Below are 72,089 nucleotides of genomic sequence, written 5' to 3' on the forward strand. Positions count from 1 at the left end.
CTGGGTGAGCTGCAGAGGTCGGATGGCACATGCAGGTAGACCAGCCAGGAGGGAGTTGCAGTAGTCTAGGCGTGAGATGACGAGAGCCTGACCAGAACCTGCGTCGCTTTCTGTGTCAGCTGGGGACGTATCTTCCTGATGTTGTAAAGCGTGTATCTGCAGCAACGGGTTGTGGCAGCTATGTTTAATAATAATAATAATAATTCATTTATTTTATATAGGCGCCTTTCAAGGCTCTCAAGGTCGCCGTACAAACACATAAAAAAACAAGATACACAATACCTAACACCAGCATAAGAAACACAAACAAGACAATGCAACAAATCAAATAAATAAAACAGAGGATGTGTGATGGATAATGATCAGGGTGGATATGCGAGTGTGAAGAGATATGTTTTGAGGCGTGATTTAAAAATGGGGAGAGAGTCAGTGTTGCGGATGTCAGGTGGGAGGGAGTTCCAGAGGCGGGCTGCAGAGCGGCTGAAGGCTCTAGACCCCATGGTGGTTAAACGGAAGGGGGGTGCAGTGAGGCTGAGGGAAGCAGAAGACCTGAGAGTGCGGATGGGTGTGTTGATGTGCAGGAGGTCGGAGAGGTACAGAGGAGTGAGGTTATGGATGGCCTTAAAGGCGAGGAGCAGAATCTTAAAAACGATACGGGATTTGACGGGGAGCCAGTGAAGTTGCTGAAGAACAGGAGTGATGTGGTTAATGGAGGGGGTTCTGGTGATGATGCGGGCGGCAGAGTTCTGAACCAGTTGAAGTCTGTGGATGGATTTGAGAGGGAGACCAAAGAGAAGGGAGTTGCAGTAGTCGATGCGGGAAGTGACCAGGGTGTGAACAAGAATGGCGGTGGTCTTAGGGTTAAGGGACGGCCGGAGGCGGTTAATGTTGCGTAGATGGAAATAGGCAGACCGAGTGATATTACTGATGTGAGATTTGAATGAAAGTGTGCCGTCGAGGATGACACCCAGACTCTTAACCTGAGGGGAGGGGGAGACTGAAGAGTTGTCTATAGTAATTGAGAAACTGTCAGGTTTGGTTAGGGTGGATTTTGAGCCAATGAGGAGAACCTCGGTTTTACTGTCGTTAAGTTTGAGAAAGTTAGAGGAAAACCAGGATTTGATGTCCTGTAAGCAGTCAGACAGGGAGGATGGAGGGAGGATGGTGGTTGGTTTGGAGGGCAAGTAGAGCTGGGTGTCATCCGCGTAACAATGAAAGTGGATGTTGTGTTTACGGAAGATGTTGCCAAGAGGAAGTAAATAGATGATAAAAAGAAGAGGCCCCAGGACAGAGCCCTGGGGAACACCGGTTGTGACTGGAAGTGGCTGTGATTTGAAGGTTTTGAGTTGGATGAACTGAGTGCGGCCAGAGAGATATGATTTAAACCAGAGGATGGGTGTGTCAGTGATCCCGATGGAGGTCAGTCTGTCAATGAGGATGCTGTGGGAAATGGTGTCAAAAGCTGCACTAAGATCAAGGAGGATGAGGATAGTTAGTAGTCCGGAGTCAGCTGCCATGAGGAGGTCGTTAGTGATTTTCACCAGTGCTGTTTCTGTGCTGTGATGGGGGCGGAAACCAGTTTGCAGTGAAGGACAGGTTGTTATCTAGGGTCACACCCAGATTCCTTGCAGTCTGAGTCGGGGAAACAACTGAGGTGCCGATGTTGATTGTTAGGTCAAGAGTGGGACAATCTTTTCCCGGAAGGAAGAGCAGCTCAGTCTTGTCAAGGTTGAGCTTGAGGTGATGAGCAGACATCCACTGAGAGATGTCAGCTAGACAAGCAGAGATGCGTGCGACGACCTGGGTCTCTGAGCGGGGAAAGGACAGAATTAATTGGGTGTCGTCAGCGTAGCAGTGGTATGAAAAACCATGCGGGCTAATGACTGATCCGAGTGAGTTTGTGTACAGGGAGAAGAGGAGGGGACCAAGAACAGAGCCCTGAGGGACCCCTGTAGTTAATTGACAAGGGTGGGACTCAGACCCTCTCCAAGTCACCCTGTAGGTACGGTCTTTCAGATATGAGGTGAGGAGGGAAAGTGCAGAGCCTGAAACTCCAAGTTTTTGGAGAGTGCGAAGGAGGATCTGATGATTCACCATGTCGAATGCAGCAGACAGGTCCAACAGGATGATGACAGAGGAGAGGGATGCAGTTTTGGCAGTGTGCAGTTCCTCCGTGACAGCAATGAGAGCAGTTTCTGTGGAGTGACCTGCCTTGAAACCAGACTGGTGCGGATCCAGAAGGTTATTCTGATGGAGATAACAGGAGAGTTGTTTAAAGACAGCGCGTTCAAGGGTTTTAGACAGGAACGGGAGGAGAGAGACAGGCCTGTAGTTTATAACATCAGACGGGTTGAGAGTAGGTTTCTTTAGGAGAGGGTTTACTCTTGCCTCCTTGAGACTGTTTGGAAAGTGACCAGAAGTTAGAGAAGTGTTGATGAAATGGGTGAGAAACGGTAGAATATCAGGAGCGATAGTCTGAAGGAGGTTTGAAGGGATAGGGTCCAGAGGACAGGTGGTAGGGCGGGCAGAGGTAATGAGGGTAATAGCCTCACTTGGAGAGAGAGGGGAAAAGGAGGTTAGTGTGTTGGTGGAAGGAGGGTCTGGTGACCCAGCGGTGAGTAAAGGTGAGTCAGAAAAAGAAGAGCGAATATCATCAACCTTTTTTTCAAAGTGGGTAACAAAGTCGCTTGACAGAAGTGAGGAGGGGGGAGGGGCTTTTGGAGGGTCCAAGAGGGTGGAGAAGATGGAGAATAGTTTTTTAGGATTGGAATAGGAAGATTGGATCTTATCTTGAAAGAAAGTGCTTTTTGCCTGAGAGATCGAAGCAGAGAAAGAGGAGAGGAGAGCCTGATAGGTTATGAGGTCGTCACGGTGTTTGGATTTCCACCGTTTCCGCTCTGCTGCCCTAAGGACGGTTCTATTAGCACGCAGTGCATCATTTAGCCAGGGAGCAGGAGGGGACTGACGAGCCTGCCGAGATGTGAGAGGACAGAGAGAGTCCAGAGTGGATGAGAGAGTAGAGAGGAGAGTTTCTGCAGCAGAGTTTGAAGGCAGGAGTTGGAACGAGTCAGAGGAAGGGAGGGCTGAGAGCACCGACGAGGCAAAGGTAGAGGGGGAGAGGAAATGAAGGTTACGGCGGACAAGTGCAGGATGAGAAGAGATTAGTTTGTTATGTTTGGAAAGGGGTAGAGAGAATGAAATGAAGAAGTGATCGGATGTGTGGAGCGGGTTTACAGAGAGGTTAGAAGTAGCGCAGTTCCTTGAGAATATGAGATCAAGGACATTGCCAGCTTTATGAGTCGGTGGGGATGGAGACAGTGAGAAAGCAAAGGCGGTTAACAGGGATGTTAGTTCGTCTATCTTCCCTGTCTGGAGGTTGAAGTCTCCGAGAAGTACAGCGGGAGGGCCAGTTTCAGAGATGTGTGAGAGGAGATTATCTAATTCCTCCAAGAAGTACCCCAAGGCGCCTGGTGGACGGTAGAGAACAACAATGGTTAACTGTATAGGATGGGTTACTGTGACGGCATGGAATTCAAAGGTGGAAGGAGTGAAGTTAGGTAGCTTGAACAGGAAAAAGCTCCATTTGGGAGAAAGCAGGAGACCAGTGCCACCTCCTCTGCCAGTTGGTCTGGGTGTATGGGAGAAGGAATATGCAGTGGAGAGAGCTGCTGGGGTGGATGTGTTGGATGGAATAATCCAGGTCTCAGTGAGAGCAAGGAAATCCAGAGACTGCAGGGAGGCGTAGCCAGAGATTAAGTCAGCCTTACGGCCCGTCCACACAGCAGCTTTTGGCGATTTGTCCACCGCTTCCAGCGCGTCTCCGCCCATTGACTTTGAATGGGGATGACGTCACTTTCCCTCGCTTGTCGCCGAACTGCATTGTGGGGGGGCGAGGCGAAGATTTCCAGGATTTCCAGGATGTTCAGGATTCCAAAGTTGAACAATGTTCAACTTTGAGGCTGAGCTGGAAGCGACAGCCAATCAGATCCGTTTATGCAAATCTGACAGTAGAAGCTCTAGCCAATCAAACCGCGTGTAAGCAGGGAGAGCCAGACCGCAGTTCATTTCCTCATATTCCAAACGAGAAATTACGGTAGCAAATCACCCGGTTCTTTACGACCAGACTATTTACCGGGATACAAACCGGAGGAACCAGGCATGGAGGGAGGTGCCAGAGACAGTGGATGAAACTGGTAGGTTTTCGCCTGTTTGGGGAGTTTATATATATATATATATATTGCTCGCATAAAATCCCCGGTTTTTTTTGCTTTGTATGTCGGGGGCGGGAGATTCATGTGATTGGTTGTTGGTCGTGTTGCTCGCAAAAAATCCCCAAGCTGTCAGACACGCCCAGCTCCAAGATTTTCAAGATTTGTTCAAAGCTGCTGTGTGGACACACCGTTAGGAACAGCTGACTGGCAATTCCACAGGCCACCTGAAACTAGATGTTGGATCTCAGTGGAGCATGTGGGATAGATGAGAGCAGGCCGGTTATATCGATTAGGAGATACACGGGGCCAGTGATAATTGCGAGAAGACACATGAACAGGAATGGAGAAAATACACATGATTATAGCATGATGGGCTAGAAAACTAAAGAAAAGAGAAATAAGACACCAGCTCAATCAGAGTAGGATTTGCCTCCTCTTTGCCTCCCTCGTGACTCCCGTAGGACTCTAATGTCTTTGTCAGTCTTACTCCCGCAGGACTCTAATGTCTTTGTCAGTCTTACTCCCGCAGGACTCTAATGTCTTTGTCAGTCTTCGGCTGTCTGACGCTTAAGCTGACGCTCCAGGAAATAGCTACCTAAAATGGAAGCCTGATTGCTGAGTTCTCACAGCTGTAGGGCCACGCCCATCTAATTAGTTAACTATCTACAGCTGATGGGTGACAATAGACTGGCCCTGCCTCTATTGTAATGCAGGCTTGAGTGCTGAGACCTGTACAGTGGTTGCTGCGTCAATAGGTAAAATCTTCACCCGGTCCAGATGCACACTGAGTTCATCAGATTTTAAATGCGGTATTTAAATGCTTTTTTATGTGAAAGATGACACGCTGTTGTACTTCACGCAATCAATAGACTGGCCCTGCCTCTATTGTAATGCAGTAGGGATGTGCATCTCCATCACTGAGGCCGATGGATGCGCATCTCGATACGTTGCCACGATACGATACATTAACGATACATTTGAAACACCAGGCGATGCGATACGATACGATTCACCCCTGTTGCGATACAGTTAGATACGATTTGATTCAACATTATGTGATTTGGTGCGATACGATGCGATTCAACACGATGCAAAAATAATGATACTTCAATATGGTACGACAGAGGATTTTTGTTTTATTCCTTATATGCAGCAAATCATACATTAACAAAAAAGTGCTTTACATATTTGGTACTGCACATCCCATCATGCCGTTTATTTTTTTTTACCTTTAAAAGCTCTCCAGAGTACAATTCTATAACACCTCACAGTCCACATCCAACAATGTAAGGATGCATTGCTCATGATTAACAATGTGAAAATAACAGCTACCATAGTGCAATGCCCATACAGCTGCCAGCCTGATGTGCTTAACACTCATTCATAGGCTAACCCACCAGTGAGCAGAAAGCAGTGGTTTCTATATGAACAATAAAGAACACAAATAACCTTTCACAAACAGGTATTTCATAACTGCTTACAGTAAGGAAGACATTTAAACTATTATTGGCAGTCACAGGCTGCTGTAAACTAAACACCACTCTCTCTGACAGAACACCTCACTGAGTGATTTAACTCGTATGTCTAACTTTCAGGTTTATCTTTTCAGCCGCAGACCCCATGTCGCCTCTTTATGTGCGTCGCTAAGTTCCTCGTACTACTTGTGTACTTTAAAGCGGCTCGGCATCGTTAACAATTTGCGAGCGATTTTTCAAGTTGACCGTCTGTAGTATATAGTGCCGCACACATATACCATCAGGACGTTACTGATGGGGTGCGGCTGCGGAGTGATACTGTGTGTATGCAAGCCCGCATCTAGGACGGATCTATGTATCATGGCTGTAGACCTGTTAAGTAATAAAGATACCTCATACAAAGGTCTACGGATACCTTATTACTCTCCATGACCTGCGGTCAACTATATAGCATAAAGGACTATTACACCGTCTTTCTTGAACAATCCGAAGTGTTGCCAAACGTTTGATTTGTAGGTATTTTTCGGTGCGCTGTGTTTCTCTTTCTCCTCAACTTCCGTGTGTGTTGATAACTGAGACTCTCGGCCTCTGTAGTGGCAAAGCAAATATCAAAGATCGTCTCTGCTGAGCGTTGACAAGATGAGGGGATTTTATATGAATGAATCGGTTTTTTACCGATGCAAAGACGCTACGCAATCGATGCATCGCGAGTTCAACCCGGTTCAACCCAAACTGTAGCCGATGTGCACTCTTTCAACCGGTGCACTCGCATCTTTAACGTTTATGCCGGTGCACCGATGCGAATCGGTGAATCTTAACATCTCTATAATGCAGGCTTGAGTGCTAAGACCTGTGCAGCAGGTCTCAGCAGGCTTGAGTGCTGAGACCTGTGCAGCAGGTTTCGCCTGAGCAGATCTGCTAAGCCCTTGTATTGTAAGGGTTGTTCAGAGTCTATGGGGTAGGAAGGAGTATAACAATCCTCCGCCTCGTCGCTAATTCTGGATGCTATGTCATTCCAGCTTACTAAACCGTAATCAGCTTTTGTGAAAGGAATTGGGCTAAACATAGGAGAATGCATTGATTCTGGCATATTTTGGCACAACCAACAGTTGCTAACATTACGTTCATGTGCGTAGTCTAACATTAAACTTACTGCAGAATTAGTTTTAGTTCGTTTAAAAGGAGTAATTAAGGCCTTTTTTGAAGAATCTACCTCACCTTCTGATTGTTTAAGTGGAGTAACATCACCTCCTGATTGTTTAAGTGGAGTAGATGGAACATTTGTTTTGTTATTTGGTCCAGTAAATGTGCATGCAGTATCACCTGGATTGGGAACCTGGTAATCTGGCATCCTCATTGTACATTTTACCTTATCCCTTATCAGTGTCTTGAACTGTTCTACAGTGCTACACCACAGTTCTGGGGGCATTTCTTCGATGGTGTTGAGAGCCATCCTTACCCCCTCTGATGAGACCCCGAACCAATAGTACTGGTTCTTTGGATACATCTCCCATGTTGGGTAAACTAAGGACACAGGATACACAATAATACAGTTAGATGAGTCACATATTGAAATTGGGCAGTTAAAGGAAATAGTCTCTGACTTATGACCAGGGAGGGCGACAATCCTCCTTATTCTCCCTCCTTTTCTCTCTCTTTGTGTTTCTTGCACCATACTGAATGTCTGTGTGGTGTTTGGATATAACCTGTCCTTGTCGCTAGGCACTGCTTTGCCCGTTGGTGTTGTTTTGCCCTCAGGGTCTGGGCCCTGAGTGGTCAAGTCGTCTGCGCTCTTAGATAAGAGCACCTTATTTTCTCCCTCAGAGGGGCGAGGTCCCCCGCCACCTGTCGTTGGGATTTTCACAGCCTCATCTAGCAGGGCGTTCTTGGCCAGGTACAGTAAACCTAGAACGAATAAGATGATGACTGCCTTCACACGCCAGCATCCGGTAGAGGAGAGAGACGACATCTTGAAGCGTGATTCCACTCCGCTCTATCTTGTACTCTCAGGGCTGTTCTGGTCACTATTAACACCTGGAAAGGACCTTTATACCTGGGAGACAAAGAACCTTTTTCAAGCGATTTGATTAGTACATTATCACCAATCTGAAAAGGGTGGGTGGGCTCCTCACCAGGCTGAGGGAGCCTGTCAGCCACCTGCCTGTGAAACTTTCTCAACATGTCAGTTAGATATTTGACATAGTTAGTCATGTAATCCTCTGTCCACAAAAGAGTGAGTCTGTGGGGCATTACTGGGGGGCTAGATCCTGTGAACATTGCCCTTCCCATCAATATTTCGTGTGGGCTGAGCCCTGTCGTTGCATTTGGTGAGCTTCTGATTGAGCACAGAACTAGCGGCAGCTCGTCTACCCATTTTAGTCCTGTGGTCAACATTGTTTTAGTGAGTTTCTCCTTTATAGTCAAGTTCATTCTCTCAACCTGGCCTGAGCTCTGTGGATGATAGGGAACATGCAATTGCCATTTGAACCCTAACACTGTAGCTAGACTCTGGGTTATCTTAGAAATGAATGCTGGACCTCTGTCACTGTTAATCCCTGCTGGAACACCAAATCTTTGGATAACATCTTTGAGAAGACACTTTACAACTGTTCTGGCGTCTTCTTTTCTGGTAGGGTAGGCCTCTACCCATTTGGAGAACTGGCACACTATTACCAAAAGATATTTGAATCCTTGGCATGGTGGCATGTGCGAAAAGTCAATTTGCATATTTACAAAGGGCCCCGAGGGGGGCGGTAAATGTTCATGCTGAACTGGACCTTTTCTTCTTCTTGTCTGCTGGCATATCATGCATCTGTCTACAAGGGTCTGTGTAGCTAGTGTGATGCCTGGAGCAAACCATTGTGACTTTATAATCCCATTCATCCCTCCTTTTCCTACATGTGATTTGCCATGTGCAACATGTGCCAAAACATGGAGGAACGAACGGGGACAGACCATCCGGCCGTCTGGGTGGAGCCACAAGCTGGACTCAGCGTCAAGTGTACAACCTCGTCTTAGCCATAAATCTTTCTCCCTAACATCAGCGCGGGCTTGCATGTCCGCGACATCATTAAAGGAAGGCAAACAAATCATTACCCTCTCTTTTAATGCCCGCATTATTATCCCACACTGTCATGAAACGCTGGATAAATTCTGGGACATTTTCTGCTGGGTCTTGTACACAAGCCGTCACTTGGGAAAAATCTGTGTGAGTTTTAGCGCATGCTCTGATAGCCAATGCAGCGACGTTTTGTATCCACATGTCTCGCGTCTGTGTCAGAGGCCAATCTCCTGCGGCCGTACACTCAGGAAATTTAAACTCGTCTCTGCACCTGGGCCAATCTGCTTTGTATGTTAAGATTATCAGCTGTTTAACATCATGAACCAAACAGTTATAAACTGAGCAGACATTAGTCAACCATGACAGATACTCATCTGGACTTTTTCATTCAGTGTCAACAATGAGCGAGATTAAGCCCTCGTACCTTAAAGGTTGCTTAGAGTCTATGGGGTAAGAAGGGATGTAACAATCATCGGTCTCATCGCTAATTCGGGATGCTATATCATTCCAGCTAACTAAACTGTAGTCAGGTTTTGTGAAAGGAATTGGGCTGAACATGGGAGAGTGCATGGACTCTGGCATATTTTGACACAGCCAACAGTTGCTAACATTGCGTTCATGTGCATAATCTAACATTAAACTTATTGCAGAATTAGAATTGGTTTTAGTTTGTTTAGGTGGAGTGATTAGGGCACTCTTTAAAGAATCTACATAACTTCCTGGTGACTTAATTACAGCTGGACCTGGTTCTATATATGAGCATCTAGTGACCCCTGTACTGGGATCTTTGTAATTGGGTGTCCATGTGGTACACATAGGATCATTCTTTAACTGTCCTTTAGTGAAACACCACATTTCTGGGGGTACATTTGCAATGGTGTTGAGTGTTATTCTTACCATCCGCTGTGAGACCTGGAACCGCTGGTACCCCGTCTCTGGATAGACGTTCCACGCCCACAAGCCTTTGCTTAAAAACACAGGAAACACAACAACACAGTCATGTGAGTTACATTGTGTAGTCGGACATTCAAAGGAAAAATTCTGTGATCCTGTCTTGGGAATGAAAAGAGCAGGGAGAGGGAGTTGCCTTATCTCGGGGCCCACTTTCCTCCTTCTCTCTCTTTTTCTCTCTCTTTTTTTAAATGTTTGTGTGGTGGTTGGAATCAACCTGATTTTGTCGCTAGGCAATGATGTGCCCGTTGATGTGGTTTGGCCTCCACGGTCTGGGCCCTGAGTGGTCAACCTGCCTGCGCCCTTGGATAAGAGCACCTTATATTCCCCTTCTGAGGGGCGAGAGCCCTCGCCACCTGTCGTCGGGATTGGTTCAGCTTCATCTGGCAGGGCTTCCTTGGCCAGGTATAGTAGACCCAGAACAAGGAGTATGAGGACCGCCTTCACACGCCAGCACCCTGACCCTCCCCACTGACCGGTGGAGGAGACAGGCGGCATCGTGAAGCGTGGATCCACTCTGTCCTTCCTTGGACTTTTAAGGCTGTTCTGGTCACTACTAACACCTGGAAAGGACCTTTCCACCTGGGAGACAGAACATATTTTTCAAGAGACTTGATTAGCACATTATCACCAATCTGAAAAGGGTGGGTAGGCTCCTCTCCAGGCTGAAGGAGCCTGTCAGCCACCTGCCTGTGAAACTTTCTCAACATGTTGGTTAGATATTTCACATAGTTAGTCATGTAATCATCTGTCCACAAAAGAGTAAGTTTATAGGGTGTTACTGGGGGGCTGGACCCTGTGGACATTACCCTTCCCATCAATACTTCGTGGGGGCTAAGCCCTGTCGTAGCATTTGGTGTGCTTCTGATGGAGCACAGGACTAGTGGTAGTGCATCTACCCATTTCAATCCTGTGGTCAACATTGTCTTGGTGAGTTTCTCCTTTATGGTCAAGTTCATTCTCTCAACCTGACCTGAGCTCTGTGGGTGATAGGGAACGTGCAACTGCCATCTGAACCCTAACACTGTAGCAAGACTCTGGGTTATCTTAGAAACGAATGCTGGACCTCTGTCACTGTTAATTCCTGTGGGCACACCAAATCTAGGAATAACATCTTTGAGAAGACACTTTACAACTGTTCTAGCGTCTTATTTTCTGGTTGGGTAGGCCTCTACCCATTTGGAGAACTGGCACACTATTACCAAGAGATACTTGCAACCTTGGCATGGTGGCATGTGTGAGAAGTCGATTTGCATTTGTACAAAGGGCCCCAACGGGGCTACCAAGTGTTCGTGTTGGACTGGGCCTCTTTTCTTTCTCGTCTGCTGGCATGTCATGCATCTATCTACTAGGGCCTGTGTCACTAGTGTGATGCCTGGGGCAAACCATTGTGATTGTATAATCCCATTCATCCCTCCTTTTCCTACATGTGTGGAGCCATGAGCAATATGTGCCAAAACATGGAGGAACGAGCGGGGGCAGACCATTCGGCCATCTGGGTGGAGCCACAAGCGGGACTCTGCGTCAAGTGTACAACTTCTGCACAGCCATAAATCTTTCTCCCTAGCATCAGCGCGGGCTTGCATGTCCGCGACATCATTAAAGGAAGGCAAACAAATGGGTTCTGCAGGTTGTGTGGAGGGACATTGGAGTACCATGGAGGAGGAGGAAATGGCCGCTTGTTTAGCCGCGGTGTCGGCTAACGCATTTCCGTGTGAAATAGGATCATCAGAATTTGTGTGAGCAGCACATTTAACTACTGCTAGCTGTGCCGGGAGCAGGATAGCGTCTAACAGTTGAGCCACTAATGCATGATGTTGAATAGGTTTACCAGCTGATGTTAAGAAACCGCGCATTTTCCACAGGACTCCAAAATCATGGCACACACCGAAAGAATACCTGGAGTCTGTGAAAATGGTCGCAACTTTATCTTTAGCCAAAATGCACACTCTGAGTAGAGCATACAACTCTGCCGCCTGAGCCGACGTGCCATCGGGCAACGCTCGGCTTTCTAAGACTTCCCAGTCGTTCACAACAGCATAGCCAGATAAGCGTAATGTGTCAGACGGTCTGCAGGCAGACCCTTCTGTGTACAGAACCATATCTGAATTTGGGATTGGAGTTTGCAACATATCAGTTCTGGGGGAAGAAGACAGATCAATGGTTGTGATGCAGTCATGTGTTAGATCAAAGTCTAGTATTGGGACCAGTGTGGCTGGGTTCAGAGGAGGGGAGCGCCTGAGAGTGATGTGCGGGCTTGAAATAATTACCACCTCATAACCAGAGCGCCTTGCTGCTGTCATATGCTGAGTAGCAGAGGTGTTCAGAATGTGCAAAACTGCATGTGGGACATGAACTACACAGTCACTGGCCAGTACAATGGGAGAGGATTGCTTGATAACTATTGCAACTGCGGCCACTGCTCGCAGGCATGAAGGCATACCAAGTACCACAGGGGAAAGTCGAGACGAATAGTACACCACAGGCCGAAAATTAGAGCCATGCCTTTTCATGGACGTGTAGATGAAAAGGTTGATGGTAATCAGGGAGACCCAGGGCCGGAGCCGATGTGAGGGCCTGCTTTAAGTCCTGAAAAGCTGTGTGCATGTCCTCAGACCATTGAACAATGTTAGGGGCGGCCTGCAGAGTGGCATCACGCAGGACGGAGTCCATAGCAGCGTACTCGTATATCCAATGTCTGCAGTAGTTTGCCATGCCCAAGAAGGAAAGCATCTCCTTCTTTGTGTGAGGTGGTGGCACTTTGTTCAAAAGGCAGACTCTCGCAGGTGAGAGGAGGCGGTGTCCATCTCTCAGAATGTGACCCAAATACGTGACCTCAGTCTGGCAGTATTGCAATTTGGCCAGGGATGCTCTGTGTCCGCATTCAGAAAGTCTTTTCATGAGCAGAATGGAGTTGATGCGACAGGCGTCTTTGTTAGGGGATGCAATCAACAGGTCAGATTGCCCTGAAGATGGGAGGTGATATTCTATTAATGTTCACGTTCACACAGTCGGTGATTTTTGCCGGCCGTCTTTCCTGCAACGGCAGTTTTTCTGTATTTCCTTTCTCCTGTAATATGACTTGATCGCTTTAAACTCCGCACACTGAGCTCTGATTGGTCAGCAGGCGGTGCTTTCACTGAGTTGATCTCTTAGCCTGCAACCTAACCTGCTCCGGGGCAGGTTAGCCGCACAGCATAAGTTACCATGGAGATCTAGCCCGCTAAGTAGAGAACCAGCGTCGTAGGACCGGAAAGCCGGAGTTTTCCCTGAAGTTAGGAGCAAAGCAAAAATCCTGCTTCGTAGTACAGGCCTCAGGTGTTCCCAACCCCTATCATAATTGATCCTGGCATATGATACCTATCAGGGGTAGGAAAAGATAACATGACACTTTCCCCATTTCTGGTCCCCCTCCAACCTCTTTTATGTTGGTACAGTCCCTGACGGTAACTCAGGGAAACTGATTCTTTAAGTCATCTTAAAGGACTCCTCAATTGTGACTGACAGGTAGGTTGGCTTTTACCCCTTGGAGAGAGGTGGTGGTCACGTGGATTAGTCCACCTAACTGCCATGAGTGAGTTGTTACATGTTTTGACATGAATTAGTGTGTGATAGGTGTTGAACAGCCTATAACGGGACTGCCGGACAGCATTGTAAGTGTCTGACGCTACATCTATTCTTTTCATCTTTGTTTGTTGTTTTCTTCTTACACAGATAGATATTTTGATATTTGTGTATGGTAAAACAATGGTTTTAAAGGTTTTAAAATGTATTGCAATTGTGCTCACGTGAATAGATTTCCAAAAAAAAAAAATTATACAAGTTACATTTTTTTTTAAATACAATCATGTTAAATATGTGCAGACTCGTGTGCTGGTGACCCATGGACTGAGCTACCTGCCCCAGGCCGACCTGATCCTGGTCCTGGTGGAGGGGCAGATCACAGAGATGGGCTCCTACCAGCACCTCATGGCCACAGAAGGAGCCTTTGCTGAGTTTCTGCGAACATACGCTGCCGTCGAACACACTGACAGCAATGGTGAGAAATACTGCATACACACAGCCCTGAAGAGTAATGGATTACATGTGACGGGATTACGTAATCAGGATAAAGAAAATGGTAACTGTGTTTGCTTTCAGTTACATGAAAAAGGCATATTCAAATTGGGGATTACAATCTTACAATATATTTGAAAAAAAAAACATATATTGCAAAGCACACATCCCAACACTTCAAGTCTCACTAAACCCCGGTGAAAGGAGTCTTACTGGGTGGGGATGGAATAGCTGCTTTCATTCTTTTCTTAAATATCTTATTTATTTGTATTACAGTAGGAGGAAACCAGATAAACTAAACAAAAATACTGCTAATGATTAGGTATCTTTGTATTTGCTTCAGCTGGTATCTCTGTATTTGCTGTTTTTCTTCTTTTTGTCAGTGTAGTAGGTGGAGACCTGATTTGTTTAAAATACGCTGTTAATCCACATACTGCAGTAACTTAAAAAAGAGCATATGGTGTTTGTTTTTTTTAAGGTAAACTACTAATTGTAAACGATATGTTTTTAAAGTAAACCTCTCAAATATTCTGGTTTAGTTGCATTACATTGTTTTGTTTCCTGCCTTCATTAAGAACCTGTGGCAAATAGTGGAACCAAAGGAGCAGAGAATGGCACTGTTCTTCTTGGGTGAGTAAAACTTAACAACAATGGAGCTCTACACCATAGAGAAACCATACAGTATTTATCAGGCTTTGGATACACACCCACAATGCCTTTTTAGTGCAAGAAATACATTTTCTATTCAGAATATAGAATTGTAAAGAATGGGCTTCGTGTAAGAAATGTTTTGGTATTCTTATCCTTCTCTTATTTTTTGTAAGTGTTACAAATCTTACAAACTTGAAGTAAATGACTTGATTCGGCCTGACGATAACCTCCTGTTTAAGAGGAGCTGAAAGTTATTGAGATTTCATCATTAGCATTAATATTTTAATACCAGAAAAGTACGAAAAATATTTGTTATGTAGATCGAGCACAAGGCTCACTATCATTAGATTTACACTTAACGTTTATTTCAGCATTATATATACTAACTGTTCGCCTTATTTAAGGTCTATGTTTTAACATGTTGCTTCGTGTTTTGGTAGTAGTCAAAGTGTCGACAGTGTGTCCAAACTGTCTCAGACGGGAAACCAGGAACTAAGCAAGGAAGCCAAACACCCCGAGCTGGGCAAACTGACAGAGGCTGACAAGGCCAGCACCGGACAGGTAGGTGGAGGCTTTTGAAACCCCATCAGAGAAAAACATTCATCATGGTGATGGAAAATCTGAATGAGCTTAGCAATAAGAGACTGACGTGTTGTCTGGAAGTTTATTGGATCTTGTACAAGAAGTTGAGTGTATGAACAATACAAGTGAATACAGAGGTGCAGTCACATTGTTCCACCATCAATTCTGAAGCACAGCCATTCTCTCTTGATGTTTATCCTAAAAAAGGCACGCATTTAACTTCATCTAAAGATGAGTCAGCTCAATTGGTTCTCAAATCCTAGTCAAGACATTCCTAGCATTCCTGGCCTTGCATGGCAGCAAAACACTGGGGCAGTCTGAATGCGACAGCTCTTTGCGTCTTTGTCTTGTGACTCTATGTAGAGATAAGGATCCAACACCAGGAGAGATATGTGACCTACCTAAATGTTTTCTAGCATGAGAAGGACGTTTAAGATGGTAATCTGTAAAAGGCTTGAATATATTTAGGAATTAGGAATGCAATACAAAATGACTTTTAAAAAGTTTTTACCCCCTTGGCGCTTTTCTTTTTCTTTTATGTATCCCCACAGTAGTAGAACATAAACTTGTTTTAAAAACTGAAAAGCAGTGTGTGCCGATGCATTCACACCCTTTGCTATGTAGCCCCAACAATGACCTTCATAGTTCAATTATGAGTTGAATAAAGTACACCTATGTGCAGTCCAAGTGTCACATTATCTCTGATATCAGGTACATTATCTCAATCAATCAATCATAGTTTATTTCTATAGCCCAATATCACATTACAGTTGTCTCAGTGGACTTTACAGTTTGTACAGAATATGAATACAACCCCCCAAAGAAACCCCCCAGTTAATGGGGGATAATGGAAGAAACCTTGAGGAGAGCAACAGAGGAGGATCCCTCTCTCAGGAAAGACAGACGTGCAACGGTTCACAGTCCAAGCCCCTACTGACTGAGCCACTGCCGGACTGTCTTTAAGGTAAGATGGCGCCTGCCCATTAAGGGCTTTGTAGGCGAGAAGAAGAATTTTAAATGATATCCTGTGTTCTATAGGGAGCCAGTGTAAGGCAGCCAGAACAGGAGTAATGTGGTCCCTTTTCCTAACTCTGGTTAGTACACGAGCTGCAGCATTTTGAATCAGCTGAAGCGACTTGACTGACTTCTTGGTACACCCTGATAATAAGGAGTTACAATAATCCAGCCTTGAAGTAACAAATGCATGGACTAGTTTCTCTGCATCGTTTTGAGGCAAGATATGCCTGATTTTTGCAATGTTACGTAGATGGCAGTAGGTGGTCTATGAGATTTGTTTTATGTGGGCGTTAAAGGATAAATCCTAATATAACACTAAGATTCCTTACAGTCTCACTGGAGGCCAAATTAATGCCATCCAGAGTGAGTATATCTTTAGGTAGTTTGTTTCGTAAATGATTTGGGCCGAGTACAATAATTTGTAAGGTCATCCAAGTTTGTAAGTCCTTGAGGCAGTTTTGAATTGTATTTAGATGATTGGTTTCATTAGCCTTGATGGATAAATATATTTGAGTATCATCCGCATAACAATGAAAATGTACAGTGATTCCTTATAATATTGCCTAACGGAAGCATATATAATGTGAACCATATAGGTCCAAGCACTGAGCCCTGTGGCACTCCATGGCTAACTTTAGTTTGCATGATAGATTCATCATTGACACACACAAACTGAGAGCGTTCAGATAGATAGGACCTAAACCAGTCTAAAGCAGTTCATTTTATGCCAACTAAGTGTAAATGCAGCACCTAGCTCAAACAAGACAAGAATAGAGACAAATCCTTTGTCTGAAGCTATTAGAAGGTCATTTGTAACTTTCACAAGATCTGTTTCTCTGTGCTATGATGTGTTCTAAAGCCAGACTGAAAATCTTCAAATAAATCATTGTTTTTTAAGTAATCACACAGCTGTTTTGCGACCGCTTTCTCAAGGATTTTTGAGAGGAACGGAAGATTGGAAATAGGTCTATAATTGGCTAAAACCTCTGGATCGAGGTTGTGCTTTTTAAGAAGAGGTTTTATCACTGCTACTTTGAATGATTGTGGAACATAGCCTGATAATAAAGATATATTCATTATATTTAATAAAAAAGTGTTATAAACACTTAAATTATTATTTAGTGTTATATTGGATTTTACATTTCCGGGAGCTGTTGATAACACTTTACTGGTCGAAGGCAAGAGGTCATTAATTTTGTTTCTAAGAGTAACAATTTTATCATTAAAAAAGCACATAAAATCATTACTACTGAGTGCTATGGGAATAGAAGGCTCAATCGAGCTGTGGCTTTCTGTCAGCCTGGCTACAGTGCTGAAAAGAAATCTTGCATTATTCTTATTCTCATCTATTAATGAAGAGTAGTAGTCTGCTCTCGCTTTACGCAGTGCTTTCTTATATTCATTGAGAGTAATATGCCAAATTAAACGAGATTCTTCAAGTTTAGTGGAATGCCATATCCTTTCAAGTTGTCTCAGACACTGACCGCAGGAACTTTTGACTAATGCTTTGTAGTCTAATAACAAGACTTCGAAAGTTATACAAAAATTGTCGGATAATGCAGGATTATGCAGTTCGACTAATAGTTGCTACATTTCAATACCATAAGTCAGAACAAGGTCGAGAGTGTGATTAGAGCAGTGGGTTGGTTTATTTACACTCTGACAAAAACCAACAGAATCTAATATAGAGTTAAATGCAACAGTAAGGCTATTTTTATCATCGTCAACATGAATATTAAAGTCACCTACGATAATTACTTTATCTGTTTTAAGAACCAAAGTTGATAAAAACTCAGAGAATTCAGATAAGAATTCTGAATAAGGACCTGGTGCACGGTACACTGTAACAAATAAGATTGGCTGCAAAGTTTTCCAGGTCGGATGCGTAAGACTAAAAACGAGACTTTCAAAGGAGGTATAATTTAATTTTGGTTTAGTATTGATAAGTAAACTTGAGTCAAAGATTGCTGCAACTCCACCTCCTCGGCCTGTGCCTCGGTCAATATGAGTATTGATATGGCTGGGTGGAGTGGCCTCATTTATGCTGACATATTCTTCATGTCTCAACCAAGTTTCAGTGAGACAGCATATATCAATATTATAATCTGATATTAAATCATTTACCAATATTGCTTTAGATCAGGGGTGAGGAACCTTTTTCCTCTCAAGGGCCATTTCAATTTTTCCAACATCCTCCGAGGGCCGTACAAATGATTGACCTCTGCTTAAAAATACTAAAATCACAGCCCATTCATTTGGCCTTTCTTTCATTCTGTGCAAAGAAAAAGCCACCTCTTAATCCAGATATTTTACCATGACTCATGCATGCACGTGCACGGTTGTGGCATGACCACCAAAACAGAAATATATGGACACAAGATGAGTGCAAATGTATTTAGTTTCCTATCCATGTGAACATGTTTTAAGTGGGGACCTAACCTCCTCTAGGGGGGTCCGGGGGGCAAGCTCCCCCGGGAAGATTTGTTTTTAAATGTTGACGTTAAAAGCATCAATCTGGTGCACTTTGAGAGCAACATTAGGAGATCTATGGATACATCTCTCAACACCCAGATGAAACATAACTGTAAGCAGATTTTATTTTTATTTATGGATATTTTACAAATCACTCTCCTTTCAAACTGTATTCTTGTTTATTAATAACAACTTTTTTTACTGTCATATAGTATTTTATACCCGTTTACTTTATTCTCTTATTTTTTTATAACTATAATGATCATATAAAGATGTGCCTTTACCTCACTGGTTGTAGAAAAAGCTTCTTATATTCGTTAGCATAGCTAGCTAACCAGATGCTAATAACAACACAGTTATTGACTGTATGATCAGTATGACAGATGAACAGACCACTTGGCTTTCAACTAAAGACACAGCCACGCAAAAACTGCGGCATGTGTACGGCTCCTTCTGGGTACTGCAATTTGTGGAAGTGGCGGAGTGGCGTTCTGGTGCTCTCCGTCAGAACCATGGTCAGAACTGCACCCCTGTCAGACGAGACATATACCACGTGATGACACGTTAGGCTCGTGATGTGTTCAAGGACCCTCACCTTGGCCAGGAAAAACAGGCACTCGCTTGTTTAATTTTTTTGCGGTCTAGATTTCTTTCCTTTTTTGCGTATGTTTATAAATTACCTCGAGGGCCGTAGCTAAAGGTCTCGCGGGCCGTATACGGCCCGGGGGCCGGAGGTTCCCCTGCCCCAGCTTTAGATGCTAGAGATCTTATGTTTAAGAGTCCACATTTAATCTTCCTGCTTTGTTGCACTGTAGTTGTGGTCACATTTAATTGTATTAGATTATTGTGTATGACTTCTCTGTTAGGTTTTGCCTTAACCCTCTGACGGGTATTTTCTTGATTTGTAGATGTTTCCTTAAATCACCTTTTTAAATGTACTAGTTATAACATGGCACCCCATGTGTTAAATATCAAAAATGTTCAGGGCAATCTCTGGTCTTGCTAGAAATGCAAATGACTCACCTTGGAGCACTGTGTGATGAGATAAGTAGCTCTAAAGCAGGGGTCTCCAACCTTTCTTCATCTGAGAGCTACTTTGAAAAAATGAAAGTGGCCAAGAGCTACTTGCATCACATCGCTTAAATGTATTCACATAGCCCTCATCAGTTGAATTAAGCTATACTTTTGTACACGTGTGAAATTGCAAATACCTAAAGCTTATCACAAATCTTAACTTCATATCAAGGTCCAAGAAAACGAACATTTCTCACATATTATTATGGCCCACATAGTACGTACTTCACCATAACCACCACCTTACAAGCATCTTATGGCACATATGTAAAATAAGTGCATTCACTCTTTTTCAGTTAGTGAGATGACTGGCACTGCATGGAGTCCACCATAGTGTATGCTGGACCCAGTTAGGTTCACTCTAATAGTCATTTAAATGTTCATCAGTCAGTCTTGTTCTGTATTTAGATTTCATTCATGTCAGAAAAAGCTGCTTCACTTTATGTAGAGCCAAATAAAGCAGACATGTTCAGTGCTGCTTGGTGAATGTTCTTGTAGTTTTCTGGGTCTACAAGGCTCCAGAAATGTTGTGAGTTTAGCTGAGACTTAAGCTGAACATGATTGGAGATTTATAACCTCCATCTCCACAGGATTGACACTGAAAAGTTCAGCCATCTTTCTCTTTTTCTTCTTCGTCTTGACATTGAATTATAAACCATAATAAATTAATTGTATAGGTCTAGTCTCCATATATCTGTGTGAAATTGTTCCATCCTCAAAAACAAAAAACGAATACTTCTGCGGTCTAGCTTCAGCTTCTAGCAACGGTCTTCTGTTAAAGAAAGGACACTGAATGTCCTGAATGTGGCATCACTAACATGACTTGAGTCTGAACACATCAGACAACAGGAGTATTTACAACAGCATATACAAACAAAAATAGTGCATTTGGGTGCACACTTCCATTCTCTGTCTTACTGTTGCATAAATCCCATGAATGTATGAGATTAAGTTAGCTTCATCATCTCAATCAGTGATTAAGTGAATAATAAAGTTTCTATCAGGTTCTTATTATTTTCAGGAGGGGGCGGGGTTTGGAGGAACAGTGGAGACGGTGATCGCGGAATCTTTCCTCCTGCCTTCACAAACTTTACACACGTATTTATCAACTGAAAATAGCAAGAGGACATTCATATTCTGCAATCCAAGACTTGATTAAATCCACCAAAAACCTGACATGACGATAACGAGTGTTTTTAAAAAAACACAAATCCCTCCCTGTGTGTCTCTGCGCCGCAGCGACAGGGACTGATTCAGAGCGGGTCCTTCTGCTGTTGGTTCTGGACTGCTGTTGGTGGAGAAAGCAGACTGCTCCGTGTGTGGTATTGCTGTGCCGCTGTCACGTCTGTTCCTTCCTGTTCGCGATCGACGTGTTGGAGAGCCCTGCTCTAAAGCTTAACATATGACATCCAATTGTCAGAAATCTTCAAAGCTCTTGTGAAAACACAGATTTACTCATGTCATCACATTTTTTGGTGTTTTAGATTTGGTTACCAAAGTCTTAGGATCACAAAAGTAGTGAAATATTTGAATTACACTGTATATAAATGTGTTATTCATGTCTAAAATAAAAATGTGTACATTCGAATTCCGAGTAAAACAGCTGTCAATCACTCTACTTTCGATGTGTTTTTTTTTTCAACCAACTATTTATATAAATATAACTGCAAAATCTCACTATTTACAATATTGAACATCAGAACTTTTTTTTCACCCAACTATTCATAATAAATACAAATAAAAACAAAAAACAGCAAAAACACACTTGTTATAATATTGAAAATCAGAACTTTTTTTCAACCATTTATAAAAACACTTTCACTCAGATTAAGTCCTCATGCCCTGCCTCAAAGCAGTTGCGTTCCAGTAAGAGACACAGGGCACACTGCTTGCACTTCCAAGGTGTGTCCTTTCTCTTGCCTTGGATGTGGCAATGTTCGCATTTCCTGCGACCTGTGGTGGCCCTATCGCTTGCTGCCTGGACATCAGAAATGAGCACAGGAAGATGAGCTGCAGGTGCCCGGACAGGAGGTGTATGGACAGGCGGTGTATGGACAGGCTTGCCACAGAGCTCAGCACTCAGCTCCTCCATGAATGCTCTGTGTGTCATGGGCTTCTTCTGTTGTGACAGACAGACTTCCTTGTACATAATGTAGCTGTTTGTAGTGGCAATGTCCAGGAAATGATCAAATAGGCTCCTGTACCAGCGCATGGTCTTGTGCTTTGCAGAGTAGTACTGTATGAGCTGATCTGACAGATCAACTCCACCCATGTGTGTTTTTTTTTACTCAGCAACAGGTTTGGGACAGGGGGTCTCTACTCGGGTCCAGGAGCCATCTCTCTGCTTCTGCCTTCTCTGCACAGTGTTGCCAGAGTATGCTTCATGGATGGTGGAGCAGACAGATACTTCCCTGGTGTCCATTCACTTGGCAAATACCAAGGGGTCCTCCCTGATCCATCCATCCAGCCTTGAACAGCTTCGGGCTGGTGTCAAAATTATCCATGTAAATATGGTAACCTGTTCCGAGGTAACCTGCCTGCACCAGAGACATTACCACATCATACGACAGGCCATGTCCGGACAGGATGTCGCTTTTACCAGTGTAAACAGAAAAGTCTATTGTGTAGCCAGTCCTCGAATCAGCTATGACGAACAACTTGAATCCCAACTTGGTTGGTTTGGCCTTCATGTACTGGGTCATTCCAGTCTTAGCCTTGGAGGCAACCATCCTCTCATCCACAGCCAGGTATTCATGGGGATGGTAAAAGGCCTTACACGCAGTCTTGATGGTGTCCATGAGGGATCTCAATCGGACCAGTCAGTCATGGTCGGGTGTACCCTTTTTGCTGTCGTTCTGGACATCCTCATCAGGGTCGCTGAGATGTAGGTTCCAGGATATTGTCCTGTATCTGTCACGTGACATGACCTGTGCTGGCAGAGGCACTGACAAAAAATGATCCTGCCCCCAGTGATCCAATACAGTGTCCAGTTTCAGCAGGGCCATGTATAGAAGCAGCCCCATGTATTTATAAAAATCTTCTACAGTCAAGTCAGTCCATTTGTAGGTTTTCCCCTTTCCCATCTGCTTTGCAGCCCGCTTGTTGTGTTGTTTGTGTTACTGCTTGTACAGTGTCTGTTAGAGATGCTCCGTTCGCCAATTTTGGGGCCGATCGCCGGAATCAGTATCAGCCGATCTGATCGAGTGGGATCAATGCAACTTTAAATCTTCCATTTAAAGTGATGTTTAAAACTCAGTTAATGCTCATTCACTGGAGCTTCCAAAAACAACAATCAACTTAATTATTACATTCAAATGATGTACATTATTCAAGTTTACATTCACTTTGGAGAATAACATGGGAGAAATGAGCGGAAGCCTCTCTTTTCCTCTCTCTCCCCCCTCTCTCCCCCTCTCTCCCTCTCCTGACAGCCTGTCAGTATCTCATGCAGCTCACTGATCCAGTAATGAGTGACCCGACAGTGAAGAATAAATATATGTATAACTAGTTTAGCTTGTTCCAGAGGTAGATAAAATAGCTAAGTGTGTTAGGTCTAACTCTTGTGTGTGTTGCTCCGCTCACCAGTCCGGCACAGCGGGTGGAGCTGCAGGATTTCTGTTTCACACACGTTGCATACCGCTATTTTACTGTCTTTTTCGGACTCCTTAAAATAATGCCAGACCGGTGAAGCCATTTTGGCGAGCTTGTTTTGCCGCACACAGAGAAAAGTGTCATGTATTTTACGTCATGCGGTCGGCTCTCGCGATCGGCATGTTTAGAGAGCACCGATCGATCGGTAGAGAGTGAGTATCGGCCGATCTCGATCGGAGCATCCCTAGTGTCTGTACTGTTAGTGCACTGAAAAATAGTTTGAACAGGTCAATGGGTTTGTTTGATGATGCTGAGCTGTGGCCCAGGTGTGCAAATAGGATGCGGCCTGCTTTGCAAATAGGCTCTATCACCCTATTGTCTTTTCGTCTGCTCCTACGAAGACCAAGGGTGTGATGATAGTTTGTACGTGCAAGCTGAAATTTGATCTGATCGGCTCTTGGACAGACAAAGTGGGGTGGCTGGCCATTGCCAAGATTCGCCTGGACGGGCAGAATATAGCATTGATTTCTGCCTATGCTCCCAACACTTTTGATGCTGGCTTTTATGACCTATTAACCAAAACTCTACGGGATCTCACAGGCTTTCGTCTCGTTATGGGCGCAGATTTCAATGCAGTATGGGATAGCAACATGGATAGCATGGGTGGGGCAGAAAGTAGAGACCAACGTCTCGCTTCTGATGCGTTATGCCAGTGGGCAGCCCAAACAAATATGATAGACATCTGGCATGTGATGAATCCCTCCATAAAAGATTACTCTTTTTTTTTTTCTCAGGTAGACATAAATCCTTTTCTAGGATAGATTTTCTCTTTGCGTCCAAAGATCTATTTCATAATGTTCAGCAGGCTTTCTATCAGTTACATGGACTGATCACAAACCCATCTACTGTTCTGTCACGCTTAGGGCTGTCCCCACTATAGCTCCCAGATGGCGTTTTAACTCCTCACTGCTGCGTGACTGAGAGAAATTATAGCTGTATTTATATCCTTTTGGAAATGTCCTTCTTTGAGTGCTACATGAATCATTTCCAATAATATTGGTCCTAAATCAGGCCAAAACTGGGAATATAATTCTGGAGGGATACCATCTATACCAGGGGATTTGCCAAGGTTCATGTCTTCCAATACTTCAGATAATTATTTAAGTGTTATTTCACAATCTAAGCCAGGGGTGCCCAACCGGTCGATCGCGGGGAGATTCCCAGTCGATCGCGAGATTCCCAGTCGATCGCGAGATGTGTCTAAAAATATAACAACAATATTCAGTTTTATTGTTAATGTCCTATAACATAATCTTCCTGTGCCAGAATAATGCACTTGAACGCATCAAAGCTTTGTGATTGCCCTTATTCTAATTCTGCCCTACGCTCCCAAAAAGGGAGGGGCCTGAAAGGACAGCTAAATGCACAGCAGTCCATTTTCACCAGGCCCAACAACAAGAGCAAGGCTGCTACCATAGCATCTTATTGTGTCAGTCACATTCTTGCGAAACACATGAAGTCTTTCAAAGACGGCGAAGTTGTGAAAGAAGCATTCCTGGAGGCTGCCGACGTGCTTTTGGGGGACAGTAAAAATAACAGAAGCATTTCAGGTTTTTGATATAATAAAAACTCAAGTTAGATACCGTTATTAATCAGCTGTAAGTTTTAGTTTGTTTGAACTTATTCATTATAATTATTGTACAAAATGGTATAAGAATGCAAACTTAAATTGATTATAGTCTATTATCAATTCAGGTTAAGAAACTAGTGTTGCTAGCATCCTATTTTAAAGGCATTTCTTTTTATAATCTACTAAAATGCAACAAAAAAAGGGTTTGATTTGATTAATGTTGTCTTTTTTATTGCACTTTGGCAGCAGATTCCTGTGTAGCTTCAGATCTGAGTTTTATTAGTAAGCCTCATTTATACTTTTGTAGCAACACTATTTTTATATAATGGCAAAGAAAGGGTTCAAAGTCTTTTCTTTTTTTCCTGTGTCATATGTGGCAGCACTGTTCAATGTTTCTTGAAAACATTACCCACTGTAGTGACGTGTGAATAAACTCCAACTCTGTATCAACAACACTGTTGTGTAACTTCAGTTAAATACTTGTATGTGTGTAGATTAGAAAGAGGGAAGATAAAGGATCTGCAGTATTTTATGAATCGTACAAAAGTCAGTTTTATACAAGTAGAAGTATGTATTTACCTGGTAGTAGGTCAGTAATGGCTACGCCTCTCTATTTGGACTGGTAGATCTCGGCAGACTGGCAACTTTAAAAGTAGCTCTCGGTTCAAAAAAGGTTGAATCTAAGCGATCAATGTCCTCAGGGGATAGATGTGGTAAATTCAGATCCACAAAGAAATGTTCTAACTCTGCCTTTGATGTCTGTACTTGAGATGTATATAAATGGTTATAGAACTGTTCAAATTCATTATTAATACGGACTGGATCATAAAGGACAATGCCATCATTATTCGTAATTGAAGATATTTGGGCCAGCTGCTCATTATTTCTGAGTTTACTTGCCAGCAGGGAGATCGGTCTACTTCCATCTAGATATTCTGTGTTTCTTGACCTATGAATCAGAAATGTGGCTCTCTTGGTAAGTAGCGCATTGAGTTTGGATTTAACTTTGCATACTGCTATTTCTTTATCTGAATTATAATGTTCCTGTAGTTCTCTAATCAGTGATGATAATGTACATTCTAGATCCACGATTGTCTTGAGCTCTTCCCTATTTCGGTTTGAGGAGTACGCTATGTCGTTGCCTCGAACATAACCTTTTACAATGTTCCATAGACGCCTGACATCTTTGACTGAATTATAATTAAACAACATCAACTACATTTTAAGCTGTTGACAGTATTGTGAATCTTGTAATAATGTTAAATTGAATCTCCATCTTGCAGCTCGATTGTTCTCCTTAGAGAGAAAAAAGATGCATACATTGGCGTGGTGGTCTGATATTGACATATGTGATATTTCAGTATTTTGAACTAAATCTACAAGTTTAGAGGAGATTACAATATAGTCCATCCTTGAAAATGTAAGATGCCTCTTAGAAAAGAAAGTAAACTCTTTTGATATAGGATGCCTTACTCTCCATATATCTACCAACGCATAATTATTTATAATGGTACTTAATGCTAGGTTGGCTGATGAATTGCTTTGGTTATTCCTTGATCTATCTAACAATGGATTAATTACAGCATTCATATCACCACCAATAATAATGTCATAATTGGTCATTTCGGAAATTACTTTTGAAAGTGATTCCAGTGTGAGAAAAAGTTTTTAGAGAGTACTTGTCCATGGACAAGTGAGTTTGGCAATTTACTTGTCCGAATATATTTTTCACTTGTCCAGAATGGACAAAAATTGGGGCCACTGGAATCTTCTTCTTCGTCATCGTATTTTACATTTTCCCACGGTTTTTACGACACCGCTAACGTAAGTGAGCGGTAAGATTTTACTGCATCACACATAGGGTTGGGTATCGTTTGGATTTGAACGATTCTGGTTCTGCTTTTCGATTCCGGTTATTTTCGGTTCTCAATTCCGGTTCTTTGAGAGGGTAAAAATAAGTCAAACTGGGAGAAAAATATATTTATGAAAAGATTAAGTCAAATCTGAATTCCTATTTACAAATCACTTCATACTGTTAAATTTCTTACGGTTATTGAATACAATTATATAAAAATAATCTCTGCATTGTTTAGTTAGTTCTGGTGCAGTTTGAGAATGTACAATTGGCCCAGTCTCCTCTGATGTTACACTGCAACCTGCCTGTGAGACAAAGTCCAACACATAGGACATAACCTAATAATAATAATAATAATGACACATTAGATGTATAGCCTATAGGCCTAGCGCTTTTCTACAACTCAAATACGCTTACACATGTCCTGCAATACACATGCTGCAGCTGCCCAGCTGCTCACTGTTTGTAAAAGTAAATAAATAGTATTTTCATTTCAATAATGTACCTTCTATACCCTGCTTCATAAACAATACTGACATCCAGTGGCGTGCACAGACATTTATAGGGGCAGGTGCTCAAGAGAAAAAAAAGGGGCACCTTCTGAGTTGTTGTGGCGGTCGCGCCGAAATTGTGCGCTCCGAAATTGTGCGCAAAAATTTGCCGGATAATGGCGGATTTTGTTACGTTTCTTTTTGGTTTTTGGTTACTTTATTTCGGGGTTAGGGTTATGTTATTTAATTCTTATTTTTGCCTGATTTTACTGATTTATTATCAACATTTTTATTATTTTAACATTTTTTTTTATTATTCTAAATGACTTAGGGGGGTCCAATCTGAAGCTAGGGGGGGATGAAACCCCCCCCCCCCCCCCCCGGGATTGAACCGCCGGCTGCCTTAGTAGTGTGAGATTTATTAAAAGGCACATCTTGTATGTCGTAATTGCATATATATTTATTTCAATAACCATATGCTGTCTGATGCAGATGCCTATCTAAAACAAATCAAATAGTAGGCTTACTAGCTTCTACACGCTAAAGCAACTGTAGTCAGGGATGCAAACTCATCAGGTATGAAAAAGGTGACAAGGATCCGAGCCCCCGACCCCACGGAATATCGGCTTTAAAATGAGGAACAGAGGATTTTAGCAGTCAGAACAACTAAAGCAGCAGGTAATAATAACAGAAACGCCAAAGAGTTACATCTAATAGAAATATATAAAAGCATTTATTTTAATTGTGTAGCAGTCAGTTTATAATTTTGGCAGCACTGTTGAGCATTTTGAAAATGTATTTTCATGCCTCTTAGTATTTTTACAATACTTTTCTACTTTCACTTGAGGAACATTTTGAATGCAGGACTTTTACTGTAACAGAGTATTCCTACACTGTGGTACTTCTACTTTTACTCAAGTACAAGATCTGAGTACTTCTACTTTTATTAAGTACAAGATCTGAGTACTTCTACTAAAGTACAAGATCTGAATACTTCTACTTTTACTCAAGTACAAGATCTGAGTACTTCTACTACTAACAGCTGTTCACCAGCGGCTCAGTCTGTGCCACAGTGACTCCGCACAGTTAACGAACGCACCGTAGCTAATGTAGCTGACCCTCATCCCGGAGCAGCAGAGTTCAGCCGGCCCGACAGGCCACAGCTCGCGCTTCATATATTAAAAAATAACACCATGCGCACATAACAGCTCGCGACCGCAGATTATTTCGGCGATTAGATAAAATGTAAATTATATTTGACGCAACTTTAGTTACATTTCCATGACTTTTCCAAAACTTTGGGGAAAATATTGTTTTCCAGGGCCTGGAATTTGCATTTTGAATTTCCATGACTTTTCCAGGTTTTGAATGACCGTACGGTACGAACCCTGTATAGTTTAGTTTGGCATCTGATTTAGGGGATTAAACAATACACTCGTTGTATTTGTTACCTGTTGGTTACTGACTTGGTCGTCACTAGGGCACTTTTAATCGTGTTGCTGCGTGCTGCTGCACCACACACCCGCCGTGGCCTGTCTGACTGACTTAGTGATGTGTCGGTCGCGAACGAGCCGGCGCAAAGAGCCGGCTCTTTTAAGTGAACGACGGGAGCCGGCTCTCGCCCGCGAACGAGACATTTTTGCGGAGGGATCTAGATCGGCATGAAGGCACATTTGCAATGTGCCCATTATCCCGCTTATTACACATGGCCACATTCTCAACAAAGTAACGACATGACTCCCAATAGTAATGGAAATGCTTTTATGGATTTAGAAAATGATTTTATTGATTTCAAAAATAGTTGTATGTATTGATTTAAATTGACATGCATCCGCTAAGAAAAGTAGTCCGTTGTTACTGTTTGAACTAACGTAGCAACGGCAGGAACTGCTTCGATAGTGTTTTTGATTACAGATTTGAAAACATCGTTGCTTGCTTTAAAAGTAGCACAATTCATTATGTCAAACCTTGGAAAGTATCTAGATATCCCTGCCCTAATGCTAAAGTAACTGGCAACTGAATATGTGTCGCAGTTTGATGTCTATGTCTGGACCGCTGCGTAAAAAGGAGGGTTTCTGCCCCATTACTTCTCTTCTTACTTCTATAAGAATAAAACACGGAGGACGGAGATCTCTTTTTCTCCCCCTCTTCTGACAGCCCAGCAGCTGATCTCAGAGCACGCTCCCCTCTCCTGCAGGGGGCGTGGTCAGCTGCAGCTCACAGAATCAGCCCCCTGCAAAAACAGCGCTGGATGGAGCAAATAGAGCGAAATGGGGCATGGCTAAAATACAGGATCTTTTTGGTATTTTGAAAAAAAACCTATATTTATATACTTTATATAGGTCGATACAGTAGCCCCTTTTTTAAAATAGTTTTTATAGGTGTTGCTATCTGTTTTGTGTAGTGTGGTTCTACAAGCAAGTCAATGCATTCATTGGGTGGTATCAGAGAGTTGCACGGGTCTGTAAATGCAATGAAAACAATTGGCCACAGCAAATCATTTATATTAAACATGTAATTTTTACTTTTGAATACTTCAGTACAAAGGATGTATTGAATAATTTAAGTGATATATGTGTACAAATATAAATCATTAGTCAAAACAGGGCTACATTTGATTTAATTAAAAGGTATAATAAGTGGTAAACTGAAGAGCCGTTTGGGAGCCGAAAGAGCCGGCTCTTCTTGGTGAGCCGAGCCAAATGATCCGGCTCACCAAGAAGAGCCGGAATTCCCATCACTAGACTGACTGTCAGCTCTGCGCGCTCACGTTGAGAGCAGGGAAGGGAGGGGCTGCAGCCAGGAGTACGGGAGTGCCGTGGGGCACGCGTGGGGATGTCTGACAAAATTACAACGCGCATTTGGGGCATTGTTGTATATATTAGAAGCTTTTAATCCAGAATTGATCGATGTTACCATGAGCCACATACAGTACATTGTAATTTTTTTTTTAAACTGTAAAAAACGAACTTTCAAAAGGGCACATTGCTGTCCAGAGGGCAAAACGGGCAGGTGCTCAAGCACTACCTAGAGTCTATGTGTGCACGTCTCTGCTGACATCCCTGTGCTCCTCTGAGTCTGGGGGTCCGGGGATGTGAGGACAGCGCGAGGACACAGACAGGGAGGTTGCTTTACTTCATAAAAGGAAATGGTGGTCAATATTAACAACATAGGAGTTAAAACGCTTAATAACCTTCATTATGCGTTAGAGAAAGAACATAAGAAAGTTTGACAAAGATGAGGCTGTTAATCGGGCAGCGGATCCGCTGTGTGTAGAAAGAGAGAGAGAGAGAGAGACGCTGAGCTGCACCGTGCAGCGATCAGCTGATACGGAGCATAGATAGAGCTGCAGTCCGCGGGGCTCGGCCTCGCCTCCTGTCCTCACAACTCTTATTAATCCCGGTACCGGACAATTGATATTTGTTCCTAATCGGAACCGTGTTTTGCTTCCCAACCCTGCCACTGTGCTACACTTCCCACCCGCCCCGCCCCGTCTAACTGTACAGAAAGCGGCGAGATGCATTTCCTTAGGAATCGACAAGCAGAATCTAAACGAACAATGGCGGACACGTACAATTTGCGATTGAGTTCTGCCTTTTGTAAACTGAATGTATCAATAATTTGTCAATAAATCAGGCCGAAAAACGTCACTTGTCCGCCGGACAAGTCAATTGAAAGATCTACTTGTCCGATATTGTAAATAACACGTCCCGGACGGTGGGACGTGTACTTTTTCGCACACTGGATTCAAAGAACGTAGGTTCATATAAGTTAGGTGCATAGCATGCTATCAAAGCTATCTTTCTATTGCAAATGACTCCTTGAAGATAAGCAATTCTTCCTTCTTGATCTTGACCTTTGTTAACAATATGTCATTTTAAATGATTGCGAATTAAAATGTTTACTCCTTTAGTTTTACTGTTTGAAGATGAGTAAGCCACAACTTTATAAACATTATTCCCAACTTTATGAATATCTTCAGCTAATGTGTGGGTTTCTTGAAGAAATGCAATATCAGCCTTTTTTCGACTCAAGACATCAAGACATTTTTTAATCTTTAGATTGGAGTTAAGACCGCGTACGTTTTAATGAGAGAACAATTAATCTAGTCATGTTTATCAAACCAAATATACTTTGTGGACTTAGTTATGCATATTTTAATGTCATTTACAATGTCAAACGTGTAAAATGTACAAACCCTGATTGCGAATATGCCAAGATTCCCATTCCTCCATTCCCTTAATTCCCAACTTTCCTCCCTTCTCCTCACCCCAAACAAAAAACAAAAAGAGGGCCAACGAAACAATAATATGCAATATCAGCAGATAAATCATAATTTAGATACATAGACTCCTACAACTCCGCTCCATTTAGCAGAGCTGTGGCATGTAGAGCAGTAAGCACGCATGCTCAACATCCCCTCTAGTGTAACAAGTTGCACAATAGTACATTCAAAGCATTAAGTGACAAAATCGATGTAACTGAGGTTATTTTTCCAAACACCACCCCCTTCCCCTTGTGTTCAATTAGTCCATTAATATAAGTCAATAATCCGCTTAATAATCATCAAAGCACATTATAACTTGAATATCAGTCAACGGTTTGTAAGAGTTCAATTATAATGAAATGAGAAGCAGTTGAACACAGGAGCGGGTTGCAGCTATCATCATACCTGGTAACTATTCAGCGGACTTGTTGCCGGTGGTCTGGCCGCCTTCCAGAGTTGGTTTGATTTGTGTTTGGTAAAAGTCAGTTGCCTCTTCTGCCTTGGCAAAGGCATAGGTAACCTTGTCAAACGTTATCAGGAATTTAGCTGGGTAGACCAGTCCATACTTGATATTAGCAGAGCGCAGGAGGCTTCTTACGGTGTTAAATTCAGCCCGTTGCTCCCGTAGTTTGGCAAGGGTTGATAAACCTATTGTTCATTTTCGCGGTACTTCCCACAAATGGCAAGCCCACATATAAATAAGTCTATGACAGTCTCATCTGTACAGAACAGTATGGTAAACTAATCACAGGCACACATATATTTGCGGTACTTCCCACAAATGGCAAGTGCACTATAAGTTATATTTACACTTACCCATCCTCAAATAGATCCTTGCTCTCCCTGTATTCTTCTTCTTCAGAAGAGTCGAAGCCTTCAGGTTCTGATGCGCCATCTTCTTCACTGCTGCTCGCGAAAATAATCTCCAGCGTGTCTGCAACTGTAAAGTTTTCTCTGTCTATCTATCTCTTCCTCACAGAATAAAAGACTAAAACTGATGGGAGACACCTGTTATATATTTTTTAATTGGTGGGTAGGTCCTTAGTGATTTCCCTATCATGCAAAAATGTACTTTTTAATGTCTTTTATACATAAATATGTGTCCCCGGTGTGTCAGGAGACTCACAAAGTGTCAGAAAATAAAACCCTCTCTCTATTCCTCCTTACCCGCATCTCTAAAAACGGGGGAACAACGGAGCTGATCAAGATTTGTTGCGGTCATGACGACATAACTCAAATGTGGGCTGGCTTTACCCCAGGGATCACCAACTACATTTGTCCAAGGGCCAAAATGTATCCAATAGACACTATCGCGGGCCAGCGATTTTTATATAGTCCAGAATTTTGAAGTTGTAGACCGGGGGGGGGGTATTGAGTGTTCTGTAATCAGTTACTAAATACTGAATACATGGCTCTGAAAGTAATCAGAATACAGTTACAGTTACGTGTCTTAAACGTTGGAATCGGGTCTACTTTAACGTATTCAGATTACTTTTAGAATACTTTTGGAATACTTTCTTTTTCCATAACAGATGGGTATGTTTTGGTGAACAGGAGACACGTATTTTACTGTTTTAATGGCTTATCAAGAACTCAAACACAACATCTTGGTGTCATTCAGCTCCCTCTCATCTGCACCACACATAAAAAACATCACCCGGACTGCATTCTTTGTAGCCTACTGTCTTAAAACCTTTCCTTGGAATATGTTATGAATTGTAAGGTGTCCTTGGGTGCTTTGGAAGGCGCCCCTAAATAGAATGAATTATCATTATTATTTATTATCTGAAACGATGTTATAACTTTAAAAACTTTTTCCAGTCACTTGCCCCATGCATTCAGCAGCAGCAGGCCATTCCCTTTGATTTCATCCCATTATGAAATGTCATCATTTCGACAATAAATAAATGCTACATAAACGTTATCTTGCACATTTTATCTAACCATCTCCGTTTCTAACTTTCAATATATTTTAAAAGAGATCTCTCTCTCATCTGCGTGCGGGGGCGGGGCCTCACAGACACGCTGCAGCTCTCTCTCGCTCACAGACATGCTGCAGCGCCGTGCAGTGTGCACACAGCTCTGCCGGTAATGAATATTACATTTTGTGAGGAAATGTTTCCACCAATAATTCCAAAAAGTATTCCAAAATGTATTCACTTCAGGTTTACGAAAGTAACTGTAATCAGATTACTCGTTTTTCAAATGTAACGCCAGCTGAATACAGTTAGCCTACTTGATTTTTGTATTCTGATTACGTAACGCCGTTACATGTATTCCGTTACAACCCAGTAACTGGTTCTGCTTCTAGGCTACTGTCCCGCAGCTCCTGCCTCTTTGTTGGACTCTGTCGCAGCAGGGCTGCTGCGGTGGTGCGGAGCGCACAAACCAGACTCTTCATAACGAAGGATCACTTATTCTTCAAGGCAGGGAAGGTTTCGCAGTACGCAGTCTACTGTCCTGCAGCTGCTGCCTCTCTGTTGGACTCCGGTACTGCACACAGTGGTTACTGCGAACGCAGTAACCACGCCGCAGTCACCCCCGTCGTGCGGGCCGGATGAGAATGTCTGGCGGGCCGGATGTGGCCCGCGGGCCGCCAGTTGGTGGTCACTGCTTTACGCCCACGGCCCCATCAGAAACATCGCTATCAGAAACAATGTGTGACGTGTTATGGAAGTACTATGGTCTTCGTTTACATTAGCAAGCATCACTAACACTCAGAGCTAACCCTGTACTGGAGAGCATATGTGTAAAGAAGTCGGATATAAAAGTTACTCGCCTTGTGGTAAACCCGCGAGAGAGAAAGAGTTTGAGCTCCTTACGGCCCCTACACACGGCGGCGTGCGTTGTCGCTTTCCTGAGAGAGGGGCTGAAACTCGACCAACAACCAATCACATGAATCTCCCGCCCCAGACACACAAGCACGCGGTATGATTGGCTAGAGCTTGTACTGGCATATGATTCGATTGGCTGACGCCTCTGTCGAAGCTTCAAAAGTAGAACATTGCTCTACTTTTGCAGCGAGCATCGCGAGAAAAGCTACGCTTTGCTCCCACAATGCAGTTCGGCGAAGCGTGACGTCACCCCATTAAAAGTGAATGGGCAGAAGCGTTAAAGCGGCAACGCACGCCGCCGTGTGTAGGGGCCGTTACTGTTTCAGAAATAATCCTTGATGTGGTTTGGAACATGATATGGCGTTTAATCACGGCAGTGTTTAGCTGAGTGTCTGGGTAGAATTCTCCTGCATGTATTTTGAGCAAAACACTTTATCGTACATCGTCGGCGTAGCAGTGGAAGCTAATATTGTGTTTAGTGAGAATTGAACCTATGGGCAGTATGTACAGTAAAAAGAGGATGGGGCCCAGGATAGAGTCTTGGGGAACCCCACAGGTAAGAGGGGCTTTAGCAGAGGAGAAGGCACCTAGCTGCACTGAGAAGCTACGGTCTGTCAGGTAGGACCTGAACCATGCAAGGGCAGAGCCTGTGATGCCTGCGGACTGTTCAAGCCGTGACAACAGGATGCTATGGTCCACAGTGTCAAAGGCAGCTGTCAGGTCTAACAGCACCAAGACAGCTGGGCTACCTGAGTCGGTGGCTAGGAGCAGATCATTAAAAACTCTTAAAAGGGCTGTTTCAGTACTATGCATGGGTTTAAAGCCAGACTGAAACTTTTCATGGATGCCATGCGTGGTTAAAAAAGACTGCAGCTGGGCGTAGACTACTCGCTCCAGGGCTTTAGATAAAAAAGGTAGCTGGGAGATGGGCCTAAAATCTGCGAGAATGGAGGGATCGAGATTTTTCTTTAAGTAGTGGCTGCACCACGGCATGTTTGAAGGCAGCTGGGACACATCCTAAGCTAAGAGAGGTGTTTACAAGCAATACAACACTTGCTCCAACTGATTCGAAAACGTCTCTGAGAAGGCGAGAGGGAATGCTGTCTGAGGTGCAGTTTGTCGGCCGCAGGTGCATGACTACATCCGAGAGAGAAGAGAGGGATACAGGCTCAAAGTGGTCGAGGACAGCAGGGCACAGAAAAGGAGCAGAATCTGGGGTAGCATTAGTGTGGGCTAGCCTAAGTGCAGATACTTTTTCAATAAAACAATTAAGAAACTTATCACAGAGTAGTCGATGGCACAATAAATGGTTGTTCTGGCTATGGCCAATGTTTGTGCAACGGCTCTGATGTATTTTCCATCTTCTCTCAGTTTCAAAATTGCTTGCTTTTCTCCCATAGACATCTCTAAAACTGAGTATACATGCAGTGCTATTTATTGTTTGAATAATCAATGTAGCAGGACACCCCTGGCCATCAAAAAACATCAGTCAGTAACATGTTCCAATTATTTTTGCTTACTTAAAAAATGGGTGGGTTTAAAGAAAAGGTGCTATCTTCTCAGTTGTTTAACCTGTTAAGCACCGCCCCCCCGATACCGGGGGGGGAAACGCGTAATCTGCAGGAAACAGCGTCTGAGGGCATCTTAATATTCAATAAACTATGAATGTTTTATATCCATGTAACGGGAAGAAACTCTGCTAACTGATCTTTTTTTTTTTTCTTTTTTTTTTAAACCCACAAAGCTAGCGCTGAGCCTATGAATTAGCCACGAGCGAAACAATGATAACGCATTACTGTACAGAAACTCACTCATAACACCCTATTTATCGTAGCTGAACGTCCAACCCATCGTTTCGCATCGTGAGAAGACACAGAGTCGATCGGTACATACATCATCACTCCATGATAAGAACTCGCAAAGATAATAGCAAGAACAGACATTAAAACATGTGGCGCTGTGTAGCTAAAAACGCTAACATGGCTCACCTGTGTCGTAGTCTGGTCAAAAGTGGTCTTCAATGGCATTAAAACGATAAAAACGCTGCTGAAGTTAATCCATAGGTTAATCCAATGTGTCTGTGTCCCTTTGAAATGATTTCTGATAATCCATGAGCAATAAACCTGCTTTTCCGTTTCCAGATGTCAGAGCTAGAGATAGGTTCGCTCTCATGCAAAACTATGTGCGCATAGCTCTCATTTCTCAATGGTAAGGTGTGTGTGTGTATGGGGAAATTCCCCTTCAATTATATTGGCTCTAACTGTTAAAAAGAGATGTCAATCACCAAAATCGACCAATGAGTTCCAGAGCAACGGTAAAAACTACCATTTCCACCCAAATCACCTCAGAGGAGTTTTTGTTGCTAAACCTCTCTAAAAAGGTCAAATATCACTTGTTTTTCATCAATCTTGATACAGGGTACTTATTATATGTTGTACTTTGGATTCCTAACGTTTTTAGTCTACCATATCATCATCCAAGGGTAGTTCACTATAAGTAAAAAATATGTTTTGGACGGACACTGTAATTTACAGTTTTTTTACTATGTTCAATCTGAATTTTATTTAAAATAAAAAACATCTATATTGATTCTGACTTTTCTACATCCAACTCACAGGTTTATCATTACTTTGAGAAAAAAGATTATTAATTTAACCCTTTTTAGAAGTGTAGTTATGGTCATTTGTTCTGGAAATGTCATTTTCGAGCCTGATACCTGAAAAACAGGCTCAGTGCTTAACAGGTTAACAGATCTAGATGTAAATACCTGGAATGAAAAGTTGAAATACTGACCTTTTGTCTCATACCCATCTTTTGATGTAAAACCTAATTGTTTTCAGTATACAGCAAAAATAAAGCAATTGGCCACGCTGTTCCAATAGTTTTGGAGGGGACTGTATATCTGAGACTTATAATATATGCCTAAAAATAGTATAACAGGAGACCTTTAAGTTGTAGACACACACACCGTTAATATTGGGTATTTTATTTGGTTCGGGATTCATATGAATGACTGCCCAGGAGAAACGAAGTGAAGCGTTTAAGACTGCGACTCCGCCTCCTGGTCTCAACTCAAGTTTCTCATGGATTAAGTCCAAAAAGTCCTACAATATAGGCCAAAATTAGATCTGCAACTTCCAAAGTAGGATGAATGCCATCTCCAATTATTTACGAAGCCCACATCGTTTGCTGGACACCACCAAGACAACCAGCGCTGAAATTATGACATGTCGTCATTGATCAGATTGGGGAGGGGACCAGAGAAAATTACGATGTCCGACATTGTTTTAGCATATTTACACACAGACACCACATTAACTTTGGTGCATTCTGATTGGTGTAAACATCATTACCACAGACGTGAATAACAATCCTACTGTATTTACGTTTATTCTTAGCCAGCAGTTTAAGATGCATCTCAACGTCGCCCGCTCTGGCCCCCGGAATGCATGTGACTGTGGAGGCTTCGGTCTCTAAATTCACGTATCTCAGAATAGATAGATAGAATAGCGGTGCCTCGCTGAGTGGGGAATATCTGTTAGATACGTGAACGGGTTGGTGGGGACCTCATGTCTTCTATTTCTATGATTCCCACCTCCAACCTAGCAACTATACTATATTTAACACATTAAAGGAGGTAGAGAAGTAACGGCACATGAGACAGGTAGAGCAGGAAAGAACACTCGAGGGTGGGGAAAGAGCCATGGCTATATATCAAGCTAAACTAGCTACCGTTAGCAGTTTTTAAAAGATTAATGACATTAAATCACATTGGATTGATGTGCCGACCCTATAGAGACACCCCTCACGAGACGTGCAGATGTATTTGCTGTAAAAGGTGACTCTACTAAGTACTGACTTTAGGAGGGAATATTTATGCACTATTTTATTTTATCTTCAAACTGGTAGGCATGTTCTGTACTTAATTTACAGGTTGGAAAAAAAACACCAAGGGGGGTGAATACTTTGCAAGGCACTGTAACAATCATCATATATATATATATATATATATATATTTGTGTGGTATGTGATGGTCCGTAACAGCCTGATCCTCTCCTATCCCTCCCCAGGTGAAGCTGTCTGTGTTCTGGTCTTATCTGAAAGCCATTGGGGTGCTTCTGTCTTGCATCAGTCTGATGCTGTTCCTCACCCATCACCTGCTCTCCCTTTTCTCCAACTACTGGCTGAGCCTGTGGACCGACGACCCCGTGGTGAACGGCACTCAGCCCAACAGAAAGATGAGACTGGGGGTGTACGGAGCTCTCGGCCTCTCTCAGGGTGAGGAGCGGTAACGGATGCACAATACAGATGTGACAATGCAACCAATGCCAGATCAATGTCTAGCTGTAGCTTGTTTGCTCTTGAATGCCAAATAGTATCCATGTGGATGTTTGAATAAGCTTGTAGCGTCCAAAATCAAGAAGAAATCAAACTGAAAATGAACTCCAAATAAAGCTGCCGCAGGGGTAAATGATCCAAGTCCAGGCAAAAGTCCTTTCTGTGCATTTTATTCTATGATCCAATATCATCAAGTACAACAGTTTTATTTTCCCTGAGCCTCTCCTAAGGCCTCCTTTTGCTTTCCCTGCTAAAAAAACATATGCCATACTGGTGCACTCCTCCCACCAGCACTTGTCTCCAATATATACAATTACACCAGGTGCCCAAATCACTCAGTGCCCAAAGATGCATTCAAAACAAAGCAAAAATAATGACCATAAACAATAATATGCCATAATGGCTCTTACAAAGCTATTCACAATTTCACAACAACCTAATTCGACCACTTTTGCTGCATTAGGATCAAATCTATAAACCTCTGAAAATGCCTTCTTAATTCGCTTCATATTGATCTGGTGGGCCTTCATAAAGAGCGGAGAAGAGCATTAACAAATGATGTTTTCCTCAACATCGTGTGTTTGTGACTGGTAGATAGATAATAGTTATATATGATTATGATATTCTGAGAAAACATTGAAAAATGATCAACCCCTGACGTTCTCTAGATTAACTTCATTTGCACTTCATCCTCACTTTAAATGAATCAAATATTTTTTTAAACAGAAAGATGAAATGTGATGTTTTAAGACAGTAGGGGATGTGTATTTAAGAGTCACAGTAGGAATCATCACACCCAATGAAGCTCAATACTCTTTTGTAGGTGTGGCAGTTTTCGGATATTCCATCTCCATATCCATTGGGGGCATCCTGGCCTCCCGCTGCCTACACAATTCCATGCTGTATGACGTCCTGCGCTCACCTATATCTTTCTTTGAGCGAACCCCAAGCGGCAACCTGGTGAACCGCTTTGCCAAGGAGATGGACACCATTGACTCAGTGATCCCCAGCATTATTAAGATGTTCATGGGCTCCATGTTAAACGTGTTGGGTTCTTGTGTGATTATCCTGATCGCCACACCGCTGGTAGCTATCATAATTCCTGTTCTCGGCCTGCTCTACTTTTTTGTGCAGGTTAGTTGGAAGTTGACATATGACATAACAATAGTTGTCTTTCTTTTTATATATTTTGTGCAAAAGAGGTATGTTTTTTTTCTGTCTGGTTTATTGATTTGACTAAATGTGTCTCTGTCCTTCCTCCGTCCAGAGGTTTTATGTTGCGTCATCTCGCCAGCTGAAGCGTCTGGAGTCGGTCAGTCGTTCACCCATCTTCACCCACTTCAATGAAACTCTGCTGGGCACCTCTGTCATCAGAGCCTTTGGTGAACAGGAGCGCTTTATCTGTGAGAGTGACCTGCGGGTGGACCATAACCAGAAGGCTTACTATCCCAGCATAGTAGCCAACAGGTTGGGGACGGACTCATTCTTACTGAATGTACTACCTGCTGGAAACAGTCTTCCCACTGATTGCATACACTGTGCCTTAGTTGGCACCATGTTCTTATTTCCTTGTTGGGTCTGTTTCTGTTAAGGTGGCTGGCTGTTCGCCTGGAGTTTGTAGGAAACTGCATCGTGTCATTTTCTGCTTTGCTTGCTGTCATGGCCAGAGAGAGCCTCAGTCCAGGCATCATGGGGTTGGCTATCTCTTATGCCCTCCAGGTAAACACTCTTTTTGACTTTTACGCAGAGATGGAGTACTCGAGTGCCGATTTTAGGGACTCATGACTCGACTCGGACTCGCGCACTGATTGGCGCGGACTCGAACTTGTGAATTCTCGCGCACGTTGACACTGACTCATGAATTCTCGGATTCGACTTGTACATTGACGCTCCGACTTGGACTCAGAATCGAGCAAGTTTTCTCTGGAGTCTGATGTCCTCTATCCTGGCGTGTGCACCTGTGAGGCGAGTTCACATACTGAGCCCCGCTATTCCAGTCTAGAGATGTCTAGAAACACACCCCGCATCGTGCTGTATGCTTTCACACATTCTGCTTCCACATTGGAAAAGAGCAGCGCAAAATGCTCGTTATGTGGAAACAATATTGAAGAGAAGGCTCCGTAACACATTACTCTAAGGATCGAGTTCAGACATAGAGGCTGTCTTGAAAACTATCATCAGAGTAACGTGATCTAATCAATAAATAAAGATTCAGCCGATAACATGAAAGCACATGGCTACTTAGCATGCAAAATGACTTCATTCTGCATGTTAAGTAGCCATGTGCTTTCATGTTTCATGTTTTCATGTTTCATGGTGCTTTCTGGGGCTTAATCTTTATTGATATAATTTAAACATTCACTATAATAGTTGTAGCATCCCGGCTGAATGAGGGTCAGACTCTCCAACTGATGGTATCTGTTTATTGCACACCCTTGCTTGTATACAATCATTACCAACTTAAGAGCTTGTGCCCTTATCAGCCCGGTGCTAAAAACCCAATGTAACTACTGTATTTAGTATATATTAATTTAATATATTTATTTATTCGTCATCTATGTGTGTCAAGTGTTTACACTGCTCCGTTGTCCATTAACTTCCAGTAAAAGTTCCTTCAAAATAAGAGTCCTGATCTTATTACTATCAAAAATAAAAGTGCAAAACGAAAACTTTACCATAGGAACATTTGAAAGTTGAAAAGATATTTGAAAACACGTTTTAAATATAGTTAGACATATTAAAGGTCATTTACAATATAAATAATATTAATATTAGTAATAAGCTTTATATTTGTATAGCACCTTTTTATACAAGAATTGTAGCCAAACTTGCTTCACAGCAGTTCAATAGACACATTAGTATAAAAGCAATGTAGAGGAGCTACAGCTACATTTCAACAAATATATCCACTAAGATGAATACATGAAGACTTGTGACTCAGACTTGGACTCTTCTTGGGTGACTCAGACTTGGACTTGAACACAGGTAATGATGACTCTGACTCGACTCCAACTCTCCCTAGGTGACTCGGACTTGGACTCGAAAAGCGGGGACTCGAGAGTGACTTGGACTCATAGATTGGTGACTTGACTACAACACTGCTTTTACCCGCGATAAAGTATTTTTTCTTCATGAATTCCAGTACCAATTTAACAACCAATGTTGAAGAAAACTATTAAATGATTGGTTATCCAAAGTCGGTGGCATTTCTAAAAAAGACACAAAACCTTTGGTTGTTACTTTTTAATTCTGCATCTTTTTGTTTCTTCTCTCTATTTGTCATTCCTCTGTTGTATGTGTAGCTGACTGCCTCTCTAACCTGGCTGGTGAGGATGTCCTCTGACGTGGAGACCAACATAGTGGCTGTGGAGAGAGTGAAAGAGTACAAGGACACAGAGAAGGAGGTACAAACATGGGATTTGTTTTTGACATCTCCTTGCTTCTTCTTGGTGCTAGATAGAACCTACAATTTAGGATTAAAGAGAGGAAACTTCTAAATTATACAAGTTGTTTAATGTGATACAATTAAGTTAATGATGATGACCTCAAGGCCACACACAACACATGCTGTACTATACAACCTTCATTTACAATTTTGTTTCTGTACACGCACAGACACATACCTGTAAGTGTGCCAGAGTTCCCGTTAGAATATTTCTTCGCCGGTCAACATGTCCGTTAAAGTTTAAATCTTCCGGACAAAATGAGAAAAGTGCCGGTCAAAGGTCTTTGTTATTTATTGAGCTTTAAAACAAATTGATATGATTCAATATTAAACTAATTATAGTAGATTAACTACATTATTCAAAAGTGAACAGTAACTTACAATAACACGGGAATAATAAACGGAGCGCTCTCCCTCTCCTGACAGCCCGTCAGTATCATGCAGCTCGCGGATCAGTAATGAGGGACCCGACAGTAAAACTAAACATATCTATAACTAGTTCAGGTAGTTTGAGAGGTCATTAAAATAGCTACGTGTGATATTCTAACCTGAAGTGTGTGTTTTGTTCCGCTCACCGCTGCATGTGATCATGCAGAGCTGCGTGTCGACTCGTCAGCAGCAGCTGATCTCTCTCTCCCGTCAGATTAGACTTCACTCGCGTTTATGTCCATATCGATCAGATCCAGCTAGTTCTAGCTAATGATAGGACTACCTGCTTATTAAAAGACACCTAAACAATAAGTGTCGCTATGCAACTGGGTGAGGCCACAAAGTATAGCACAGCATTATGCTTTGTTTACATGCCCACCGGAACCCCGAGGCATTACCAACAGATCAACGCACAATCAACCCATACAGGACATCTCTTTCTCCACATTACGTGTTAGACATTATAATTGACTATTCTTGTCTGTCACATACTCTTTTGTCTGTCACATAAATGGTGCAAATTGTGCAACTGATGTGGTATTGCGCTAAGCGGAAATTATTTTGAACGGACACTTTGACCGGAGAGATTTAGATTTGCCGGTCTTCAGCATATTTTACCGGTCGTAGTCCGGTAATTACCGGCTAACGGGAACTCTGAAGTGTGCGTGTATCTATGTGTGTGTATGTATATATATATATATATATATATAATTATCTCATCATGTGTGTGTGTGTGTGTGTGTGTGTGTGTGTGTGTGTGTGTGTGTGTGTGTGTGTGGTGTGTGTGTGTGTGTGTGGTGTGTGTGTGTGTGGTGTGTGTGTGTGTGTGTGTGTGTGTGTGGTGTGTGTGTGTGTGTGTGTGTGTGTGTGTGGTGTGTGTGTGTGTGTGTGTGTGTGTGTGTGTGTGTGTGTGTGGGTGTGTGTGTGTGTGTGTGTGTGTGTGTGTTGTGTGTGTGTGTGTGTGTGTGTGTGTGTGTGTGTGTGTGTGTGTGTGTGTGTGTGTGTGTGTGTGTGTGTGTGTGTGTGTGTGTGTGTGTGTGTGTGTGTGTGTGTGTGTGTGTGTGTGTGTGTGTGTGCGTGTGTATATATGTATATATATGCATGTGTATATATATATGTGTATATATATATATATATATACAGTGGGGCAAAAAAGTATTTCAATCATGAGAGACGTGATGTATGAAATACATGTTTAATACCGGACACGTGGTATAGAAAATTATGATGACAGATTACAACAATGAATCAACTGATGTTTGGAGATTAGGCCCCGGTTTGTAGGATAATCATTCGGGAGGGGAAAACCGCTCCGATGAACCCCCCGGGGTCTAGACACTGGTGGTGGTGATAATGGTTCGGTCTGGTCTGGAGGAAGAAGGATTAGCTTGGCCCTGAATTAGGAGACAGGAGGCGAAGGGGTGGAGGCGGGTTGTGCGTTGACACCTGAAATGACAACTGACAGAGAGGGAAGAACAGATTTAAAGGGTTTAGCAGGTGCAATGATTGCTAGCTGGGGAGTACCGCCCCTGATTACTTAATGGGAGAGGAGCTTGCAGTGACGTGTAACACCAGGGGTATGGTCTTCCTTCTTGAACTTGCGCTAAGCTTCATTTCAATCATGAGAGACGTGATGTATGAAATACATGTTTAATACCGGACACGTGGTATAGAAAATTATGATGACAGATTACAACAATGAATCAACTGATGTTTGGAGATTAGGCCCCGGTTTGTAGGATAATCATTCGGGAGGGGAAAACCGCTCCGATGAACCCCCAAAGAGAAGAGAAGTGAGAAGTGCTGAGATGTGAAGCATTTCTTACCTTGCTGGCTGATTGAGGAGATCTGTGGATGAAATGAGATAACACGGGGACATGATGAGAATGTCGGAATAACTGTAGGGTTAATGTGAATGCCAACCATGCTTAGCGCCTGCATGTTGGATTAGACGATGCTGACCCACTGGCCGCAACCTGCACGCGCAGGGTTAAACATGGCGCTGATCCACCGGCCGCCACCTGCACGCGCAGGGTTAAACATGACGCTGACCCGCTGGCCGCAACCTGTACACACAGGGTTAAACGAAATGCTGACCCATAGGCCGCAACCTGTACACCCAGGGTTAAACAAATGCTGACCCATAGGCCGCAACCTGCACACGCAGGGTTAAACAAATGCTGACCCATAGGCCGCAACCTGTACACACAGGGTTAAACAAATGCTGACCCATAGGCCGCAACCTGCACACACAGGGTTAAACAAATGCTGACCCATAGGCCGCAACCTGTACACACAGGGTTAAACATGACACTGACCTACTCGCCCTGCACGTGCAGGGTTTAAACATAATGCGGACCCACTGGCCGCAACCTGCGCGGCAGGATTCAATACGAGCGAACCTGAAGGTCACGACGATATGAAGTGTTTAAACATGAACACGGTGACACGTACATGTGCTGACTTGCTAAGACCACCACCAGTTGTATGTATAAATACCGTTTAGTGTTCGGACCTTGGATAGCCAGCACGCACGGATGTCCGGGCGAATGTGGGATATGAAGGCGGAGGAGGACCACCGTCCGAGTTGGCAGGGAGGAGGGAGATATGCCTTGAATGGCTGCACCTGTCTGAACGAAAGCCCTGATATGCTATTAGACGCCACCACCAGTTATATGCATATTTACCATAGGTAAACTGAAGAGATCTTGATTGGCGGCACGAGCCGATGTCCGGTGAAGAGGGAGATGTAGACGATATAATGCCCGAGAGCTGTTAGCTTGAGTACGGTGATGCATGAATATCGTAACCTGGTTTACCACGAGCCAAGTGAGCATGAACCCGAGAATATGAATGAAGTGCAGGATGCACGCAGAAAAGACGTACACTTAGTTAAATGCTGAGACATGACCCATGATATAGTATATCTTAATTAGCGTTAAGTGTGCCGGGATGAGTCATAGATGCTGATGAGCTGATTGAGTGATTAAGACTGTCTTCTATCATCTGAAGTGAGGATGATGGAGGGACGCTAGTGTTAGATCCAGCAAGTGTGATAATAAATGTGTAGAAATAGTGGAAATCTGAGTGTGCCGCTATGCGAATGATCTCATGCAGATATCCCCCCCAAAACGGAGGATGTGCAGTGCACGTCCTTAAGTCGGGGAAAACACGGTCGTCGTGAGGCCGGCAGATGCCACGTCCAGGAAACGGGAGATGATGCGTGCCGAAGAATCCGCATGCAAAGTACGGTTTCCCGGTGAGGAAGAGCAACTGTCGTTGAAGACGTTTATGTGGATGCACGCAGTTGGTTAGAGGAACGATAATACCATGAGCTTGATGTGATGGCTAGGAACTCCGGTGTGAGACTGGGCCTGTAGTTCCTCATGATTAGGAATGCTGTGCTCCTGGAGGAGTCTCTTCTGTTTCTTCTTCTCTTTTCCCAGTTGAGTGGAGTTGTAGTTTAGTAATGTTGTATTTGAACGCTAGATGCGTGAAGGCAACGCATTAGGAGATCTCCCTGAGCAGTGGGTGATTTGAACTGGGGAGAGACGCTATTAATATTATTACCCGAATAGCCGGTGCACGCATAGTTTCTCCTACTTGACTTAAGGCTGAAAGAGTTCCGCTGAACGATGATGGGAACATTAAAGCGCGTCGTAATATCTGCTTTGAAGAGCCAGCCTTGGCCTGCACGCTATTAGATTACATTATCTCCGTGCGTAGAAAGGGGGGAACATTGACCTTGTCATCGAGATTGCCCTGAGCATTTACCGAATTGTATTAAATAATCTGTCGACAGGCTGTAAACAGAAAAGCTGAAATTGAAACTAATAAATACTCAGTTACCTCTAATCATTAACCGAGTTTGTATAATGTAGTTACTCTGTGTGTTGCTGCTAGCATACATAACATCTGACGTGGGAACGTTACTCGTGAATGGAGCTACGGAGCTGCTAGAAAGACAGTGGAACCCGGTGCATTCCTCCGTCTGGATGTGGAGCACTTTTGCTAAATGTTTAGACAAAGTGCTCGTGTTACGCCCTTACATGATAAACTCTTATTGCACTTTGGCAACGAGCATTCTCCACGTCGAAGCGGGTGAAGTTAACCACACCTCGGAGCGCGTTCTCTCCGCCACCTCCGCAGTGTGCTCCGCTGCATGTAGCAGCTGTGTGTGTAAACTGCCCCGTCCCCTCGCGATGGGGGAGAGAGATCTCATCTGATCGAAAATACATCATAGGCGCATTTGTTTGTCCTTTGCATATTAGAACGAGTTGTGACACTAGACTGCGATATAATGTTTTTGTAGCAATAAACATGACATATATTTATAAATGTCTCCGGTACTGATAAAAAGACCAATAACGTTGGAGCTTACGCACGTAAACACACTGCTGACGTCACAATGAATCGACGACTGAATTAGTTGCAACTAATTTGGTAATCGATTTGATCGATTAGTCGATGAGTTGTTGCACCCTTAGTCGCTGCAACTCTGACTACTTTTACATCCAGGCTGAAGACTTTTCTTTTGTCGCTGCTTTTAATTGAACTATTCATATCTTAGACTGCACTGTACTTTGATCCATGTACTTTTTCTTTTAATGTTTATTTTATTAGCTTCCTTTTAAATGACTGATTTTAAATGCCATTTCTTAATGTCTTTCATTTTTTAAAGCAATTTGAATTGCCTTGTATTGAAAGTGCTATATAAATAAACTTGCCTTGCTGCCAAGGAGATGTTGTTGTCGCAGATCTAGCCGTTGGTGCACCAAGAAACGGAATATTCTTAGTGGAGAAGAAAAAGAGAAAACCGATCATTTAGTCAATAATCATTAAAATGAATATTGGGAGTGAATTCCTAATTTATTTAGTATCTGGTCATAAACAGGATAATGTGCAGCGACTTGTTCATTGAGGAAAAGAAGCCCTACGAAACGCCATTCATTTCAGGAAACGCTGTGTTGAAGCTTGAACCTGCGTTTAGTTAGTGAGCATTGTAATGAGTAATTACCCGACTGCATTAGTAATGCAAGTAATACGTTACTGAAACTCCATGCTGTAGCACGTTACCCCCAACACTGCCTGAAGCTCACCTTAACCCTGACTAGAGGTAGCAATGCATAGTGTTGAACTTCCTGTCGGCTCCCAGACCGTAGTCGAGGAAACGGGGGGGGGGGTGACTCTCTGTCGTCTCCCAGGGCAGAAGCAACACGCTTCTGGTTCAATAACCCATTTTATCGGAAAGACTGGAGAGAGGCGAGCTCTTCTTGGGAGGTCGTTGCATTATTTAGCTCTCCTGTTTCGCAAGATAGATTTCGCAAGATCGCAGACCTTCCTTTTTTCTGCTGCCTCGTTTATTTCTAAAAACATGTATCCCGCTCGCTCATACCATGCGCACGCACACATGCACACGCCACACCCCTCTCTTAAGGGGTAGCGATCTCACTCTGCATGACCCAAATGTCGTAACAATATACGAAACATCTCGTGAATTTGTTGCAACTGCCTTTGTCAACGTTACCCTGACGCCTGTTGAAGTGAGCGCAGGAGGAATAGCTTCAATGGGATAGCTTAAGCCCTGCCTGCCTGCCTGCAGGAGGGGTTGTAGTTGAAGCCAGAATGGGTAAAACTCCGCATGTGATGAGGACCCGTTCCGCGTGAAGCCGGAAGCGCTGCATTAGGCGGCCCTGATGCCAGTGATGCCTTCTCAAGAGACTGAAGCGTACGTCAGTTGTTTGCGTGAAGTAGCCATTCCCATTAGGCCGGAGGAACTTCCATGGAGCCAGATTTCCTTGTCTTTTCCTCCCGCGTCCGGGCTTGCGGGACGGCCGGCTGACCCGCTACCCGACTGGGGAACGCAGCCTGTAGCTTAATCCGCGATACTGCGGAGCTGATGAATAAAGGCCTGGAGCTGGAAGGAAGCCCTCAGCTGGGCCAAAGCCCTGCTGCTGCTTGGCTTAACCATGAACACCGTGACGCGTACACTTGTGCGTTGACACCTGAAATGACAACTGACAGAGAGGGAAGAACAGATTTAAAGGGTTTAGCAGGTGCAATGATTGCTAGCTGGGGAGTACCGCCCCTGATTACTTAATGGGAGAGAAGCTTGCAGTGACGTGTAACACCAGGGGTATGGTCTTCCTTCTTGAACTTGCGCTAAGCTTCATTTAGTCAGCCACCAATTGCAAGTTCTCCCACTTAAAAAGATGAGAGGCTTGTAATTTTCATCCTAGGTATACCTCAACTATGAGAGACAGAATGGGGGGGAATAATCCAGGAAATCACATTGTCTGATTTTTAAAGAATTTATTTGCAAATTATGGTGGAAAATAAGTATTTGGTCAATAACAAAAGTTCATCTCAATACTTTGTTATATACCCTTTGTTGGCAATGACAGAGGTCAAACGTTTTCTGTAAGTCTTTACAAGGTTTTCCACACACTGTTGCTGGTATTTTGGCCCATTCCTCCATGCAGATCTCCTCTAGAGCAGTGATGTTTTGGGGCTGTCGCTGGGCAACACGGACTTTCAACTCCCTCCAAAGATTTTCTATGGGGTTGAGATCTGGAGACTGGCTAGGCCACTCCAGGACCTTGAAATGCTTCTTACAAAGCCACTCCTTCATTGCCCGGGCGGTGTGTTTGGGATCATTGTCATGCTGAAAGACCCAGCCACGTTTCATCTTCAATGCCCTTGCTGATGGAAGGAGGTTGTCACTCAAAATCTCACGATACATGGCCCCATTCATTCTTTCCTTTACACGGATCAGTCGTCCTGGTCCCTTTGCAGAAAAACAGCCCCAAAGCATGATGTTTCCACCCCCATGTTTCACAGTAGGTATGGTGTTCTTTGGATGCAACTCAGCATTCTTTCTCCTCCAAACACGTCTAGTTGAGGTTTTACCAAAAAGTTCTATTTTGGTTTCATCTGACCATATGACATTCTCCCAATCCTCTTCTGGATCATCTAAAATGCTCTCTAGCAAACTTCAGACGGGCCTGGACATGTACTGGCTTAAGCAGGGGGACACGTCTGGCACTGCAGGATTTGAGTCCCTGGCGGCGTAGTGTGTTACTGATGGTAGCCTTTGTTACTTTGGTCCCAGCTCTCTGCAGGTCATTGACTGGGTCCCCCCGTGTGGTTCTGGGATTTTTGCTCACCGTTCTTGTGATCATTTTGACCCCACGGGTGAGATATTGCGTGGAGCCCCAGATCGAGGGAGATTATCAGTGGTCTTGTATGTCTTCCATTTTCTAATAATTGCTCCCACAGTTGATTTCTTCACACCAAGCTGCTTACCTATTGCAGATTCAGTCTTCCCAGCCTGGTGCAGGTCTACAATTTTGTTTCTGGTGTCCTTTGACAGCTCTTTGGTCTTGGCCATAGTGGAGTTTGGAGTGTGACTGTTTGATGTTGTGGACAGGTGTATTTTATACTGATAACGAGTTCAAACAGGTGCCGTTAATGCAGTTAACAAGTGGAGGACAGAGGAGGCTCTTAAAGAAGAAGTTACAGGTCTGTGAGAGCCAGAAATCGTGTTTGTTTGTAGGTGACCAAATACTTATTTTACAGAGGAATTTACCAATTAATTCATTAAAAATCCTACAATGTGATTTCCTGGATTCTTTCCCCCCATTCTGTCTCTCACAGTTTAAGTGTACCTAGGATGAAAATTACAGGCCTCTCATCTTTTTAAGTGGGAGAACTTGCACAATTGGTGGCTGACTAAATATTTTTTTGCCCCACTGTATATATATATATATATATACATACCTACATATTTAACATTTCTGTCCTCTGACCACTAGGCAGAGTGGGAACGAGAGACCTCCAGCCTCCCCCTGGGGTGGCCCACTGAGGGCTGCATTGACATGAGGGGCCTCTGCCTGCGTTACCGCCAAGATCTGGACCTCGCCATTCGCAACATCACCATCAACATCAGCAGCGGAGAGAAGGTGTGCTTTACATCACTACACTGACAGCAGGGGGCCACTCACAATGCTCATATTGATTGTGGGTGAATTCAGGGGTCGTGTTTGATAAAATGTCACTGTGCTTGGGTGATATGACAGATAGTGTTAGACAGTATAAGACTTTTATTTGCATTTTCTCTGTGTTGAGTTATGCATGTGAACAGTGTCTCCGGTCAGTAACTTTTGCTATTACGTCTTTCTACAAGGTGGGGATTGTAGGGCGCACTGGAGCGGGGAAATCCTCCCTAATGCTGGGATTGTTCCGTATCATCGAGGCAGCCGAGGGCCACATCTTTATTGATGGGGTTGACATTGCTCAGCTGGGCCTCCATGAGCTTCGCTCCAGAATCACCATCATACCACAGGTCAGTGCAGAGAGGACACAAGAGGTTTGGATTTCAATTTGAATGTTCTGCAAGGGTTTGAAAATCAATGCTGGCCCAAAGTAAACTGAATATAGTTTTTCCAAGCAAAAGAAAAATACATTGTCCTAATTCAAAGCGGACACTACCTTTTAGGTCTGTCTTTTGACACATGATTTGTTTAATCACATTGTGGGAAGTGTAGCTTTGAGGCCTTTATAGCAACCTTCCAAGGAAAGGGGCGAGAATTGTGGCCTCCCTCATCTGAGAAATCTAGATAACAAAACAGTTGGTCTAATTGAATTGATTTATTTAAAACAAGGGACAGTGTACATTAATCAACATATTAAAAACATGTAAAAGTACTCGAATTAGCCAAAAGGCTAGTTTTCACCGATAGTCCCTTTGCCAGATGGTGATAGGCATCCTACAAGCAAGAATTAAAATACCACTACATTGTTATACCAAAAAATGTACATATTTACAATAGATGACATCACTGAATACAGGTAAGGAGCAAGTCATGATAATAAAGAAAACATTCACAATACGCACTCACACACACACCTACACCCACACATCAGTGCTGGCACTGTTGATTATCAATGAGCCACTTTTTAACACTGTGCTTGAATGTGTTGTAGGATGAGGATTCTCTTATTGGTTGTGGTATTGAATTCCATTGATGGGATGCGTGGAATGAAAATACTTAAATCCCTCCCCCTCTTCACAGGACCCAGTGCTGTTTTCAGGCTCCCTGAGGATGAACCTGGATCCTTTTGACAGCTACTCTGATGAGGAAGTATGGAGAGCTCTGGAGTATTCACATCTCAAGAGCTTCGTATCCGGCCTGCCAGACAAACTCAACCATGAGTGTAGTGAAGGAGGAGAGAACCTCAGGTAACTGATTAATATTCAGCCATGCCAACTAGCAAAAACTCAGCTCAGCTGCAGAGAGAACAAGGCATTTGTTTGAGTCTGGCTTGTGAAAGTGAAGTAAGTATTTGTTTGCAAACGTAGCCAATAGGGGAATCATCACCTACACTGTTCTCACTTGGCAATTCATTCAATTTACTTCTACTTGGCTTTTTTATTTATACAGTTACGATCAGGGACAGTCAAAATCATTTCTCATTGAAAGCTTTTCTCTTTCCTGGTATACCTGTAATGTGAAACATCTGCAGGTTGTGTTGATTTTTTTTATTTGGAATTGGCTCTAACACTGCCATCAGTGCCGGACTGGGACAATAAGAGCAACAGAGGTGTGTGTGTGTGTGTGTGTGTGTGTGTGTGTGTGTGTGTGTGTGTGTGTGTGTGTGTGTGTGTGTGTGGTGTGTGTGTGTGTGTGTGTGTGTGTGGTGTGTGTGGTGTGTGTGTGTGTGTGTGTGTGTGTGTGTGTGTGTGTGTGTGTGTGTGTGTGTGTGTGTGTGTGTGTGTGTGTGTGTGTGGTGTGTGTGTGTGTGTGTGTGTGTGTGTGTGTGTGTGTGTGTGTGTGTGTGTGTGTGTGTGTGTGTGTGTGTGTGTGTGTGTGTGTGTGTGTGTGTGTGTGTGGTGTGTGTGTGTGTGTGTGTGTGTGTGTGTGTGTGTGTGTGTGTGTGTGTGTGTGTGTGTGTGTGTGTGTGTGTGTGGTGTTGTGGTGGGTACGGCCCCCTGGTGGCCAGTACATACATTATGTGGCCCCCACCACCATCCAAGTTGCCCATCCCTGCTCTAGGGGGTCCGGGGGCATGCTCCCCTTAGAAGTTTTTATTTTTAATTTGAGGTAAATGCATCAATCTGGTGGAATTTAAAGGGCAAATAAAGAGAATAGATATATGGAAACACCCATATGAAATAGACCTGTATACATTTCAATAATCCTAAAATCATAAGAATATGGCCATAACCAATAACATACCATATCCAATATGAAAAAACATTGAAACTTGTTTATTTATTTGTTTTTGGTTCATTTATAGTTGTGAGTGTGTCTCCTGAATCAGCTTCTCCCCCCTGCTCCTCTGACGTAGCAGGAAAGACTAGTTTTAGCTCTCAACAAGTTTTGTAAGTTTATCTTATCTTTTTTCACCTAGCTAACATTTATTTTGTATTCATGCATATTTTAGTAATCTCTCCCCTTTCAAATAAATATGTGTTTACATGAATGGTGACCAAACCGAGACCAAACCGAGACCCGCTGAGAACTTAGACTAAAGTTAACTATCTAAACACTCAAATAGTCCTTTACCTAACTGAGCTGTAGTTATCAGCCTCTCAGTCTGACAACAGAGAGCTCTCCTCCACCTTGTTGTTGAAACAGCCTCTTATAGCCGTTAGAGCAGCTAGCTAGCACCAGACAACAAAACACGTACACTCACTCTCGCCACACATACTGACACCCTTCGAGGGCTTTAATGTATGATCGGTGTGACAGTGGCCATGTCGGCAGGCCACATCATGTAGACAGCCAGTCCCCCTGTGTGAGGCAGGCCCACATTTACGCAGCATCCTGTTCACAATACATACAAAAAAAACTGCCATTAATAAATGACTGTCAGAAATCCTAAGTATCTGTTGGCTTATGGAAGCATGTGTGTTTCCCACCAGTGTAGGTCAGAGGCAGCTGCTGTGTTTGGCCCGAGCTCTGCTGAGGAAGACCAAAATCCTGGTTTTGGATGAGGCCACAGCTGCTGTGGACATGGAGACAGACAACCTGATCCAGTCCACCATCCGCTCACAGTTTGACGACTGCACCGTCCTCACCATCGCTCATCGCCTCAACACCATCATGGACTACTCCAGGTAGAGTGAGTGACGTGAGTGTTCTTTTGCTCCTCGTACTGTGACAGTTCATCAGTGTTCTGATCCTTTAGGGTCCTGGTGTTGGACAAGGGAGAGATGGCAGAGTTTGACACCCCTTCCAATCTCATTGCTCAAAGAGGAGCATTCTACAAAATGGCCAAGGACGCCGGGCTGGTGTGAAGCAGGAGTCTCCTCACTCTGTCCAGAATCGCCTCTGAGCCACCACAGCACCTCTGCCGTCCTGCAATTAGGTCCTGAAATAAAGAGGGACAGGGAGATAAAGTGAGGAGTTGTTCTACACTTTGGAACAACTGTGTTTGACTATTAAAGCAAGGGTGTTAATGAAAACAAGGGTTTTAGTTGGACCTGCTCCAAAACTGCTGGTGTTGGTAAGCAATACTGAAGTCAGAAGACGACATCAAGTATGTTGTCTTGTAAATACAAAATCATATAGTGCCAAAGACTGCCTTCAAACATCCCAGTTGTTTTCAAATGCAGATGTCCCAGTTCCATAATATATAGTTCGAACGTACAACATTTCCTCCATATTAATCGTTTGGACTATGCTGTTTTTTACAGTACTACTTTACAGTTTCATGCTAACAGTACCACCTGTAACCTGCACTCAGTGTAACGGATAAGGCAGGCATTATCATATCGTTTCTTATTTGAAAGAAAATATAAAACATCCAAGAGCTTATCTGTTAAGCAGGTGTCGTAGCTCGTAGGGCACATTAAAGTTGACTCAAATTAATTTATAATTAGCAGCGAGTAGAACTGGGACTCAGCTGATTCTTGGACCTTATAGCTACCAAAGCTAGCTGAAATAAGGCAATGCACTTATTTCTTATAGTTGAATGTAACATCAGTTGGAGGGATTCTTCTGAGAGAGAGGAGTGTTTTGCGGTTGTCTTATTTTCAGAGCATAAACGATGTGGCTGTGTGAGGAGCAACACAAGGTGTGCCAACTGATGTGTCAGAAACAATAGTTGCGCTGATGATGTGACAGGAAGGGAAGGCTTGTGACATTGAACATCATCGCATAAAACACAACAATGCAAAAACTCTGGGAAACTTTTAGATAGATAACACTGACTGTTACTTTACATCCACCACTCCTTGTATTTATTGTGTGTTTGTGTTTAATTTAACAGCTTTAAATGTATGTGTTCATGCAAGTGGCTGATAAGGTCAGAGACTTATTTTAGGTGAATTCTAATGAGGTGACATTGTACTGAATGTACACAAAATGAATGCTTATAATCTCTTAATGTTCATTTTGTCATTTTATGTACCCATTATAAATATTTGTATTGTGACTGACAGCAGTTTAGAAGTTGATTCGACAGGGTTTTTTTACATTGCTGTTTTGATGATAGTAAGTTACTGCGTTATTTTGACCGTTTTGATAAGATGCTGACATGGAAAAAATAAATTCCCAGTTTAGAGTGTGCACGAGGTAGCAGTTTAATGCTCTGAGAAGCTCTGGTTACAGTAAAAATAAAACATTCAAGTTCAGGTCAATGAATCTTACAAATACACAGCAGAAGTAATGATGTAAGTGCATTGAGCTACTGTACTGTATATTGTTATGATGTATCACTATGAAGACGTTACTGCTTTGCACTGCTGTCATTAAAAGAACATTACCTTGAAAAACAAATTCCTCCCTTCCTGATTCCATTTTGAAACGTGGAACTACATTTGTATGTTATTATGGCAAAGCCAACTTACATACAAGACATAATGTAGGGTGCAAATCTAAGAGGCTATGCCAGTTATAGAGCCCTTTGTTTCTAATAGGAACTGAAAACCATATGAATAATGTTTGCACTCACTTCATTGTCACTGTAATAACTTGATCTAATGTTTTCAATTCAGAGGAAAATAATCCTGAAATTAATTAAGACTCATCTTAAAAGTTTGCCATAGTGTGCACATACTGTATAGTCTCATGCTGTGTGTGAATCCAATGCAATAAATAATATTTTTCCTCCATTGACTAGATTCCCATAGTCACTGGTGGTTAGGCTGGTTTGTTAGTGTGAGGCTCCTGGATGATGACTGTTACCAAGTCATGATTGTGGCATTGTGAATGTAGTATGTGGGAACATTTGGAGCCACCTATGGGATCTGTGTCATTCTATAGTCTTGGCTGTAAAAGTTATGCTTCTGGTGAGCATTTTTGTTTTACATATGTATGATTAAAGGAGTACATTAAAAGTTTTATTAATGCGCATCTTCATTTGCGTAATCAGCTTTAAAATATTAGACATGTTGCATTAGTAAAACATGTTATATTAAGAAAGGCATATATACATTTAGCTAAATTTAAATAAATGGTTAGCAACAACCTTTATATTTAAGGTGAAGCTCTTTGTACATTTCTTAAAACTAGAGAACTTTGTTTAAATGACAGCAAAAACCATATGGAAACCAAGTTGAGGCAAAGATTTGCAATCCTTTTTACAAAACCTATAAGATCATAATTAAACGATTGTAGATTAAACTTATTTCATGCATTCAGTGTGCAAATGTTATATCCAGACATCCCAAACAATATGGCGTTATATTTGTGCCTCTATCCTGAGCACGCAAGGAAACATGTTGAGCATAGAAAATGCGATTGAGCGCGCACTTGAACATTTTTGAGCACAGAGAAATATATTTTCTCTCATAAAACTCCTGCTCCCGTGCGCAAGCAGACCCGCTGCACGCGCTCTCTCTCCTCCGCTCGACTCGCTCGACCTCTCCAGCCTGTGCGCGCTCAGCTTTGCCTGTGCTCGCTCAAGTTGTCACAGCGTTACAAATGTGCCACAAAACCAACCAATCGGAGAACTCGAGAAGGTCAATTCTGATTGGCTGGTTATGGAGTCAGATTTGGGTCAATATTCTCGCGCGTAAAACAAGCTACTCACGAGCGGAAAATGTGCTTTTACACGCGCATAAAATGACCCTCGCGCGCAGATTAAACCCCCGCGAGCGGCTCTGCGCTCGCGAGCGAGAGAGACAGCCCTCTTGCTCGCTCGCGGGAGTGTCAGCCTCGCGGAGTCTGTCTACGCGCGTGTGAAAAGTTTCTGGCACTTTGGGGCGGAGCCACTGGACTTTGATTGACAGCTGCCAGGAAACCCGGGGTTTGCCAGGTTTGATAAATGCCTGAACTGCCAAGAGCCGAGCAGGTGACGGCAGCAAAATCAGTTGGACGAGATTGAATGGTAAAGTTGTCCATAAAAAACTATTATATTCGTAAAGTGTACAGCTAATATATATATATATATATATATGATTCTGTTTTCTTCAAGGTTGTGTCTTCCTGGTCGAATGTACTTATTGTAAGTCGCTTTGGATACAAGCGTCAGCTAAATGTAATGTAATGTAATATACATTAATTTGATATAAAACAATATATTTTTCAGTGGGCTGTGTCCGTCGAAAACTGCTAGCTACTGTCTGCTGTACGTACCTAGATGTTGCTGCCGTCACTGCTCGGCTCTTGGCAGTTCAGGCATTTATCAAACCTGGCAACCCCGGGTTTCCTGGCAGCTGTCAATCAAAGTCCAGTGGCTCCGCCCCAAAGTGCCAGAAACTTTTCACGCGCGCGTAGACAGACTCCGCGAGGCTGACACTCCCGCGAGCAAGCAAGAGGGCTGTCTCTCTCGCGAGCGAGCGCAGAGCCGCTCGCGGGGGTTTAATCTGCGCGCGAGGGTCATTTTATGCGCGTGTAAAAGCACATTTTCCGCTCGTGAGTAGCTTGTTTTACGCGCTAGAATATTGACCCAAATCTGACTCCATACTGGTCGTCTCCAATCATATCTTCTATGTGAGATGAGAGAGGGATTTTGAGAGGGGTCTGCCTCAAGCCCCCAGGAAGTGCGCCGGACTCAGATGAAAATATTCGTGCTGGCCTAACGGCGGTACTACACTTCCGTTTGGTTGCCAGGCCCGGAAACACTTTTTCCCATTGACTTACATGGGGAAAGAGTGGTCTGTAACTCGTTGGATAATTTTTTTTGAACTAAATAAACTACCCAGTATGAACACTTGTATAGCCCTTATTAAAAACATTCGTTTCTCAAGTTGTAAAAATGTGCTAATAACGTTATTCTGAGAGTTATTTCCCTCTGCATTATGAACGCGCATCTAACCCACGGGACCGCGCCGCCCGGCACATTCATGTTACGTGTCCCGACCAATCAGAGCACACTGTGCTCACAGGGAGGGTGGGGCTGGAGCTATTGGAGCTACAACGAGCCGTTAAAGGCAGAGAGTGAAATTCAGTGAATACACGTAGTTTACAGAGATGCTGTATGAGAAACCAATGTGAGTTGCGTTTATCTTTACCCATGGGTGCACAATAAGAACGGATCCATATCGTCTTACTGCCATCCCACGGAGCTGTAATAATGGATATATTGCACATGTTTGCTGTAATTCATTATCATACTACATGGGCTGTATGATTAAATCTTGTACCGTAAATGTTGTATTAAATAAAGTTAATATTACCGACATTATTAACGTCCCTGTAGCTTCGTATTGCACTAAGAAGCTTATTGCACTATATATATATATATATATATATATACAGTGCAATAATTATTTCATGCTAAATGAAGCTCTGTTGCTTGGATATCACTAGATCCTGTTACAGCGTAATATAAGTACGTAACATAACGATTGATGTGTACATTAGCATCATTACTAGCTAGCCGCTAACTGCCGCCTCGTTCATATCAAATCCATGATAACATTTACGTGTAGGCAAATTGACGTGCTTGATGTGAACGAGCATTTTGGTTAAAGTTGCGCATGCTCTATGAGTGCACATACGGGTACTTCTCAGGCATGCTGGGTAATCTGTGACGTTTCACTCTCAAAAGTTGGGCCATTTTATCATCATGCCCTAATGAGCAGCTCTCATAGGAATGAATGAGGCCCCGCCTCCCACGCTGTATCTAGTTCTTATTATACATCCATGGTCTGCCTGCAGACCTCCACTGTCAGGAGAGTTCCGGTGTCAGTACCAGATATGTTCGGGCTACCAGATATGTTCGGGCCACCAGATATGTTCGGGTGTATTTCCGTCGCATCCGTCTTCCGTCATATCCGTCATATACTCACCTCCCTCTGCTCCCAGCGCTCTGCTGCCACACACCGGCCGTCTGCGGAACTGCAGCCGGAGGAACTCGGGACAGCTTGTTATGTGTGGGGTGCTATGGTGGGGTCCCATGTACTTGTGCACATAAATAATGTTTCTAATTATTTACAATTAAAAAAAATATATATTCTGCGTTATAACACTTTTATAAGGCCACTAGATTAGATAATTACGAAATGTGTAGATAGAATACATATATTTCAGGTTGTTATTTTGTCATTATGTTTAATGTTTTATTTACCTTTTAGTATTTGTATATAGTATCTGAACTTTGGAGAGGAGTTGGGAGACACACGACACATCAAATCACATCTACAGATCAAGACGAAGCGAATGGAAGTACTCCCATACTCCTAGCGTGAAAATGTTTGTGAAAACGTGTGCAAAGTCTCCGAAAATCCTAAAAATAAGCTCATATTTGAATTCATCATAAAAAAACACATTATTCAGTAAAAACCAGGCCCCACTGATCATCTACTCTCTGAGACGATTCCAGGGATGTCTGGCTTGAGTTTCGACCACCAGGGAAAGTGGACAAAAGTGCCCGAGATCAGCCTCTTAATTTACCCAGGGCCTAGTGCTTGGCTTTGGGCATGAAAATTCAGGAAACTCCCCTGAGTATTTTATTAAATATCTGAACTTTGGAGAGGAGTTGGGGGACACACGACACATCAAATCACATCTACAGATCAAGACGAAGCTATTGGAAGTACTCCTAGCGTGTGAAAATGTTTGTGAAAAACGTGTGCAAAGTCTCCGAAAACGGAGTAGTGGCTGTGAAGCTAGCTTTGCGGCTAGCGGTTAGTTGTTATTGTTTGAAGTTGTTGCTATGGAAACAACATGACGGAGAAAAAAATAATATCTTCTACATATAATAATGGACAAAGTAAAGGATGAAGTGTAGGCTATGCCTGTTTGAAGTTGTTGCTAAGGAAACAACATGACGGAGAAAAAGTATAATCTTCTATATATAATAACGGACAAAGTAAAGAATGAAGTGTCGGCTATGTTTAAATGTTCGGAATTTGACCGTGATGGCCCTCTTGAGTTGCCGTAAAATATGACGAATATGACGAAAGACGGATGCGACGGAAATACACCCGAACATATCTGGTATCCCGAACATATCTGGTACTGACACCGGTGCAGACCTCCACTGTCAGGACAGGAAGTGACGATTCTGACGAACACGTTTTTTTCCCCGCCCACCGTCTGATGGGTTTTGCAAATCAGTAAGGTAAGGTGCGTTACCTGTTTGCACTATCCAAAACAATGAATGCAGTCTAAATGTATTGTTTCGCAGACAAAACAACATTTATCGATATATGTGACCCGCTCTATCGAAATCAGTCGGAAGTCGCAACGGCTCATTTCGGGTGTTTTGTTTGATTTTAAACAAACAAAGTCTTGGCTTTCAGAATATGAAACTTTTATTTCCAAAATCACACGATAAATATATTTTTGAAGCTTGTAATCTGCTCTTCCGCAGCGCCGCACCCCTCCCTCCGGCTGAAATTATGAATGTAAGAGTATAGTAATCATAGACAACACGGCAGGGTCCGTTACAGTTTGTTTTCATCTGATTTCAATTAAACAAAGTATTGGCTTTCAGAATATTAAACTTGTTTCGGCAAATTCAGATGATAAATACAATTTTGAAGCTTGTAAAGGCATAATTACAAGCGGAGAACGGAGTAACTTAACGTCACAGCAGGCATAACAACAGCCGATGTTTCTCGTGAGGGTTTTCCCCGGGAAACAAACACAATACGCACACACACACGTATACACACACACTTGCGAGCTTCCCCTCCAAATGAAAATATCTTCCCTCCGTAGTATTTTGATCATTTACTAATAATCAATCAGATCGATGGATTCCAGAGAAGAGGAAACTTTAAGGCCTTTTTCTCAAAATGATGACTCGGTGACAGTCATTATATAATGTGACATATTTCGCTTAATATTTGGAGTACAACAACAATCCTGATATCATTAGAAAGCTAGGAATAGCTAAGAGAGGCTGTCAAGCTTTGGGAGGAAAAACCTGACGAATGTGACGAGGATGAGATGGAGGCAATCTTGGAGCCATTCAAGTTTAGGTTTGAACATATGGAAGACATGTGGACCTTCTTAAACGAGATCTGCGAATGCATTTCTGTTGTTTGAATAAAGGGCAACAGGAAGTTGGAACACTTTGTCAGTTTTTGTGTGTTTTGCTTTCTGAATGAAGCATTTGATAATTCACCTTGATTATACCATGAACACCACAGAGGAATGTTGGTTTACTTTAAGATAAGCCTTTTATTGTCTCCCGCATCACACCACAAGGGCAATTTAGGAGTCCATCAAGGGGATCTAGCAGAAAAAATAACTACCAAATATGAAAATAATTGACATTTTAATACACAATGGAATCTAAAATGGATATAATTTCTAGCAAATTGTTTAATATGCAGATTCTTAATCCAATAGTGCAGTAAAGGGAGAAATAAAGTATGTAGGAGTGAAGTGAAACAGTCTATTGTAATAGCAAACAGTAATTAGACTATAGAGCTGTAAGTAACATAATTATACATAACATTTTCAGGCTTATGACATAAATAAGAGGCTAATAATGTTAAGAAAATAAATATGGTTTTAACTAACTTCTACTGCCCTCTTAAGTGATGTCATGCTGACATAGTTAAAAGATGTATCATACAAGTAGACAAATCATCTTGTTATATCAAATACCCAAAGCTGTCGGTTAATCATATCATCTGTAGTATATCGTCTTTATTTTTACGTTATTATTCAAAGATAAATAAGGAAGTGTGTGTTATATGGCAGAGGTTTCAGCTCCGATTATTACATCAAAGAGGCTTAATGTTTTCTATTATTTGTATTTCACTATAGCTATGTGGACGGTGTCAAGGTCTAATTTTGACCGAATTAATCAGTAGCGGGTGTAACTAAAATACAAGATGTCGTCTTGTATTTTACAAGATGTATATAAATATATACGATTTTATTTCGTATTTGCGTGCATTTCCTGTTTCGGAACTGATATTAACTACAATACAAGGTGTCCCTATATATATATATATATTAGGGCCGGGACTCGATTAAAAAAATTAATCTAATTAATTAGAGGCTTTGTAATTAATTAATCGAAATTAATCGCATTTTTAATCACATATAAATATTTGACCTGAGAACAGTGAGAAGCAATTTTTTTCACATGGATTTTAGTATACCATTAGGCGCATTCACACCGCAGTACTTTTCCCACAAAGGTTCATGAGAATTTAGATCATGAGAACTCTTTGAACCTGGGGGTGGATTAGGTAAATGAAGCCGCTGACGTCACTTCTTCTTCTTCTGCTTTGGGTTTACTGGCAGGCCGCAAACCACTTCACGGCGTATAGTGCCGCCCAAAGTCCCCGGCCGGAAGTCCCCGGAGTTGGGGACTGGCTTCAGTAGAAGCTGCTGGGAGTCCCAGCAGCCTTCCGAGTAAATCGCCAGAACGCCGACACCTCCTCATCTCCACCGCTCCCATGTTTTATTTTGTTTTGCCATAAATTAGTCTCTCTGCGTTTCTGCGCTGGGCTAATGCTAATAATGCTAATGCGAGGATAATAAAATTCACAAAACTTTTTGGGAGTTTTACGGGGCGTGGTTTGCAATCCGCCCAGCCAATCAGAAATATAGCTCTTTTCTCACAAGAGAGCCGTACGAAAGTCCCTGCTCTCTAGCAGCTCTCTGCTCTCTAGCAGGGACTTTCGTGGGGGTAAAAAGGTTCTCATGAACTAATTTTAGTACCTGCTCTTTTTGGTGTGAACGCGATAAAAGAGGCTAACGTCCACGCTAGCTTCCACGTTAGCTGCTATATGTTTTGCATTGAGGTGATACTTGAGGCTTGATGTGCTGCGGTGATATGAGAATTCCTTTTTGCATAATTTGACACAACCGTGCTCTTATCGACGCTTCCATCCGTCCGTTTTTTAAAACAACATTTCTCACTGTTGTTCACTGTGGTTTGTTGTTGTCTGAAGTCATGAACGTTAGTTGGTGCTCCAGTATAATCGGTACGCCTGAAACTCATCCATTGAGAAACGTTCCGCGGTGCAAAAATAAGTGCGATTAAAATGCGTTAATTTTTGTGTAATTAATTAATCTTAATTAACGCGTTAAAGTCCCGGCCCTAATATATATATATATATATATATGCGGCGGAGGTGGGGAGGTTCCAGCTGGGAACCTCCGACCCGCTGCGGGACCCGTGGGACCGGCCGGCCCGGGAAGGAAGAGACACGCAGAGTGGGGGAAGTCCCCACCCCTACGCAGCAAACCCTCCCGGCCATCAGAGTCGAACCCGCAGTTCGGAGGAACCGACCGTCAGAGCACCGGCACTAGGCCGGGCCGGCGCGGAGGCCCTCCGACAGTGGGTCGCGTTTGCCATTCGATCAGTGAGGGGAGAAAAATGCAACAAAAATGGTCCAAAATCCGTTAATATATGGATGAGTGGGGGGCGGGCTGGACACAGGCCGTGGGGGGACACCCGAGACCGGGGCGATGTCCCCAGAAAACCGGGTGAAATAGCCCAAAAATAATAAAACCGGGGAAAGTGAAAAAAAGTGTCCGAAAATAGGCACTCGTGAGGCGGGCAGAGTCCCCTGTCAACTCCCGTTACATTCCTCCATGGTGTCTTTTGAGTTTATATATACAGTCTATGCTTTTGAGCGAAAAACTTTTACGAGAAACCGGGCCTGGGGGGTCAAAAGGGCTTGACCAAGGCCGACCCAAAGTGCACGGTGGGCGGACTCATCACCTCCGTGATGAGTCTCCATTGTGATTCGGTGGGGGGAAAAAAAACGTGTTCGTCAGAATCGTCACTTCCTGTACGGACAGTGGAGGTGTTCTGAGAGTGAGGTCTGCACCGAACTGTCTGACAGTGGAGGTCTGCAGGCAGGCTCCCATGGGGATTTTCGGTTGCCATCAGGCTGTTGACGTTCTTATTACATTACATTACATATTACATTGGCATTTAGCTGACACTTTATCCAAAGCGACTTACAATAAGTACATTCGACCAGGAAGACACAACCTTGAAGAAAACAGAATCATATAAGTACATCAGGTTTCATAGAGCCAAACATTTCAAGTGCTACTCAACTAGCTTTAGATAAGCCAGTCCTTTATTAGTATATAAGTGCTTTGTTAATAAATCTATCGCTCGAAGTGGAGTCGAAAGAGATGAGTTTTCAGTTTGCGCCGGAAGATGTGCAAGCTATCAGCTGTCCTGATGTCAATGGGGAGCTCATTCCACCATCTTGGAGCCAGGATAGCAAACCCACGTGTTTTTTGCTGATGGGAACTTGGGTCCCTCTCGCAGCGAGGGTGCAGCGAGTCGTTTGGCTGATGCAGAGCGTAGTGCACGCGCTGGGGTGTACGGTTTAACCATGTCCTGGATGTACGAAGGGCCAGATCCATTGGCAGCATGGTAAGCAAGTACCAGTGTCTTGAAGTGGAAGCCAGTGAAGGGAGCGGAGGAGCGGAGTGGTGTGGGAAAATTTAGGAAGGTTGAAGACCAGACGAGCCGCTGCATTCTGGGTGAGCTGCAGAGGTCGGATGGCACATGCAGGTAGACCAGCCAGGAGGGAGTTGCAGTAGTCTAGGCGTGAGATGAACGAGAGCCTGGACCAGAACCTGCGTCGCTTTCTGTGTCAGCTGGGGATGTATCTTCCTGATGTTGTAAAGCGTGTACCTGCAGCAACGGGTTGTAGCAGCGATGTTTGCAGTGAAGGACAGGTTGTTATCTAGGGTCACACCCAGATTCCTTGCAGTCTGAGTCGGGGAAACAACTGAGGGTGCCGATGTTGATTGTTAGGTCAAGAGTGGGACAATCTTTTCCCGGAAGGAAGAGCAGCTCAGTCTTGTCAAGGTTGAGCTTGAGGTGATGAGCAGACATCCACTGAGAGATGTCAGTTAGACAAGCAGAGATGCGTGCGACGACCTGGGTCTCTGAGCGGGGAAAGGACAGAATTAATTGGGTGTCGTCAGCGTAGCAGTGGTATGAAAAACCCATGTGGGCTAATGACTGATCCGAGTGAGTTTGTGTACAGGGAGAAGAGGAGGGGACCAAGAACAGAGCCCTGAGGGACCCCTGTAGTTAATTGACAAGGGTCGGACTCAGACCCTCTCCAAGTCACCCTGTAGGTACGGTCTTTGAGGTATGAGGTGAGGGAGGGAAAGTGCAGAGACTGAAACTCCAAGTTTTTGGAGAGTGCGAAGGAGGATCTGATGATTCACCGTGTCGAATGCAGCAGACAGGGTCCAACAGGATGATGACAGAGGAGAGGGATGCAGTTTTGGCAGTGTGCAGTTCCTCAGTGACAGCAATGAGAGAAGTTTCTACACATCCGTCGTTGACATTTACAGGACATGACAGACTCGAATGAAGAGAATAGCACGCCACAGTGTCAGGTGAGTTATACATTTCTAGTTTTCTGATATCACGTTATTGTTTGCAATGCCTGAGTTTGCTAGCCGGCAACATAGCTATAGGGGTAGTTTAAGCAAACCGCTAACAAACCGTAGCATACATGTAGCTACATGAACCCTTCTGAGGTATTGATTACTTGCTGTAAGCATTAGAGGTGGCAGAATCACAAACATGTTTCTCCTCTCTATCACACTTTTGGGTTGACCAGAACCTGGACCAACTTCTGTTTCCTGTTCTACAATGGGCATAGAGCTTGCGATAATTTTCAACCGGACAGATGAGGCTAGGATCTCGGATAAAGTTAAGCAACACAACGTTAACCATGAACAGCCTATTATCCGTTCTCTTAATGTTATTTCCTCCCACGTTGTGGCATTAGAGAAAAGGGGCTTCTTAACGTGCTTTTATCCGGGGTGGAGGGAGTTACATATTAGTTAAATATAACATTGGGGCGTGTGATTGTAGTGGGTGGAGGTGGTGAAATGAGCATATCCATTTTGGAGTTCAAGCTAGTATAATATAGTTAACGTTACTCAATAATAAGGAAGAGAGCTATTTGTGTGATACATCGCTATTGATATGGATTTAGAGTGGATATTTGAGACTTCTAAACAGTAAACAAAAACGTACCTATGGGTGAGTGTTTTTAGCAGAGCCATATCATGTCCTTGTGATTCTGTTTGATTATTACCTGTCTGTATTATGTTGCAGCTCAGCTGATTTTGGATTGATGGCAAAGGGAGAGGGGACTTAAGTGAGAGTGGAAACACAAGGTAAGTTTAAAATAGGTCAGCAATTTCCCATCCTATAGGTTGGTAGATGTATCTAACCCTTTCTCCTGTCTCCCTCTTTCAGCACAAGAACCCCAGGGGGATTCAATGGAGCCTGAAGACCTGCAATGAGACCCTCACCTGAGTCTCAACTCCCAGAGTTTAGCAAGCCTCTCCCTGTTCTTTATTTTTTGATATAAACAGACATTAAGCTTCCCAATGGTGTGTCTTTGTTTGTGAAAAATATGATTACCTCACATGTTGTTGCTGTTGTTGTCTTTTGTGATAGTTAAATTGCTCCTGCTGACTTGAGACAGCCATTCTTTCCTCCTCTCTGTGTCAGTGGGGAAACTTTACATGTGTACTCCTTTCTCTGAGCGCTTGGAGCAGCACAGCAAACCATGGGGGAGACGATATGCCAGGACAACACGGAGGAAAAGGCACAGACAAACTGCATGATATCAATGTTTATTGAATTCCATTTATTTACATGGATGTTCTTAAAACAACACATGTAACATCATCATCATGCTGCTGCTGCTAGTCCTTTGACTCATTGTGCTGTCAGTTGACAATCATTGATAGGCACCTGTGGGTCTCCTGTCCTTTCTGAAAGTCATAAAGATTACATTAGTACTTTAGATTACTTGTATCCTCAATTACCAGGGGATTACTGAAACCACCATGAATTAAAGAAATGTATCTAATCAGAATGTTGAAACCTTCCTTCCTTCCCTCTAAATATATAAACATTAGGAAGTGATGCTCCTGACTACCATACAGGTTTAAGAAGATAATATTTGTTTTAAAGAATTCCAAGCAATAAACAACAGCAACAGGCTCTCTAACCAAGGCAACGTTAGCCTAACATGTATATGTTAACAGGTAAGATAGCTTCATATATATATATAAAATGTATATTTTCTACTTTCTACGTTGTAATGCTATGTTATTTCTATTTAAGATGTTTACATTTTTGATTGTTTAATTATAGTCTTTTAACTGTCTAATGTGTAAGGGAAACTTCTGTGTAGCAATGCAGTGGGAGTCACCGACTCAGGAAGGAGACACGGTAGGAGCAGGAGCTTTGATGTCAAAACACTGGAGGTTTATTTGGAGTTACGGCCGGAGAGTTCACATCACAAATCACAGCAGCCTCGGTGAGACTGCACGGGTGGGTTGCCACGTCAATTCTAAAGAACTCTACCTCAGACCCATGTATTTAACTAGTTCTGAGAGCATCATCAAACTGCTGCTAACAAGATAAATCATAACACCTCTATCAGCTGACGCCAACAGGCAGGAACATAGAATCATAACACCTCTATCAGCTGACGCCAACAGGCAGGAACATAGAGGTGTTATGATTCTATGTTCTCTATCAGCTGACGTCAACAGGCAGGAACATAGAATCATAACACCTCTATCAGCTGACGTCAACAGGCAGGAACATAGAATCATAACACCTCTATCAGCTGACGCCAACAGGCAGGAACATAGAATCATAACACCTCTATCAGCTGACGTCAACAGGCAGGAACATAGAACCATAACACCTCTATCAGCTGACGCCAACAGGCAGGAACATAGAATCATAACACCTCTATCAGCTGACGCCAACAGGCAGGAACAGGGAGACAGAACACTGAGAGCACAGCAGCCAAGGTTACGAGGTGCGTGTGCTCAGTCAGGACAGTTTGAACTGATAAACTGGGTCAAAGTTATGGGCCTTGGAAAATATTCCACAACATAATGTACAATGCCTCCTTGTCTTTTTCTGTTGCAGCGTAAACATTTCCCCAATTGGTATCAATAAAGTACTTCTTATTTTATCTTAATCCTCAAATATTAGCACATTTTACTTAAAAAAAAACAAACAGATTGATGTAACTACATACACATATCGATATACATATTGCAAATCAAAACCTTTATTGACCACTAATTACCAAAAATTGCATTTCTATCCTGTTATCAATGTATTCAAATCGTGATTCAAACGGTCCGCCACGAACTTCCGGGAACTTTCTGAGTCTCTCTGAACCACGTGATGATCAAGCATTTTAGACTTCCGCTGTCGCAACTCTTCTCTCTACATGGCGCTGGACCAGCCAATCAGAATTGACCTTCTCGAGTTCTCCGATTGGTTGGTTTTGTGGCACATTTGTAACGCTGTGACAACTTGAGCGAGCGCAGGCAAAGCTGAGCGCGCACAGGCTGGAGAGGTCGAGCGAGCGAGGGAGAGAGAGCGCGTGCAGCGTGCATCGTGCAGCGTGCAGCGTGCAGCGGTCTGCTTGTGCTCGGAGCAGGAGTTTTATGAGAGAAAATATATTTCTCTGTGCTCAAAAATTTTCAAGTGCGCGCTCAATCGCATTTACTATGTTCAACATGTTTCATTGCGTGCTCAGGATAGAGGCACAAATATAATGCCATAAAACAATGCCACAAAAGTGCGCACGCGCGCAGTGCACTCACAAACCGGGCAGACAGGTCCACAGAAACTACCGGTATGCTTAGTCCTACTTTAGTTACTGTACTGCAAAAAGCAGACATCGCTGCGCTCAACACAGACTCAAAACCATGGACACACAGGCACATAAGTTACATAAACAATTTATAGGCCTAAATTGCATAAACTACAGTATTGCAACTAATCAGACAGCGCTGCTTCTCTCTCTATCTCCACTTTCAAAATCTATTTAAAATTCATAACAAACAAACAAAATTCCCAAAGTTGTCCTGAAATTAAACTTATTAAATAAACAAAACCAAAAATATAGCCTACTTATGCAAACAACATTGAATCTGGATTTGAAATTATTCTGATTAGGCCTAGCCTATATTGCAAATAAGCAGACAGCACTGCTTCACACACACACGCACACACACCTTGCGTTTTGAAGACTGATACATCCGAAATGGATGAACAAACTTTGCAGCCCAGTTTCCCAGCTTTGCAGTCTATCCACGGGTAGCCTCTTGTTTCCTCTGCCACATCTCCTCCGTCCATACCTCTGGGAAAGGTGAGCTTGAGCTAGCCAGGGGAACGTTGCTAGCGCAGCTAACGTTAACGTTAGTGCTAGCATTAATCCACGTCTTTAGGCGGCTCTTCTGATGATGTAGTACTAGTAGCAGCTTCACTTGTAGCTTCGGTGCTGCTAGCCTCTTCTTCTTGTGAATGATATTCTTTTTAGAAAATAAGTCAAGTATAGAATGTTTGCCTGCCATTGTAGAGCTTTTTCGTAAGAGTTTCTTGAGGCAAAGAGCTGCCGCAAAACCGGCGGGCAGCGAGCCCACGGCCAGCTCGCTGCAGGGTCACGAGAGTGATGTGACGAATCATCATTTTTTAAGGAAATCGTTTTTATTTTTCATTATAATTACTGTGAAATGTATTATGTTTTTGTCATTATTACAAGAAATGAAGCTTAGCGCAAGTTCAAGAAGGAAGACCATACCCCCTGGTGTTACACGTCACTGCAAGCTCTTCTCCCATTAAGTAATCAGGGGCGGTACTCCCCAGCTAGTCAATCATCGCACCTGCTAACCCTTTAAATCTGCTCTTCCCTCTCTGTCAGTTGTCATTTCAGGTGTCAACGCACAATTGGTAGTACCTATACTCCTATCTCGTTAACAAACACTCAGAAAGATACAAAAAGAAAAAAGAAAGAACAACATGTCCACTATAGAAGGCTCCGACAACGAAGCTTTTCCGCAGGATCTCGATCCCGATTCCGACATACCTCCAGGTGTACCTTCCATCCCCTCAAGCCAACGGCGCACAAGCTCCCGTCTGGCTTCCCGTGGCGAATCCCGAACAGCAGAGGCGGATTTCCTCATCTCCCACCTACGGCGGCAGGGCATTTCCGCAGCCCCAGACCTCCCTCTCTCCCAGCTTCGGGAACTCTCGGACCAAGTCCCTGGTGCGGCCTCCCAGCCCAGGGCAGCAGCTTCCAGCCAACTCTCCAGCCAACTCTTCCGAGAGACCGGGGCGAGGACGCGGGCGTAGCCGCGGAGGGAAAAAGGACGAGGAAGCGGAGCCCTCCACAAGCTCGCCCAGGGAAAAAAAGAAAGAAAATCCAACTTTCCCCAAGCGCAACCAAGCGCCGGGCAGCTCGGGAGCCTCGGTAACCAGGACGACAGCCTCGCTAACACCCTGCAAAATCTGGCAAGCTCCATGCGGGGAATTAACGCTCACCTTCAGGCCATGGATAAAGGCTCTGCTAGAGCGTCAACTTCTTCCGCAAACTGGGGCGACGCTCCTGCTCAGGGGCTTAGGCCGGGGCAGGGCCAGTCATATCATCAAGCGGTAATCCCCTCTCACACCCTGGCTACCGCATTTCCAGAGCCGCCTTCAGGTAGGCCTTATATTCCCCAAGCCGCGCATATTTCCTCCAGGCTGAGGGCGAAAATCCTCGAAGGGAAAGACGTTGATCTCGTCAGCCTCATCTTGCCTTCCCCGGAATGTGACAAGTCTATCGCCACAGGAGGAAGCTTCACTGCTGTGTTTAGGTCCACAGATCCCCGGCTTCTGAAAGATCTAAACATAGGACAGTTCCTGGTCGCTTTCGGCATCTTCCGAGATGTCCTATGTACCGTTTACCCCGAAAGGAGAACCGAGTTAGACGCGTATATGGGCATCATCGGTGATCTCCAGCTTAAATACGGGAAATCCATTTTATTATTACCACAAGAGCTTTTCTAGCAAAGCAGCGCGCCATCTAGCTCACTGCAACATCCGCCTGGATTGGTCCGTGCTGGACACTGAGCTGCTTGTCATGGCTACCGGCGGGCAACAAATCCACTCATGCTCTACTTGCGGGACGCAGGGCCACACTGCCACTTTCTGCCCATCAGTGCCTCTCTCCAGGGCCAGAGATTTTCCCACGCCGTATCCAGGGAGTTATGGCCAAGAACGCCAGGTGCAGACTAGGAGAAATGACAGGATATGTTATGGCTTTAACGAGAATGTCTGCGTTTACCCCTCCTGTACTTTTCTTCACATCTGCAGCTTCTGCGGGGATGCGCATCCGAAGTCAGTCTGCCCCAAGCGCCGCCGAATCAACTTCCCGCAACAGAAACCACGTGGTGGAAAAACCTCCTAAAAATTCACCCGTCCACTCCCATTAACATTCCATACCTAGCCGCCGCGCTCTCTAACCACCCAGACCCAGTGTTCGTCGATTACCTTTTGTCAGGGCTCTCCCAAGGCTTTAGGGTCGGGGTCCTCTCTCCTCCCCCCGTAACCTTCGTTGCAAAAAACCTACAATCAGCAAATAAAGAACCCATCATAGTCTCTCAGCTCATTGAGAAAGAATGTAACAAAGGATACTTAATAGGTCCTTTTCACTCATCCCCGTTCTCAGTGTTCCAGACAAGTCCAATAGGAGTAGCCACACGCAAATACTCCGAAAAGAAAAGGCTAATTGTCGATCTGTCCGCACCCCGCACCGGCCCGTTCTGCAGCATTAACAGCCTCATCCCTTCAGAGCCATTTTCCCTTCAATATGCCTCGGTTGACGACGCAATCAAATTAATAAAGCTCACAGGGCAAGGAGCCTGGCTCTCCAATGCAGACATAACTGACGCGTTCAAAATCATCCCCATCCATCCGTCCCAGTGGAACATGTTCGGCATCAGGTGGGAATCCAAATTCTACTTCGCCGTCCGCCTGACTTTCGGGTGCAGAAGTAGCCCCTGCATTTTTAATTCTCTTTCCGAAGCCCTCTGCTGGATCCTGCTGAACATTGCCAGAATACCTTCTGTTCTTCACTTGCTGGACGATTTTCTCCTCGTAGATCCCCCTCGGGACAACTCCCTGCAAACTTAAACTCTGCTTTCAGAAGCTAGGCGTTCCCCTATCCGCGGAGAAAACCCTAGGACCTGACACACGCCTGTAGTTTCTAGGCATCACACTCGATTCCGCAGAGATGAAAGCATCTCTCCCCAGCGACAAATTGCAGCACATACGTGATATTACCAAGTCATATTGCGGGCAACAAACCATAACTAAACAACAGCTGCTCTCTCTCCTTGGGCCACCTTAACTTTGCCATGCGCGTCATCCCCCAGGGGCGCTCATTCATATCTCGCCTTCTAGACACAGCTTCGGGCGTTAAAAACCT

The 72,089-nt window shown here is 43.4% G+C and overlaps 1 protein-coding gene across 1 annotated transcript; it reads left to right on the forward strand.

Annotated features, from left to right (window-relative positions):
• The first annotated feature begins 12,129 nt into the window (after nt 1-12,129).
• LOC117560048 (multidrug resistance-associated protein 1-like) lies at nt 12,130-55,779 on the forward strand. The gene is made up of 14 exons (XM_034236800.1): nt 12,130-12,144; nt 13,563-13,737; nt 14,330-14,384; nt 14,846-14,966; nt 38,289-38,496; nt 39,380-39,690; nt 39,824-40,023; nt 40,149-40,275; nt 41,859-41,960; nt 50,245-50,391; nt 50,616-50,774; nt 51,505-51,671; nt 53,358-53,552; nt 53,624-55,779. The coding sequence occupies exons 1-14, from the start codon at nt 12,130-12,132 to the stop codon at nt 53,730-53,732; spliced, it is 2,091 nt and encodes a 696-aa protein (XP_034092691.1). The 3' UTR covers nt 53,733-55,779.
• Nucleotides 55,780-72,089: the final 16,310 nt, after the last annotated feature.

This window comes from Gymnodraco acuticeps, unplaced genomic scaffold, assembly GCF_902827175.1.
Source record: "Gymnodraco acuticeps unplaced genomic scaffold, fGymAcu1.1, whole genome shotgun sequence".
Classification (NCBI taxonomy): Eukaryota; Metazoa; Chordata; class Actinopteri; order Perciformes; family Bathydraconidae; genus Gymnodraco; species Gymnodraco acuticeps.

What these genes read in the sequence shown, in the direction of transcription:
- LOC117560048 (XM_034236800.1), top strand. An exon ending in CGAACACACTGACAGCAATG is followed by an intron (nt 13,738 to 14,329) that starts GTGAGAAATACT and finishes GCCTTCATTAAG; the next exon opens with AACCTGTGGCAAATAGTGGA. An exon ending in CTATCTCTTATGCCCTCCAG is followed by an intron (nt 40,276 to 41,858) that starts GTAAACACTCTT and finishes TTGTATGTGTAG; the next exon opens with CTGACTGCCTCTCTAACCTG.